The 60,948-nt window shown below is 34.8% G+C and overlaps 4 protein-coding genes and 1 long non-coding RNA gene across 6 annotated transcripts in view; 2 read left to right on the top strand and 3 right to left on the bottom strand.

Moving 5' to 3' along the window:
• Positions 1-17,016: 17,016 nt before the first annotated feature.
• LOC112028551 (uncharacterized) lies at positions 17,017-18,201 on the bottom strand. The gene has a single exon (XM_024061247.1). It carries the CDS (start codon positions 18,199-18,201, stop codon positions 17,017-17,019), a length of 1,185 nt encoding a protein of 394 aa, XP_023917015.1.
• Positions 18,202-25,887: 7,686 nt separating this feature from the next.
• On the bottom strand, positions 25,888-26,810 carry LOC112028550 (uncharacterized). Its single transcript, XR_010629880.1, has 2 exons — positions 26,378-26,810; positions 25,888-26,146 (listed from the first exon to the last, which is right to left on the bottom strand). It is a non-coding gene; the product is annotated as an uncharacterized LOC112028550 (long non-coding RNA).
• Positions 26,811-30,563: 3,753 nt separating this feature from the next.
• Positions 30,564-35,861, top strand: LOC112028553 (probable glycosyltransferase At5g03795). The gene is made up of 5 exons (XM_024061249.2): positions 30,564-30,853; positions 31,884-32,846; positions 32,980-33,110; positions 34,021-34,369; positions 34,937-35,861. Exons 2-5 carry the CDS (start codon positions 31,938-31,940, stop codon positions 35,597-35,599), a joined length of 2,052 nt encoding a protein of 683 aa, XP_023917017.2. The 5' UTR covers positions 30,564-30,853; positions 31,884-31,937; the 3' UTR covers positions 35,600-35,861.
• A 17,614-nt stretch (positions 35,862-53,475) lies between these two features.
• Positions 53,476-54,531, bottom strand: LOC112028554 (abscisic stress-ripening protein 1). The gene is made up of 2 exons (XM_024061250.2): positions 54,219-54,531; positions 53,476-53,788 (listed from the first exon to the last, which is right to left on the bottom strand). Exons 1-2 carry the CDS (start codon positions 54,468-54,470, stop codon positions 53,603-53,605), a joined length of 438 nt encoding a protein of 145 aa, XP_023917018.1. The 5' UTR covers positions 54,471-54,531; the 3' UTR covers positions 53,476-53,602.
• Positions 54,532-59,644: 5,113 nt separating this feature from the next.
• LOC112028552 (probable glycosyltransferase At5g03795) overlaps positions 59,645-60,948 on the top strand; it is a 5,243-nt gene continuing 3,939 nt past the window's right edge. For both annotated transcript variants that reach the window (XM_065775809.1, XM_065775808.1), the window contains exon 1: positions 59,645-60,035. The gene's annotated coding sequence lies outside the window, so the exon portion shown is untranslated. The remainder of the gene's footprint in view (positions 60,036-60,948) is intronic.

The following is a 60,948-nucleotide window of genomic DNA, read 5'->3' as shown; positions in this document are numbered from 1 at the left end:
GAATACTAAGTATTTTAACATACACACACACATGAGGAGAGGGGAAAATGTTTTAAAGAAACTGACAGTAGTGTATATTTAAATTTAAACACCACCACTATTATTTATTTTCTAAAAAATTTGATTTTAGCTTATTTATGTCTTCAATTTTCTGCCCGATTCTTTGGTCAGCCAATCATTTCATAAGACATAGGTATCCGTATGTTTCATTGCTTACAACTATTCTTAAATAGTTTTATCGTGCCATTATTTTTAGCAAATGTATGTGTAAAAACACTGGATTTAGAATTTCTGTCTTTAGAGATTAGTCATTTATAGTAGAAGCAAAGAGAGTGAGAAAGAGAGGGATAGGTTTGCTTACCAACAGAGTGGAGAGAAGTGATAACAAGCCCAGAGACCACATCTATAGTTACAAAGTTGTCTTCACCTATTGACATTATGATATCATGATTTCTAAGACCCAACTTTTATTATACTGTATATAATATTTATACCACTTGTTTTTATGAGGTGATTATATATCATCCTGCTGTATATTGTTTAATATTTTATTTTGTTAAAGATATATTAGCCCATTAGCATAGGTCCAAGCTTAATTCTATTTTGTGCGCAATACAAGTAATCTAGTTGGGCCTAAAGCCCACAACACTATATACGTTAACAGCCCCCTTCAAACTCAAGGTGGATATGAGACCAGTTTGAGGTTGTCAACCAAATCACGAAGGCATCCCTTAGGATGTGACTTTGTGAAGATATTTGTAAGTTAATCTTTAGAGGAGATTGAGATTAGCTTAAGAGCACCATGGACAAGATGATAATGGATAAAATGACAATCGATCTTGATGTGCTTAGTCCGTTCATGAAAGACATCATTGTGAGCAATATGAATGGCATTCTGATTGTCACAATAAAGAGAAGTAAAAGAGGATGTGGACACACCTAAGTCTTTGAGAAGTCACTGTAGCCAAAGGAGCTCAGATGTGGTATCAGTAAAGGCATGATATTCTGCTTCAGTACTGAAACAGGCCACATGAGTTTGTTTCTTGCTTTGCCAAGAAAATCAAAGAAGAACCAAGAAGAAAGCAATAACCAGTGGTGGACCTGCAATCAGTGGGATCTCTTGGCCAATTAGCATCAGAAAATGCATGGAGAACAAGAGGAGACTAAGCAGAGTAAAAAAGATCATGGAAGAGAGTGTCCTTTAGGTATCGAAGAATGAGCAGAACAGCAGCATAGTGAGTTAATCATGGAGCAAACAAATACTGACTCACCTGGTAAACAGCATAGGAAATATCTAGACAAGTGACAATGAGATAAACTAGGCTGCCAACCAAGTGTCTGTAAAGAGAGGGATTAGACAATGGTTTCCCTCCTGAGGGAGTCAGATACGCATTAAGCTCAACTGGAGTGTCAACAGTCTTGCTATCAGTAAGTCCAGCTCGAGACAAGAGTTCAGAGGCATACTTGGCTTGAGTAATATAAAGTCCATCTATAGAATGAGTGATTTCAAGACCCAAGAAGTAGCTAAGATGTCCAAGATCTTTCACCTCAAACAGCTGACTAAGAAAATCCTTGAGTTCTTGAATGCCACTAAGTTCATCACCAGTTATGATCATATCATCCACATACAAGAGAAGTAAAATAGTACCTTTATCAATGCGACAAAAAAATAAGGCAGAATCATAATGAATAGCCATATAACCCAAGTGAGAGATGGTAGAGCTGAATTTGGCAAACCAAGCTCATGGAGCTTGTTTAAGGCCATAAAGTGCACATCAAAGGTGACAAACCTTGTTTGATTCAATAGAGAGACCAGGAGGAGGTTGCATATAAACTTTTTCACTTAAATCTCCATTAAAGAGTGCATTTTTGACATCTATCTGAAAAAGGTCTCATTTACTAGTAAAAGCAACAGCTAAGAGGGCACGAATAGATGAGATACGAGCAATCAGAGTAAAGGTCTCTTCATAATCAATCCCATACTCCTATGTAAAACCTTTTGTAACAAGATGAGCTTTGTAGAGCTCAATGGTCCATCAAAGCGAGTCTTAATCTTGTAAATCCACTTACAACCAATCACAGATTTTCTAGGGGGGAGAGTCATCAAATCCCAAGTATGGTTTTTAAATAATGCATCAAGTTCCTCTTTCATTGCAATCTACCAGAAAGGGTTAGTGGAAGCCTCACAATAGGTGTGAGGCTCGTGTAGTGTAGCAAGGGCAGTGTAACAATGATAGTCAAGTGAATGTGTAGGAATGGATCTTACCCGAGTTGAGTGACGAGGTGGAGTGTCTTGTGCAAGCTCTTCAGGCGAAGTAGGAGCAGGGGACCCAAGCTCAGGGTTGGGTAGCTCATCTTCCACCTGTTTATTAAAGGATGGATTAGGAAAGGGACCAAGGATATCTGGAGGTTAGACAGAGAAGTCTACTGGAGAATCAGAAGCAGCTACAGGAGGAATATGTGCCTCATCTAGAAAAATATCTAAGACAGAGGAGGAAAATAGGGAGGCACAGAAGTGAGAGAGCTCGACAGAGGAGCAATGTTCCTAAAAGACAACATTGCGAGAGATACAAAGACAATGAGAGATAGGATCATAACACTGATACCCCTTTTGAGTTTCGCCATAGCTAAGAAAACAACAAAACCTTGACTGAGGCTCAAGTTTGTTATGCTCATGTGGTTGAAGAAGAATGAAACAAGCAGAACCAAAAGAGCGAAGGTGGTGATAGTCTAGAGGTGACCCAAAAAGGCGCTCATATAGAGTTTGATTTTGGATAGCAGGACTTAGAATGCGATTAATAGTATGAACAACATGAAGAGTAGCTTCATCCCAAAAAGGAGCAGGAACTTTGGCAGAGAGAATGAGAACACGAACAGTGTCAAGAATATGACGAAGTTTTTATTCTGTTCTACCATTTTGCTAAGAGGTACTTGGACAAGTTAGTTGATGAAAAATGCCATAGGAATGCAAAACAGCTTGGAAAGCATATTGAGTGTATTCAAGAGCATTATCAGATCAAAAAATTTTGATGCGTTTGGAAAACTGAGTTTCAACCATTTTTGTAAAATTAGAATATACTTGCAATAATTCAGAACGATGTTTCATATTAAAAATCCAGCTATAGCGAGAGTAATCATTAACAAAGACAACAAAATATCAAGATCCACCAATACTAAAGACAGAGGAAGGCCCCCAAACATCAGAATGAATAAGGTCAAAGATATCAGTAGATATTGATTCACTAGTATTGAAATGCAAAGCTAATTGTTTTCCTAACTGACATGAAACACAATCAAAATTTTCTGTAGATACTAAACCTAACAAACCTCTAGAAGCCAATTGTTGTACCCGAGAGGAAGATGTGTGACCAAGTTGAGCATGCCAAAGTGCAAGGGAAGGAATAGAAGAAACTGCAACAGCTATAGCAATAGAAACAGGAGCAACAAGTGGAAGACAAAGGTTGTCCACGGGAAACATACGCCCAACTCTGGGACCAGTCCCAAGCCCCTGTCCTGTCCTCGAATCCTGCACAATACACCTAGAATAATTAAAGATAATGCGATAACCCAACTTATCTAATTATCCCACAGAAAATAAATTGTAAGAAATGTCAGGAATATTAAAGATCCCAGGAACCGAGAGGTTGGAGGTCAAAACGGAACCTATATTATGACCAGACATTGTGGAACCATTTGCTATGCGAATATTAAGAGGGTGTGGTGTAGGTTTGAGTTTAGAAAATAAGGACGAGTAAGGTGTCATGTGATTGAAACAAGCAGAATCCATAAGCTAAGAGGAATGAGACATACCAAATAAAGCTGAGAGAGAAGAGGAATAAGATGCATTACCAACCATACGAATGACATTGGCGATGATGTTTTTAAGGTCATCTATGGACATGGTGAAAGTGCATCCTGAAGACTTAGACTGTACAGAGATGGGAGCCATTGGTTGGACACTCTCAGTGTTAGCAACAGTAGCAGCTGAAATTGAAACAGCTAATTTGTTGTGATGATAGCAAGTCTCAATATTATGGCCAAAACATTTGAAAAAATTGCAAAAACGTTTGTTGGATTGTCAGCGATGATTATTGCAACAAAAAGAAGACATGTCCTTATTCTTCATTTAGAAGCAAAATATGCAAAAATGGACTACAAAAATGAAATCTATGCAAAAAAATTGGGTAAAAAGCACCTAGACTGCAAAAATTCAACTCTAGAAAAAATCAACGGTCAAACTTGGTCAAAGTCAATTGGAACTTGACGGTCAACGGATGACGTCAACAGGATGACTGGTCGATGACGTCAGTAGAAAGAAGATGACATCAGCTAGGGCTGATGTGGCAAAAGTAGCTGAGATGTCCAAGCCCTTTAGTATAGGCCCAAGCCTAATTCTACTTTGTGTGCAAGCCAAGTCTCCTACTTGTACTAAAATTCTATTACTTTAGTGTTTAGTCTACTATATATACACATGTTATGATTCATTGTAACACAAGATTTGTACTACATTATAATATATTATTGATGTAGACCTTTAGGATTTCCTTCGTGGACGTAGGCCGTTAGGCTGAACCACGTAACCCTTGTGTGTTATTGTATTCTATACTTTATGTTTTCACTTCCATATCCATACTAGCATATTCAACATGTTGTATCAATGCTAATTTAATATGGTATCAGAGCCACCTTCTTGTAGCCATGGTTTTCTATCATTGCGATATATTTAAGAGCAATCTTTGTCTTCTTCGGCGTTTTTCTTTTTCGCTGCATTCATCTTCTTTGGCTTCCTTCTGCTACCATCAAAACTCTCCGGTATAGTCATGCCCTCGTTACAAGTCGCATTAACACTGCAAGACTATTGCCTTCCTCAAACTACCGTCACAGAGTCAAACTTCATTCAAAGGATCTTCTCAACCTTATCAAATCTCAAGATTTCATCAAGCTTCCATCTTGAGTTTGAGAGGGGGTGTTAGAGATATATTAGCCCATTAGTATAGAACTAAGCCTAATTCTACTTTGTGTGCAAGCCAAGTCTCCTACTTGTACTAGAAGTCTATTAGTCTAGGGTTTAATCTACTATATATACACATATTATGATTCATTATAACATAGAATTTACACTACACTATAATATATTATTGATGTAGCCCTTTAGGATTTCTTCCATGGGTAGGCTATTAGGCTGAACCACGTAATCCTCGTGTGTTATTGTGTTCTATACTTTATGTTTTCGCTTCCGTATCCATACTAACATATTCAATATGGTGTATCAATGCTAATATTTAACATATTTTAAGAAAAATTAAAAACTACTCCAATTGAAATTCCCCACCAAATGTTATAAAATATTTGAAGTCTACTTTTTATTTTTCTTTTTCTTTTTTTTTTCTCTTTTTTTTTTTTCTTTTTTTTTTGAGAAGGAAGTACTATCTTTACACTAAATATCAATTTGATCCTTAACCTTTCAAATTCCTAAAAAAAAGCTCCATTTTTTAACTCATTTCAACATTACCAATTCATATACCAATCTAACATATTACAAATCAAATCAAAGAAACAGATGTGGGCAAAGTTTGTACCTTGATTTTGGGAATGGAATAGGCCAAGTTTCCCAAATACGACATTTGAGCATACAACCTAGCCTCGGCCAAAGACACCCTCCTTAGCAATCTCGAAAACGAATCTCTATCAAAACCAACCTGTTTTTCATCATCATGATCAGCAACACTACAAAGCTCACAATCTTCTTCTTCTTCTTCTTCTTCTTCTTCTTCACCAACTGCCACACCCTCTTGTTCCACCTTCTCTTCTTTCTCTACCTCCAACACAAGCCCAGCTTCAGCCCTCTCCTTCCACAGCGATCTAACATGCAAAATCTTCAAAACCCAGTTCTCAATTTTTTCCCTCTTATGAAAATCCTCCTCCTCCTCCTCTTCTTCCTGCTCCACCACTATTTCATTGCTAACAACAACGCTGTTGGTCTTGTTGTTGTCAACCAAAACGGCGTCGTCTAAGGCCAACCCATTGTGCCTGCCACCACCGCCACCACCGCCACCATCTCCACCTCTATTCTTATTACCAGGCCACAAAGACAGAGACTTCAGAGGGTACGCGAAAGGAAACCTCAAAAACGGCACCGTTTTCTGCTGAGGCTTAGCGCCCACCTGAGACGGCGTCGTTCGGAGCTCCCCAGTTGCAGAGATCGTCCCATGATGATGGATCCCAATTCCTGTCTTCAAACACAAACTATCCATTTATGTTTCTTTCTTTCTTTCCTTTGTTTGTTTTTTCTTCGTTACTTTTGATGATCTATAAATTATAACGTTGCGCTTGGCTTCTCTCTCAGAAACTGTAGAGACTTTTAAAAGGCGCACACGCGATCTTTGAACTTTACAAATGGTCTTCTTCTTTTATAAAAGAGAGACACGGAAAGAGACAGAGAGGAGAGGCTTTTAAGGAAAGAAGAGGAGAGGTTTTCTCTCTTTCTCGCTGGATTTCTCTCAAATTCTACTTCTCTCTCTTAATATAAAAATAATAAAAATAATTTTTTTTATCCGGCCGCTTTAAATTAAAGTTAATAATAACTTAAAATCTAAAATTTATTATAAAAATATTATGAACATCACACTTAAAAGAAAAAAAAAAAAAGAAATTATCGTATACTTTAGTGCAATAGTCACTTCACAAATATAAGTACTCGTAAGGTGTAAGGGCAAAAGTCAAAGTTTAAGTTTCTAAAAATGAGCTTCACATTTATATACACTTAAATTAGGTTAAAGTAGAATTTCAATCTTGAATAAAAAAATTTAAAAAATAAATAAAAGAGCAATACACAGAAAAAAAAAATTAACATTTTTCATAATAGTTGAGTTTGCAAACTTTTACTAATTCTCATCTTGGTTTACTACTAACATCACATTTTTATTTTACCATTATCAATATGCCACATGGCCCACATCAACATGTTGGAAAACTTTTGTCAAATTTTTTGTGTCTAGATTTTCTTTATAAAAAATTCTTTGTGGTTATTAGTAATTTTGTATATAAAACAAGATAATAAAATTTAAGTAATATTAAATTTAAAAAAAATATATATATATATATTTAAATATATAAAATGCTTCAATTCAGTTTTAGCCTAAGGCCTTGCACTTATTAAAAATAATTTTTTTTATCCGGCCGCTTTAAATTAAAGTTAATAATAACTTAAAATCTAAAATTTATTATAAAAATATTATCAACATCACACTTAAAAAAAAAAAAAAAAATTATCGTGTACTTTAGTGCAATAGTCACTTCACAAATATAAGTACTCGTAAGATGTAAGGGCAAAAGTCAAAGTTTAAGTTTCTAAAAATGAGCTTCATATTTATATACACTTAAATTAGGTTAAAGTAGAATTTCAATCTTGAATAAAAAAATTTAAAAAATAAATAAAAGAGCAATACACAAAAAAAAAAAAAAATTAACATTTTTCATAATAATTGAGTTTACAAACTTTTACTAATTCTCATCTTGGTTTACTACTAACATCACATTTTTATTTTACCATTATCAATATGCCACATGGCCCACATCAACATGTTGGAAAACTTTTGTCAAATTTTTTGTGTCTAGATTTTCTTTATAAAAAATTCTTTGTGGTTATTAGTAATTTTGTATATAAAACAAGATAATAAAATTTAAGTAATATTAAATTTAAAAAATATATATATTTAAATATATAAAATGCTTCAATTCAGTTTTAGCCTAAGGCCTTGCACTTACTTAAATTTTTTTAGAAAATTTATAATTATATTATTGAACTTGTAGTTAATTTTAGTTTTCATTAAATGAGAACTAATAATTTTTGGATATTTATTAATGGGTCTAGTTAACGGGAGAGCTTTTAAGATATTAGTTAATTAGCTATTTTAAAAAAGTTTGATACTTTTTATTTTAAAAAAAAAGTTTCGTTGCTTTATTTTCATAAAAAAATTAAAAAAAATTATTTATTTATTTAGTTTTTGGGGACAAGGATAGAGGATTGAATTTGCAAAGGCAACAAGTACAACAAATTTATTAGGTGTTAATTAGACTACAAGTCTATTGACGTATTGACAACAAATTTTTAAGTGTCAATTGATTAAGGGGAAGTGAAATTAACTTGGAAGCCTTTACAAGATTTATTGATTTGAATCAATTTTGTCTATATTTTTATTTTGGAGGTACGTATATATTTATTATTATTGTTATTATTATTTATGAATTTGAACGTCTAATTAGGTTGGAAGAATAGCATGAATTTCCCGATTTCGTACGAAAGCGCGTGGTGGGACCCGTCTATGACTGTCTCTCAATTTGTTTTTTTTGATGAGACTGTCTCTCAATTCTTCTTCATATTGCTTGTTGAGGGATACATGTTACTCTGCTCATAATATCTATCTGTAAGACGCCACGTCAGATGGTACAGATGAACTAAAAAACACAGCGGTGACGTGTCCGTAAAGCACCAAGAGTTGTTCATATTTTTTTGGGAATATAGTGTATGCGAGATCTACACGCAGTGTAAGCGTAGCACGTGTCTTTTCAAGAAGAGCATTTGGGTTTCACAATTTCTTATTGGAGAAAGAGATCTCAGAAACCCATAAACAAATATTTAAGTCGGTGGGGGGAAATAATTAAAACAAATGAAATAGTCTTTTTTTTTTTTTTTTAAATTATAAAAGTAGTAGTATAATTTAAAACTATACTTTTTGGCTGACCTCTATTAAAGAAAACAGAAGAAATTAAGATATTAATAATAACTTGCATTAACATGTATTTCAGTCCAGACCAACCCTGAATCTAAGATCTAAAACTAAAAGTACCTACTATGCCAACTTTATTTATCTGTTTTTATTTATAGCTTTGGAAATTTTAGTTTATCAAATTAGTTCGAGTGACCATTTTAATTTATCTATTGGAATGAAGTATTTTGACATTAGTGTTGTTAATTTAATCCAATAAAACTAAATTTCAAATATCAAATCAAGAAAGCATTTTTGGAATGAATTAATTAAGGTAGATAAAGGCCTAGACCGAAGGCCCTCTCTTCCCCAAAAATTTAAATAAGGTCATAAGGCCCCTTGTTATATAAATGAAAGATCTCTAAATTGTATAAAAACGTCCTAAAACTGTATAATGATAATTGAATTTTTTAAAAGAAAAATATATAGGTGGCTTTTGCATTCTTTCCCACACCTCCAAGAAGTCCCTTGAAATATTAAATCAATATAATTTCAACTCAATTGAAATCATAAATAGTTTTAATGAGTGTGCATAATAATCATTGACTATCAATTTTCTTAACAATTTGAGGGTTTAGTTTTTGTAAATTCATCACCCACACAGTAGATTATATTATTAAGTAAAGTTCCAATAATGTATTCAATAAATAAAATTATATTGTTCTACCCTTTAAATTTTTTTTTTTTTCTTGTCAATTTTAAGCAGATTCGCTATTATGTTGGGAAGACAACACATTGGAGAGACCCCGAATGAGCAGAATATAAAGAGACCATTTAACTCAAAAGTTTAACCTTATGAATTTGGGTCTAACTATGTTATATTGACCACTCACTCATGTTATAATTATTCAATGTGAGACTTTACTCATATATGTATACCCAACATATTATCAAATGTAAAAGAGAGACATTAATAATAACTAAATATAAAAAGTTAGTGTTCATTTGAGAATTACTTATTTCTGAAAGTTTATTTGCATAATGTAAGACAAAAAATTTAAAGCTAGCTTATTTTCAAAAAGATGAATGTTAAATTATTAACTTATAATCATCCCCAAAAGCTAGTAATTTTGTATCTCAAAAAACAATATCAAGGATTTCTAAAAATACTTAAATAAATAATATCTAATTAATACTTAAATATTAAAGAAACCCTCATAAAAAATTATTTCTTTCAACCTGAAAATGTATTAAGTAAATGCTTGAATCAATCAATCAAACTCAAATTTCATATTATAAGAAGATGAAAAAGACTAGCTAAAAAAAAAGTTAATGTTTTATTCATGTATCAACTAAAATTATCACTCCAGTCGAAATTTAATGTAATAGAACAGAATTACAAGTAGGGCTATCCACCACCCACCCGAACTCGAAGAACCGCCCGAACCCGAGCTCTCCACTCGAAAACCACCTGTTCAAAGCACTATTTTGGTCAAACGTTGGTCACTAGTGTCAGGACCCGAGACTATCAATTCAAGTTGCAGGTTGTCTGTCAGAGAAATCGACGAACCCAACCGGCTTGATGAGTTGTTCTTTCCCCATTAGAAATCACTAGTTTTGGCCAAAAACTGGTAAGTCCAAACTCTTAGTTCGACAATATAGGGGGATTTTGGCCAGATCTCGACAAATCCATCAAGATCTCTGCCCAATCTCTATAGATTCGAAGGAAATGTTGGCCAAATCTCGTTTGATCTGATGAGATTCGATAAGATTTCGGCCAAAATCCAGGCAGATTTCGATCCACTATAGCAAACCCGAAATCGACCGATATGCACCTGAAACCAATAAGACCCAAACCGGCAGATCTGAAACTCCATTCAGGTCTGTTGCAGGTTAAGATTTTCTCCACCTGATGCATTCGAGTAGAGCTTGAGTTGGGCACAAACCTGACCTGGACCGACCCATGAACAATCCTAATTATAAGCATGAATGTAAAGCAAGGTAAAAAGAAGTGGGGGGTGGGAGGTGATGATTTTGTACCAATTAACTAATTGGTGATTGCTTGATTGGTACAAAAATTTTCAATCAAAACAGGTGAAATATATATGTTTTAAAAGTTTTGTTAACGTGTACCTTAGGCACTAATTAAAAAGGTTTCAAAAAGATTCCATCTAAATTGAAAAATAGGAAAAAGTTAATTTTTGTTGAAAGTGTTATTAGATTTTACTTGGGCATATTTTAACAAAATCCTTTAAAAAAGAAAAGAAATTATCAAAGAATTTTAGGTCTAGTCAAAAGTGACACTTTCACCCCCCTCCCTCTCTCCGTCGGCCATAAAAAGAAAAGAAAAGAAAGTGAAATGAGGAATTTAATAGTGTAATGTGATTACGAAATCTGATTTACGGGACTTAATTTTGTCGACAATTAAATTAGGAAAGTGATGTTATGGAGACATTTGGAGTGCCTTTATATCATTAAAAGCGCCACGAAAAAAAATTTCAGTAAAGAAAGTATTGTGGTTGATAAATTTTCTTTATTTTTATGCTACTATCTTTTACTAAAAATGCTCATCTTTTTGACAGTGAGGAGGGTAGGGTTTGGTTTGAAGTTTGAGCTGCCCTTTATTTAGTCGGCAAGTCGGTTTTTAATGACCAGGCAGTCTAACCCTGGCGGTGGAAAAATCTTCAAATATAAGTTGCATTTATAGGTCAATATTTGCAGTTGATAGTTGAGAAAAACTAAGTTTAGATCTTCCAAAAATTCTTGCCCCCATAGGGACCATTAAATTATTATGGGCTCAAATTTATGAGCTCTAGCTCTCGTTTTTAGGTAGGAAAGTTAGCCTTGACATCTCTCAATCTAAAATTTAGAGTGATTAAAGTGGGTGGGAGTTGGATTGACCATAAGGATTTCATCATGATTTTCCACACCCAAAATATAGAGCTATATTGCATCAACAAGTTAGACCATTAAATATGATTGGTGTGTGTGTTTATTTATTTATTTTAGGAATGAAGCAGGTTGCGTTTGATTTTGGTATGCAACATCTAGGTAATTCGGTCCCACCAAATAGATGGATCACACAATATCAAACTCTGAGTGTCTTTGTTGTGAAGCTCGGATAAAAATTCGCTAGGGACCTAACTCCTAAGTCAAATGAATCTAATGATAAATACATGTAGGCAAAAAAGTAATATAATCTTGTATTCTTGAAATTAAGGATGGTGAAAATTCTTCTTGTTACTTTACCAATTCTATCCTACACAGATCAATTTTGGGAAGGTGATGAGATGATGATGGATTTTGCATGCCCCATCCCACCCCACTTTGAATATCTATATATTTGTTTTTGTTTATATATATATATATATATATATATTTTTAAAGTATATAAATATAATGTAATATTTTTATACATAATCCTACTTATGATTTATCTTTTTGTATGTATTCTATTATTAGCATGCAAAATGCATGTTTTCTCTAGCTAGGGATCTAACTCCTAAGTCAAATGAATCTAATGATAAATACATGTAGACAAAAAAGTAATATAATATCGTATTCTTGAAATTAAGGATGGTGAAAATTCTTCTTGTTACTTTACCAATCCTATCCTACACGGGTCAATTTTGGGAAGGTGATGAGATGAGGATGGATTTTGCTTGCTCCATCCCGCCCCACTTTGAATATCTATATATATTTGTTTTAGTTTTATATATATATATATATATATATTTAAAGTATTTAAATATAATGTAATATTTTTATACATAATCCTACTTATGATTTATCTTTTTGTATGTATTCTATTATTAGCATGCAAAATGCATGTTTTCTCTAGCTAGGGATCTAACTCCTAAGTCAAATGAATCTAATGATAAATACATGTAGACAAAAAAGTAATATAATATCGTATTCTTGAAATTAAGGATGGTGAAAATTCTTCTTGTTACTTTACCAATCCTATCCTACACGGGTCAATTTTGGGAAGGTGATGAGATGAGGATGGATTTTGCTTGCTCCATCCCGCCCTACTTTGAATATCTATATATTTGTTTTTGTTTATATATATATATATATATATATATATATATATATTTAAAGTATATAAATATAATGTAATATTTTTATACATAATCCTACTTATAATTTATCTTTTTGTATGTATTCTATTATCAGCGTGCTAAACGCATGTTTTCTCTAGCGAGGGACCTAACTCCTAAGTCAAATGAATCTAATGATAAATATATGTAGACAAAAAAGTAATATAATCTCGTATTTTTGAAATTAAGGATGGTGAAAATTCTTCTTGTTACTTTACCAATTCTATCCTACACAGGTCAATTTCGGGAAGGTGATGAGATGAGGATGAATTTTGCTTGCTCCATCCCGCCCCACTTTGAATATCTATATATTTGTTTTTGTTTATATATATACTTAAAGTATTTAAATATAATGTAATATTTTTAATATATAATCCTACTTATAATTTATCTTTTAGTATGTATTCTATCATCAGCGTGCAAAACGCATGTTTTCTCTCTTTTAGCACTTTGTCAATTACTTGTCACACTTATCTTTCATTTCTATTTCATTAATGTCGAAGCAACCTCATTAAGGATGGCAAGATACCTCCAACTTGCCTTGACTTCGAGCTGTTCTGCTCTCACCTCAAACAAGGAACAAGACAAAGATAAGACACCCCTAACTCGACCCTCCACTCCGCTCTGTTGCCATCCCTACTTGACATACCATGAATTCATTGGGTCAATAGAAAAACCTTTCAAATAGGCACTCGTGGCCAATTATACCTTTGACATGATAGTAATTAAACATAACTCCATCTCTTTTACTTAATATAGACTCATTAATTTGCTATAGGAGAGTTAGGAAAGTGATTCTTCTCATTTGAAAAATTAAAATTGATTTATTTCATAATTTAGGTTAAATATTATAAATTTAAAAACACATAATTTAAAATTTTAATGACTTAACATTTTATATAATATTAGACACAAAAAATAAAATTTTATCCATAAAATATATTTCTCTTTATTTCAAATGAAAAGCACCTTACTTCTTTACAGATGTGAGGAACTTGCTATGACAGCTTGGATCACTTGGAAGTTGGAACCAAATTCCAATTTATCAAACTGTCAATATTCAGCAATCGGTGAACCAAGATCCTAGCTTGATAGTGTAGTGGAAGTGTGGAAGCCACTGCAGAAAATTGCTACAATGCAAATTTCGACGGGGCCATCTTTTGTGAGGAGAAGTGAACTGGTTTGGGTGTAGTGATTCGCAATTCAAAGGGAGAGGTTATGGCAGTTTTTTCAAGTTTCAATATCAGACAATGAAATATATGAATCAAACTATAAACTCAATAGGTTTTTTTTTTTTTTTTTTGGTCAATCAAGGAAATATCATAAAACTAGGAATTTATCAGTCTGTTACAACGCACATTAGCTTTGTCAGAAGCTAAAATATTATCCACCACAGATGGTGGGTACAAAAAAACAACAAAAGAAGCTAGGCTACTAGCACCTAACTTGGCCATTGCATCCGCGCATTGGTTGGCCTCCCTATAGATGTGGGTTATTTGCTTGTTTGGAATCTCTTTCAATAGGTTCCTGCAATCGGTGAGAAGTGGTTCCAATAACAAATTGTTAGAGCTATTACTCATAAGCAGGACAACACTTAGAGTATCCAGCTCAATGATTAGGTTATTTAGCCTCATTTCCTTAGCTAAAAGAAGGCCATCTCTGAGTGCCCACAGCTCAGCCATACAGCTGTTGGTGCAACCAAGGGGTCTAGCAAAACCTTTCAGCCATTGCCCTTCATGATCCCTTATCACACCACCCCCCCCTGCACTACCAGGATTACCAATGACCGACCCATCAGTGTTAAGTTTTGCCCAACCCACTGGAGGCTTCTCCCATCCCACGGCTACAACTGACTTGGCTTTGGGCAACTTGGCATTTACCCCAATGGAGAAGAACTCAGCACTATCCTTGATACATTTCTTAAAGCTTGACTGATCCACCCTTCCAGTTTTGAAAATAAAATTATTCCTGTGCAACCAAAGGTGCCACACAGCCATGGGAAATAAGATTTTCCAGGGAATATCCATCACTTTGGACTTCAAGTCAGTCTTACAATTTGTTTCAAGCCACTCACCAATCGGCAGTTTAAAAGAATCTCTCAAGCACGCTGGGAACTGGAGTTTCTGCCAAAAGTCACGAGCAATCATACACCCCCTTAAGAGATGATCTAAGGTCTCAATGTTTTGTTGACATATGCTACATATGGGATCAAGCCTTAAACCCCTTGAACCCAAAACATCTCCGGTGGGCACACTGTTATGTAAACACAGCCAAAGAAAAAATTGTACCTTGGGAAAAGTCTCAACCTTCCACACCCAATCCACCGAAACAGTAGCAAGGTTCAAAGGGTTTAAACCCTTAGCCAGTAAGTATGCAGATTTCAAGGAGAAAAATCCATTTTTTGAGTAAGCCCATTGGAGTGAATCCTCTGTATCATGATTGCATGACAAGGGAGTAGCTTTAATGGCATTGAGGATATGGCAAGGAAAGTCAAAAGATAGACGGTGGGCTCTCCATTCATGGTTTTGATCAAAACATTGCTTGACTGATAAGGATTCTTCATCACGGTGTAGGGGTCCTTCAATAAGAGATCTTAGAGAACCCAAAGGAAGCCAGAAATCATTCCATACATTAACTGCCTCACCATTTCTCACTGTCCACTTTAGCCCTTTGACATAAATTGGACCACCTTTCTTACATGCCGTCCAAATGCTAGAGCATGGGAGCTTCCTTCCTTCTATAGTCATTCTTCCAGGGGATAAGTATTTTGCCATAAGCATTTTTGCCCAAGGGGCATCCTGTTCACAAGCTAATCTCCAGCAAAACTTAGCTAACAAAGCATTATTTCTGTCTTTCATGCTGTGCAATCCCAAGCCACCAAGTTCTTTGGGAAGAGTCACAGTATCCCATCTAACTAGATGCATTCTCCTCCTTTCTTCGGTAGATCCCCACAAAAAGTCCCTAGTTAACTTATCAACTTGATCACACACTTTGCCAGGAAGGGCTTGGCATTGCATGTAGTATTCTGCCACTGGAGCCGCAGAAGTTTTGACAAGCACCAACCTACCAGCCTTCGATAGGAGTTTAGCTCTCCACCCAGCCAGCTTGCTCTGAATTTTGTTGACCACAAAATTGTAGGCGTTTCCAACTCTACCTTGATGAATGATGGGGAAACCAAGGTAATTGCCCAAATTATTGGTTGCCGCCATACCCAATCTCCTGCAAATACCTCTCCTCCTGCCTCCGGTGACATTTGGGGAAAATAAAATTTTTGACTTATCTAAGTTGATTTTCTGACCAGCAAGTTTGCAGAAACTCTCGAGAACCTCTGTGATAGCATCACAGTTTTTGTAATCTGCCTTAGCAAAGAGCATCAGGTCGTCCGCAAAAAAAACATGAGAAAAACTAGGTCCATTTCTAGAAGCTTTGACCTTATCCCACCTTCTAATCTCACACATTTTAGTGATTTGAGCACTAAGAAACTCCATGCACAACAGAAACAGATAAGGAGACAGGGGGTCCCCCTGTCTAATTCCCCTCGAAGGTTGGAAAGGGTCCAACTTGCTTCCATTGAACAGAATAGCTGTGGTAGAAGTAGACACGCAGCTCATGATCAACCTTATCATACTCTCCGGAAACCCAAACTGCTCTAGAACCATTTTTATAAACGACCACTCAAGGCGGTCATAAGCCTTCTCAAGGTCAATTTTCACAACCATGAAACCCGTCCTCCCCTTCCTCTTTCTAAGGGAGTATATTAATTCTTGAGCAATAACAACGTTATCAGTGCCCCTTCTCCCTTCAAGGAAAGCTGATTGCATAGGGGATATTAAGGAAGGCAGGAGGGGGCGGAGCCTCAAAACAATAATCTTAGAGATCACCTTATAGATAGTGTTGCATAGGCTTATAGGTCTGAATTGGTTGACTGTCTCAGGACCCACTTGTTTAGGGATTAAAGCAATTAAGGTTTGGTTGAGATACTCAGGAATCTTCTGTTTAAGGAACACGTCTTTAATCTCCTTCTTCACCGAATCACCCACAACTAACCAAAATCGTTGAAAAAACCCGGCATGTAACCCGTCAACACCTGGGGCTTTGTAAGGTTTCATCGTCTTGAGCGCATTCCAAATTTCCCCATCCGAAGGTATATTGGTAATGCTTCTGGCTTCTTCATTGCTGAGTTTAGCACACCACTCCGATCTCCATTAGGGGATAGAAGGACAAAAGATTTGCTCAGTTCTATACAGCTTCTTAAAACTAGCATTGAATATTTCCTTCACTTCTTCTAAATTATGACACCATTCACCCTCGCTGTTTTGAATGCAGGTGATTCTATTCTTACTTCTCCTGTTGAGAGCAGATATGTGGAAATATGAGGTGTTTCTCTCACCCGAGATGATCCAATTAGTTCTGGATTTCATAGCCCATAACTCCTCCTCCAATTGGAGAATTAAATTATATTCTTCTGTCAATTGCTCTTGCAGAGTAATCAAAAACCTGTTTGGACAGGAAGCTAAGGCTCTTTGGGTACCTAGAAGCCTAGCCAAGACATTCTTCTTTCTTATAAAAATATTCCCAAAGACTTCTCTGTTCCACCTTTGGGCTTTGTCTTTGAAATTATTGATTGCTTCCGATAAATTTCCCTCCCTTTCAGCCCAAGCATCCCTCACAACAGTAGGAAAATCACTATGACTCAACCAAAAGGACTGAAATCTAAAGGGTCTGTCAGAAGTGGAATACAGAGAGGGGTTAAGATTGAGTAATAAAGGGCAGTGATCCGAATTCACCCTAGCTAAGTGAGTAACATTAGCTTCCGGGTAAAATTCTTTCCAACCCGGGTTAACCCAGCATCTGTCTAGTCTGCACTGAATTAAATTTCCCAATTCTCTCTTGTTTGTCCATGTATACCTTGGACCCGTGAAACCAAGGTCCATCATGTTGCAATCATCCATGCATTCCTTGATGGCTCTAATCCTTCTCTGACAAACCGGGTTCCCCCCATATTTCTCCTCAGCAGCCAAAACTTCATTAAAGTCCCCCATGAGAGCCCATGGCAGATCATGCATATTAGCAAGAATTCTAAGATTGTTCCATAGAATGCACCTCTCCTCAAATCTAGGACTAGCATAAATTGCACTAATTAACCAGGTAAGGGATTGAGATCTTACCCGGATCAAGGCATGGATTTCCTGTTCTGTAGAAGACAGCACATCCACTTGAACCAAATCAGATCGCCAGAGCAACCAGATACCTCCAGCAAAACCAATTGTATCTGCCACTGCAGCTCCATCAAAAGGAAGAGACTCAATAACCTCTTCTGCCCTTGCACCGCTCATCCTAGTCTCCGTGATAACCATGAGAAACGGATCATGCCACGCCACCAAATCCATAACCGTTTTCCTAAATTGGGGTTTCATAGCACCCCTGCAGTTCCAGATCAAAATATTCATGATTTTAAACTGATAAAAAGAAGCACCGGAACCAGACACAGAGGAAAAGGACTCAGAGTCTCTCAACCTCCATACCTCCAATGTCTCCTCCCTCGACTCCCAGAACCCCTTGAAGAGAGTCACTGCATGCTTGGTTATCCCCAAAGCCTCTTGGGTTGCCTTGACAAGAATCGTGCCCCTTATCTCTGGCTCCGCAAACAGGATCATCTTTACCTTGAGCATATTGCCCATCAACGAGCATTCCACCAAGCTCTTCTGCAACATCATTCTTTCCGAGATCACGACCTTCGTCCACTCCGCCTCCACTTCTGCCAGAAATTTTTCCAAGCTCCGCTCGTCTGATCCTGTTGCTGATGTTCTTGAGTTTATCGCCGGTGGCACGAGGTTTGGAGGACGATCCTTCAGGAACCTCCACCATGGATTCGGGGTTGTGAACCATGCCTCGTTCTTCAATGGCAGATACCCCAGCAGTTTGCTTCTTTCCGTCAGCGGAAGAAAGCTCTTCCACGCCAACATCAAATCGAGTTCGAACCAGCCCCAAATTTCTGTTGGGTCTTGTTTTATCCGACGAATAGTCTCGTTGCTCACCGGAGTAATCTTCCCCTTGTAACAAATTCCCCACTTCTCCTTTCCTTCCATCACAGCTACTGGAAAGCACAACGATATTATTCTCTGTCTCCGTTGAAGTAAGCTTATCTTTTGGGTTGGTAAAAGGATTCACAGTGCTAGAGAACCGGAATGGGCTATGCAAAGCATCAGACCCAAAAACAAAAGGCCCATCCTTTTTACTCGGGCCCACCCCAGCTGGTTGTAATCCAATTAGATCAGTTACTCTCTGACTTGCTTTAGTGCGTACACCCTTACCTTTAGCGCCCTTACCAACATTAGGATGGCTAAGATTGGACGTTGCCTTCCTGTAGGACTCAACTTGCGATGCGACAGGTTGCGTGTGAGGACTCTTTCTCTTGCTATCTCTCCTACTCTGCTCCGCAACTTTAGACACATCCATGGAGCCGTTGGAATCTTGCGTCGTTGTATTATCAGACGCTTGGCTCAGAACTGGAGACCGTTGGATTGATTTTGCTTTATTCAAAGTTTTTCTTCTGCTCACCACCATCCATTCACCATAGTTCTCCTGCAATGCATCGTCTTCCTTGGGCTTGTCCCCCCCTTGGTTATTATTCACCTCATCTTGACCATCATTCCGCTCCACATTATGCTCCTTGGGTTGCTCTCTAATGGTGAACGGGCACGATTCTAGCTTGTGACCAATCCTACCACACGAGAAGCAGAGAGCGTTAATACCCTCATATAGCACACATTGTGGAATTTTCCCAAGATATATCTTCCTTATCAAAGGCTTATCTAAGTTGACTTGCACACAAATTCTGGCAAAACGTCCCCTTTCCCCATTAGCTGTATGGGAATCAATTCTCAGGACCGGTCCAATAGCTCTCCCAATTTTTAGAAGAGCATTTGTTTCATAAAATTCCAATGGCAGCTCCGGTAATCTAACCCAGACTGCTACCGAGGAGAGGGTTGCTGTGGAAGCCTTGAACCCAGGTTCCCACTGCCTAATAGCAAGGAAGTGTTGACCAATAAACCAGGGACCTCCCGTAAGAATAGAGTCAACATCTTCAGCTAATTCGAATCTCACAAGGAAGTAATCATAACCCAAATCTATGCAGTCCATCCCTCCACACGGATTCCACATTTTGCGCACTCTCTCGACAAGGAAGGAGAATGCCATTCTTCTTCCAAAGGTTTTGATAATGAGGGCTTTCTGCCAAGGCGCTCTCATACGAACCTTCTCTTCTTTGGAAAACCCAATTCTAATGTTACCATCTTGCACAGCTTCCTCTTCATCATCAGACTCCACATCTTCTTGCATTGAACAATCAAAGCCAAACGCTTGCGCGAAGGCTCCAGGAATTGCACCCACCAATTTATCCTTATAACTTCCCATTTTATTACCTATCCCATTCTCAGTCGTCTCCTGAAACCTGTGGCTTTCTTTGAACTTTTTTGTGCTGCGGGCAAGGGTATCTTCCTCTTCATCTGACCGCTTCAGTCTTTCTCTCTCCTTCTCCATTGTTTCTTTTTTCCTCAAAGGTGAAGTTGAAGAAAACTCAATAGGTTAGATGCATTAGAAACGTCAATATAACTAAAAATAAAAAATAAAAAAAAAAGGCTGGAATTTACAAAGCGAGATTCCTTAACAAATTAGAATACGTACCTCAACAATGAAGGAAAATGTAGGTCAATAACAATGATAGAGAGAATTGAAGACAAAGCCATTAAACTTTCAAGACAATTGATAATTTATCACATGTATCAACTGTTGTTAACAACTTCTAACCCATAAAATATCAAATATGACACATACCGCAATTTCAAAAACTTATGTCCTAAAACTAGTAAAGGTGTTACAAGCGATTAAAGTTTCTAAAGGTTTTAATAAAAAGGGCGGCTCATCCAGTCTAAGCCCCCTAAAATAGAACATTTATATCTCTGTCTTATAGATTGCACAAAAATAATCTCACTTAGGAAAAAAAACACAAAAAAAGAGAGAAGAAGGCATGTTCTATTGGTGAATTGAATGAATGTATTAGACCCCCAAAAAAAAAAAAAAAGAATTGAATGAATGTCTTGTCTTATTTGTCTAAGGATGTAATATTTTTAATTAAGGCCCAAAATTTAAAATAAAAATTAATTTTTAAATATTATACTCTTTTTGAAAGTTAAATATTTTATGAATACATTTTACTATATTTGTGATAGTTTAATAATGTAAAAATTTTCAATTTTCCAAAAATTTACTTGTGGGTACCATAAGCATGCTTCACAACGTCCTAGGCCTGCTAGGCGTGCTTAGCATTCACCTCGAATAGTGTCCTAGGAATCCCACATCGAAGAAACCTCCCCCCCCCCCCCCCCCCTATCCCACCCCACTTTGAATATCTATATTTGTTTTTGTTTATATATATATATATATATATTTAAAATATTTAAATACAATGTAATATTTTTAATATATAATCCTACTTATAATTTATCTTTTAGTATGTATTCTATCATCAGCGTGCAAAACGCATGTTTTCTCTCTTTTAGCACTTTGTCAATTACTTGTCACACTCATCTTTCATTTCTATTTCATTAATGTCAAAGCAACCTCATTAAGGATGGCAAGATACCTCCAACTTGCCTTGACTTCGAGCTGTTCTGCTCTCACCTCAAACAAGGAACAAGACAAAGACAAGACACCCCTAACTCGACCCTCCACTCTGCTCTGTTGCCATCCCTACTTGACATACCATGAATTCATTGCGTCAATAGAAAAACCTTTCAAATAGGCACTCGTAGCCAATTATACCTTTGACATGATAGTAATTAAACATAACTCCATCTCTTTTACTTAATATAGACTCATTAATTTGCTATAGGAGAGTTAGGAAAGTGATTCTTCTCATTTGAAAAATTAAAATTGATTTATTTCATAATTTAGGTTAAATATTATTGTGGGTACCGTAGGAGTGCTTCACACGTCCTAGGCCTGCCAGGCGTGCTTAGCATTCACCTAGGCATGCTTGGCAACCACCTAGGCCGTCCTCGGACGGCTTTGCAACATCCTAGGCATGCATGGCAACATCTTAGGCATGCTTGGAAACGTCCTCGAACGGTGTCCTAGGAATCCCACATCGAAGGAAAACCCCCCCACTTGCTGCCTCGAATAACTGAACTAATGGTACACTACTTCCTTCACTTCAAAGCTTATAAGGCAGCAAGTGGGAGGGTTTTTCTTCGATGTGGGACTCCTAGGACACCGTCCGAGGACATTTTCAAGCATGCCTAGGACGTTGCCATGCATGTCTAGGACGTTGCAAAGCCGTCCGAGGACGGCCTAGGTGGTTGCCAAGCATGCCTATGTGAATGCCAAGCACGCCTAGCAGGCCTAGGACGTGTGAAGCACTCCTACGGTACCCACAATTATAAATTTAAAAACACATAATTTAAAATTTTAATGACTAAACATTTTATATAATATTAGACACAAAAAATAAAATTTTATCCATAAAATATATTTCTCTTTATTTCAAACGAAAAGCACCTTACTTCTTTACAGATGTGAGGAACTTGCTATGACAGCTTGGATCAGTTGGAAGTTGGAACCAAAGAAATAAAATAAGACTAGGATTACAATGCCCAAAAATTCGAGATGTACAAAGGATGGATACTCAGTTACTTGAACAATTCCAATTTGTCAAACTGTCAATATTCAGCAATCGGTGAACCAAGATCCTAGCTTGATAGTGTAGTGGAAGTGTGGAAGCCACTGCAGAAAATTGCTACAATGCAAATTTCGACGGGGCCATCTTTTGTGAGGAGAAGTGAACTGGTTTGGGTGTAGTGATTCGCAATTCAAAGGGAGAGGTTATGGCAGTTTTTTCAAGTTTCAATATCAGACAATGAAATATATGAATCAAACTATAAACTCAATAGGTTAGATGCATTAGAAACGTCAATAACTAAAAATGAAAAATAAAAAAAAGGCTGAAATTTACAAAGCGAGATTCCTTAACAAATTAGAATACGTACCTCAACAATGAAGGAAAATGTAGGTCAATAACAATGATAGAGAGAATTGAAGACAAAGCCATTAAACTTTCAAGATAATTGATAATTTATCACATGTATCAACTGTTGTTAACAACTTCTAACCCATAAAATATCAAATATGACACATACCGCAATTTCAAAAACTTATGTCCTAAAACTAGTAAAGGTGTTACAAGCGATTAAAGTTTCTAAAGGTTTTAGTAAAAAGGGCGGCTCATCCAGTCTAAGCCCCCTAAAATAGAACATTTATATCTCTGTCTTATAGATTGCACAAAAATAATCTCACTTAGGAAAAAAAACACAAAAAGAAAGAGAGAAGAAGGCATGTTCTATTGGTGAATTGAATGAATGTCTTGTCTTATTTGTCTAAGGATGTAAAATTTTTAATTAAGGCCCAAATTTTAAAATAAAAATTAATTTTTAAATATTATACTCTTTTTGAAAGTTCAATATTTTATTAATACGTTTTACTATATTTGTGATAGTTTAAGAATGTAAAAATTTTCAATTTTCCAAAAATTTACTCTTCATCTATCTTTTTATAAAAATTAAAATCAAAATTAATCATTTTTGAGAAAAAATCATTATCGAAATCCATTTTTCAATAACTGAAGTACAATATTACCAAGAGTGACCTTAACCATCTAAAATATTATATTTATTTTGAGATTTTTTTTTTCGTTATTTTTATAATTAAAAGTTTTAAAATACGTTTTATACATATATAAAAATAGTCAATTAATTAATGTATTAAATTATATAAAAATGTTGGATTATTTTTTTTTTCTTTTCTAATTCATGTATTGCTTATAAAATATTAAGTGAAAATATACATTTTATATTTGCGTCTGACCCCAAAATATGGGGGAGTTGGCCCTAAACTAGGCCATATTTTTGCGAACTATGAATTTGAGCGAGGTTGAAAAAAAAAATATATGTTTGAAACTGAATTGAGGTATTCAATAATAATAAAACTATTTAGAATTTGCAAGTTTTCAAAAAATTTAATTTTATATTTAAAATAATCTATGCATATGAAAAATTTTCATAGAAATGTGGCCATATCTTACATGAAAGGGATTTAACATACCAATAACATAGTTAATATTTCATGATTTTGACATGATCATAATGGTATTAGTACAAAGAAAGCTAAAGTTAAGAAATACAAAAACAAAAACAAAAAACAAATATAAAATTGATAGGTTTGCAAATGAGTGTTCAAGGAGTAGGATATTAGAAGAAACTAATAAATTTTCATAAGTACTCCTTTTAATTTTTGGCCTTAGCCCACAAAATGTGTTGAGCTTGAATAAACCGATCATATTGCAAAAAAATTTGAGGGATTCGCAATCAAATAGCTCAAGTATTCAGGATTTGTGGAAGTGCATTCTTTACATACTCAAACCAATATTGTCAATTATAAACGTTAACATTAGCATTTGTATGACTATTAAATTTTATTTAAAAAAATTGATATCTATTAACGGTATCAATTCAAGATTGAAACCTTTTAGTCTCTATTTGTTGTAATTTTTTTCCTGGTTCCTTATTTTAATATGGGCAAATTCTATTATGATTCATGGCATTTATTATTTTATGTCTTATTTTGGAACTTGAACCCAAACTCACCGTCACAGTGACAAGTACTACTGGTTAATAATGTTAATCCATTGTGGCTTTTATCAAGGAAATAGGTTAAAGGTACAACTTTTAGCACGATTGTGTACTACGACTCGCTATATGATGAGTCCTATTGGTAAAAATATATTAGAGTATTCACATTAGTCCGTATATAAGTGTGTATAATAAAAAAAATGCTCAAATTTACACTTTTTGTTTAAAAACAACCCACATCATTCAGTTTAAAATCTTGCAAAATCTTCTAAAATTATTAACAAGTTATAGTACCTGTGTAAATTTACATGGGCACTGTAGCATGTGTATTTAGTTTTTTTTAATTTCTGTTCACACCAATTTTTCTCTCTCTTTTCTGTGCACAACGACCTTAGCTTCTCATCTTTTTTTCCTCAGATGCACACAAACACACCCACACACAAACAAACCCACACAGACAAACCAACAGAGAGATAGATCGGTGCTTGCTTGTAGATCGGTGCTTGCTAGAGATCGGTGCTTGTAGTATGGGTCCTGCAGGAGATCGGTGTGTGGTGGCTGTTGAGATTGGTGTGCGTTAGCATTTGGGTTTCAGCGTTTGAGATCGGTGGCTGTTGAGATTGGTGTTTGGGTTTCAGCGTTTGGCGTTTGGTGGGTTTCAATTGTTGAGATCGAAGATTTTTGGTGAGTTTTGGGGATGTGGGTGACTAGATTTCAAAGGTCATTTGGTGAAGATGGTGGTGGTGGTGGTGGTGGTGGTGGGTCATTTTGCTGGTGGTGAGTTATGGGAGTGGGTGACGGTTGCGGTGGGTAGTGGCTGTGCGGTTGAGATTTGGTAGTGGATCAGATTTGGTGGGTTAGGGTGAGTGTGTGGTTGAGATTTGGTGGTGGCTGAGATTTTGTGATGGTGGTGGAAGAGGAAGGTGAATGGGTTTTGTGATTTGGAAGAGGAAGGCCAGAGGTGATGGCTGGTGGAGCAGTGGCCAGAGAGATGGTTGTACAAAGAGAGCAACAAATCAGAAAAATGGGTAGAAAGAGAGAGAGAGCGTATGTAAAGAGAGGTAGTTGAGAGAAATAATAAAAAAATGGAGTAGAATGAATATTTTATTGAAATATCTTGTAAAATAGATAAACTAATGTGAATGTTTTGTAAAAGTAATGATGTAAAATAGAAAAAGTAAGTTTTTTCGTGTAAAATAAACAGAAAATTTAAAAGCATTAATGTAAATGCTCTTTATGGATTATGTGAAAATACACTTTTACTAATCACAACTCATTATATAAAGAGTTATAATACAAAATTGTGTCAAAAATGATATCCAAACATAACTCTTTATCAAGAGCCTGGTTACGCTAAGAGCATTCCCATCAGGTCTCTCATAAAATATGCCATTTTAACACATCAAAAACCTACTTTATCATTTTACCACATCATTTTACAATTTCTCATTTATCAGATGTTCTATTCTTCAATTCTATACATTAAAATAATATTTACAACACAATAAAATAATATATTAATTCTTCCCATCATCAACAGCAACAACACCAGCAACAACGGCACAACCACCACCACCACTGCCACCAACAACCACAGCAGCAACATCACCGACAGCCACCACCGGCACAAATCCATATCCACCAATGCCACCTTAAAAAAAAAAAAAAAAAAAAATCCATAACAACCCACCAGATACATAAACCTCAAAACCCATCCCAAATCAAACAATCCAATCCCAAATCATTGTTATCCTCCAATCCAATTTCTCAAACCAGATTCAACCCCCAAAATCAACCATAAACCACTAAAGGTAAAACTAACGCACACAAATCAGGACAAAACGACAAGTAAAAGATTCAAAATTTTCAGCATATAGTTTACCATGACGGACTCGCCGTTTTCAAGGCAGTTGATGGATTTGGACTGGAAGGAGTCTAAAGTGAAAGGGAACTCTTTCGCCGGCGCCGAAGCAGAGGAAGAAGGAGGAGGAGGAGGAACATAGCCTTCCGGATACGACACGTCGTGTAAGCAAGCAACGGGTTCTTCATCGTTGTTGGCGGAGGGAAGCGGCGAGTCGCTTTCTCTGTGCTTTTGTTTCGGCGGAGGTAGAGGTTCCGCTGCGTCGATTTTCTCTTCAACGAACCCATGATTGCTAACGGCGGCTTGATCGGTGAGGCTTGATCGGTGATCGGCGGCTTGATCGCTGTTGATTTGAGGGTGAGGGAGGGTGATCTGAAGAAGAAAGAGAGAGAGAACATCGGCTGGAGAGAGAGAAAATAACGAGAAGAGAGCTTGATCGGTGGGCTTGATCGGTGATCGCGATCGGCGGCTTGATCGGTGATCGGAGATCGCTGTTGATTTGAGGGTGAGGGAGGGTGAGCTGAAGAAGAAAGAGGGAGAGAACACCGGCTGGAGAGAGAGAGAAAATTATGAGAAGAGAGAGAAAATGTTGAATTAAATATTGAGAGGAGAGAGAAAATGTTTAATAAAAAATTAATATTTAGAAATGGCATTTTGGTCCGTACCGTCTCAAATATGAGACGGTACTGTAGCATGTTGCATAATTATAAAACATTTGAAATACCTGATGAAGCTTAAACAGTAACTTTTGGTGTGCCAAATGTCAAATATTTGACATTTGGCACACCTAATGAGAGTGCTCTAAGATTTGCTGATCCCTTTCAAGAAAAAAAAAAAGATTTGCTGATCTTTGTTGGTCGGATTCTTAGAAATCCTAAGTCTAACTGCTTGGACTGATAGCTGACAGACATTTAATAGTTGGCAGTTGGCACGAGTTATGTGATAAGACAACGCCTTTAATAAATTTTGGATTGTTTTTCCGTTTCTACGTATTCTACTTGCTCCATCATTGTCATATTTTTATATCAAATAGTTTGAGAATAAATTTTTCAAACTTCACATATATATATATATATTTTATTATGAATTTTAAAAATTTAATCATTAAATTTTAAATTCTTTACATCCTTAACATGCGTATCAAATTTTGTTCAAATTAGATATTATTTACTATTTGATTAATTAATTTATTTTTTATATACAATTTTATATTATAAAAATTTGATATTATAACATTTATTTGATGATATAGTATTTGATCTTTGATTTTTTTTAAATCTTCTAAACATTAAGGTTGTAATAAGAATATACAATCTAACAGTTAGATTTTCAAAATTCACACTTAATATAAAGATATATGATGAGTTTGTAGGATTTCTCTCCAAACTTTGGTGAGAAATTTTGTTCTTTTGCTAAATATCATCGTGATCTGGTTCATTTATTTATTGTATAAAAGATGAACATTCTAATGGATATTTCAAGAGAGGACATTCCTCCATCCATATACAAGGCTGAGTTTGATAAGAAGCATAATTAGCTAAAGTGCTAAACGCTTGGCAGGTTTGTTTGCATGTGATCCACATGAGAGTGGCATCCAACTTCTGAATGGCTGAAGCTGGCTTTTTATTAAGTCCTCAATATGATAGAGAAAAGTAAAGCATTGCTATGAATTATTCTTGTACTAGAGAATTGCTTTGCAGATAGTAACTAAATAAGAACAATTTGCAAACTGTTGTCCTTAATTTATGATATTGGAATAGCTATACTTATAGGAAGTGGTATCCACCTTCCCATAGACTGTTTTGAATGTGAAACAATTGGCGACTCCACATAGCATCTAGTAAGTACAGTGGAAAGAAGAAAGGATCTAGTTATGGATAATTACAAGAAGAAATGATATATGACATTCTGCAGAGTATGAAGTTCTATATACAATTACAAGGTGTCCATCTATAACTTGTTTCATTTTTTTTTTAAAGAAACCCAAAAAAAAAAAGGCACTATCCTCTGTTCCTCACTACGATTTCAAGGCAGAAGCAAGGACAGAAAACTTGGATATCGGAACTACACCTTGTCTTGATAAATGATACAGTGGTCAAGCCTTAAAAAGCAATGTCACAAGTCACAACATCCATGGTATCTTCAATATAGTACCTAGCTTTGCTTGGTTTTGGCCAACAGCAACGGTACATGCAAAGAATTGTTTAATCTTTAGTTGGACTGGTCTTTGGGGGCAAAGACGTGTGTCCGATGACTACACAATGTGCACATACAGGGTGAAAAGAAATAGTCAAGACATAGAACAACTACTATGAAGAATATAAATGCATCATCAACAAAAAAAAAATATATATATATATATTAATAATAATAAACACCACATTAATTCTGCTTTCCTACTCAACATTTCTCATATTCCATAATAATAATAAGGATAAATTGTCCAGCCAAATTTAATCAATCTAGTGTCCATACAAAAGTAAGGGCCAGATATCAAAACCTATCTAGTACAAAGAAGCTACATTCCCTCAGTATTATGACAAAATTTAATATAGAAAAGTTCAATAGGGATACCGTTAAGCTATATGATGAGTCCGCTTCACCGGAATTTTTAGTCGTGATCAAAGCAACTCCGATATTTGCGCTCCAATAAACATTAGTAATAAACTACTAAATATAAGAATTATGTTAGATACCATTAAGAAATTAATAATATACATAACAATAATATAAGGTTTTGTCCCAATTTTTTAGATTAGTTATGAATCCTCAGCAGAAAATATAATACTAATTATGCACCATTTGAAAAACCGTTTTAATGATTTTTTTTTCTTTTTGTTTTGTTTTAATGATTTGAAACACAAAATTTGACGATAAATATGACATTTGTTATTATGTACATCTGACCTACACAATTTTTTAGAATGTACACAATTATGTGCACAACAGATGCAGATCAAATTGAACAAGCAAGAATTAGAGAAGTGGGTTGTTACAGTGTGGGCAACTTGGAACGCAAGCAATAGATTTTATTTTAAGCAGTTTCAAACTCATCCGAAGGTGATTCTTGAGAGTGCTAGTGGTTTGATTGAGGAATATCAACGGCTTATGAATGAACATAGCAGTGAATGCCCACAATTTAAAAAATGCATACAATTATGTAAGTTTAACGTACACAATTTTGTATATAGAAAGTACACAAAATTTTAAAATTTACAAAATTCTATAAATTCAATGTACACAAATTTTTAGATTGAACATCCACAATTATGAAAATTGAATGCCACAATTTTTCAAGTGACGTACAAGATTCTATACATTTGACATACATAATTTTGAAGGATGTACAAAATTTTATACCCAAATTTGTACATTGAACATATCCAATTTTTAAGAATGTGCACATTTCTACATATTTAACGTACACAATTTTTAAGAATGTACACAATTCTTTAAATTAAACACACACAATTTTTTATCAAAACACACACACACACACACACACAATTTTTCAAGGAATATACACAATTAAATGTACATAATTTTTAAGAATTTACAAAATTTTGTATATTCGAAGTACACAATTTTTACGATTTTGCACAATTATGTACATTCAACATACACTGTTTCTTTCAATAACAAAAAAAAAAAAAAAACACACACACACACACACACACAATTTCTATAATATACACAATTTGTACATTTAAAGTACACAAGTTTTAAGTATGTACATTATTCTATACATTCAACATTCAATGTAAAGAATGTACAAAATTATGTGTGGGAATTGGTGAGATGAGCGTAGATGGAGTTGGCGAGATGAGAGGAGCTTTGATTGTGGAGATTAGGTGAGAAGAGTTGTGGTTGTGAATGGTGATTTCATTGTGGGTTAGGATTTGGGAATTTGATTTCAATTGGGATTGACTGGGGGTCATGTGTGGGAAGCTGATATGGAAGGGTCACTTAAGACATGTAGGGTGACTATTAATATTTTAATTTAATTTGTATCATATGTGCATTTCATCTATCACATAGACAAATACAGTTAGTCATCTAACGATAATGACTAAATTATCTATGACTTGGAAATAGCACAGCCAAAAATTGAGCGGCCCTAATATTTGGGACCAAATTAAAAGTGACTCCAAAATATTATTTTTGTCTCTTCAAAGAAACATAAAACTAGCCAAATCGCTAAAGAGCTCGTGAGCTTATATAATCTCTGTCTGAACGGGTGGTTTTTTCTGTAAATTGAAAAATAGAACTTTTTTGTCCAAAGAGGTAGCGTTATTTATTTATTTATTTATTTTGGTAAAGAAAGAGGTGGCTTTCTTTTTGGTCGAGATTAGAAGAATGTCCAAAGAGTTAAACCTTATTAAAGTCACACACCGTTCATATTTTATAAGCCCCCCAGAAGAAAAACCAGTAAACGAAACCTCGAAAGGTCGTTGAACTGACGGACCTGAAGCTCGAAGCTCGAAGCTCAAAAGCCAGGTACTTTCTTCAAGTTTAATCTCAAAAAGTAAACAACAAGAAAAAAAAAAAAAATTAATAAAATTTGAGCCAAACCCAGTTCATGAAACTAAAGTCAAAGCTTGGACAGTTGGACTCTCTCTTTATTTTTATTTTGTTCTTGTTTTGTAGAACATGGAATTGAAATTAGATGTTCTGTTGTTTTAGTGGAAAATTTGTTGTTGTTTTTTTTTTTTTTTTTGTGCTTGAAGGTCTTGTTAACTACTTTTGGTTCTTTTATTGAAAATTAACTGGCACAAATTATGTTGTTTGACTTTAGATTAATGGGTGTTTTTGTATTTGGTGAGTGGTGAAGTATTTAAATCTGAACAGTTCTTTCTTCTTGCTTGCATGGCGAAGTATATGAGTTCACTGTTGTTTGCTAAGTGGGTAAATTTGAGCTTTGGTAGGTACTTGAAGATCCTGAATTTCTTTTCTTTATGATTTTCTGTGGGTAATTATGAACTATAGAGTGTGTTGTTTGATTTTTGATAAGTGGATATTAATGCAGATTGGATGTTACAACTTACAACGATCTGCCATGACTCATGAAGCATTTGACTTTATTGTTAATTTGTTTGGTTGGTGTATGTAGTTGATAGTTATCTACTAAAAATTTGTTTGAACACTAAGAATTTATTTAAAAAGTAAATTATGTATGATGCTTTATTAAACCAGATAATGGTGGAAATCTAAGTTTAGGTTGTTCCTCCCCTCAAATATCTACACCCCCCCCCCCCCCCCCTTCCCAAAAAAATATATATGAGCAGCATTGCCATCTTGGTTTCCACAGAAATAGTCACACTAAATTTAATCATCATAATCTATCCGACTTGCACTCCTCAGAAATGTTTCTGTTATTGAATGAGTGGATTTTTCTTTTTCTTTTTTTGGTTTTTTTAATGTCTCTTTACTGCATTTGACAGCTGACTGAAGAAAATATTAAGTTTCCTGGCAATTAAGAAAAGATCTTTATTTCTAACAAAACTTTGGCATTTGGGATAACTTGCAGAGGTGATTATGCTCATTGAAAGTCAGCCAAGAATAAAGTTTGTGGTTTCTCAAAATGGGTCAACAACTTTATTCTTTATGTCAGGCGGAAACCAAAAAATTGCTTTGGGTTATGGGCATGCTGTTTGGGGTGATTATCGTGTTCCAGTATTTTGAACTTCCTTATGGTGGTGCTCTATTCTCTTTGTTTTCTGCTGGCAAGGTTTCAGGAGTGGGAAATAGTGGCTTCCCAGATGGAAATTCACCATCTAAACCCAATACAATTGGTAACATAACGTTTTTGAATGGTTCAAACTCCACCAATACGCATGCTATTCATGAGAGATCTGATAATATTGGAAAGTCAGAAGGAATGGATAGGAACCAAAAGAATGATTTTTTATCAGATAGAGATGGAAGCTTAAACAATTCCTTAGGATTAGATGTAAATAATAATGCTAATAAGGAGCCTTCATCTGAGAATTTGGTAGAGCTAAATGGAAATTCCACAGTTGCCAATGTAAATAATTGGGGTAATGGACCTGCCCCAGAGGAGGCAAAAGAACCTAAACAAAGCTTTTATCAAAAGAATGATACTACAGATGGTAACTTCCCAGTGGGTAAGGTTGGAAAGGGAACTAATGCTTCCACATCAGGGCATATTGGAAATGCAGACACTGGTTTTGCCTCCCCTTCCCCTGCACTGCCGCCCAGCCCGCCTGTGACTTCTACCATTGTGGATACAAATATTAGAACGCCTGTTGTTGATTCCAACATGTCCTTATTGGAGAAAAATGGGACGACAGCTTCTGAGATTAATAAAAATTCTGGGCTATTGCAAGGTAGCCCTACTCCATCGGATGATAATTCTTCTGCGAACAGAGTCCCCATGGTGAATAAAGGGCTTGAGACATCCTCTGCAGTAATTTCAATATCCGAGATGAATGATTTGTTGCTTCTGAATCATGCTTCATCCCAGTCAATAGTATGTGTTAAACCTCTGCTTTACGGGATCTTTTTCTTTTCAGTTATTATGTGAGAGCAGAATAGATTCAAATTACAAAAAATTGCTTCAGCCTTTTTCCTTATTTTATTTTTTTTTTTCATTTTGTTTGTAGGCACCATCACAATCTTCTGCTGTTGACCAAGAATTACTGCATGCAAAATCACTGATCGAGAATGCACCCATCATAAAGAATGATCCCAAGCTCTATGCTCCTCTCTATAGGAACATTTCCATGTTCAAAAGGCAAGCTAATCATATCCGTTGAATAAAAGTGTGAAACTTTCTATCTTCACTAAAAGTGTGAGATTTTCCATGTGAGCCTGCAACTTTCAAGTATAGTGTCCAACACCCCCCAAACAACACACTCCCCCCCCCCTCTCTTTTCTCTTCAACCTCCTCCCTCCGTGACTTTCAAGAAGTGACCAGACTCATAAAGTAACTGTTAGTTGTTCACTTTTTTGCTGTATGGACTGTGCTCACTAATGCCACACTACATCATTTTCTATTGAATTGTTGATGAAATAAGTGTAGGATCTTTTGATGTCAATCAGTATTATTGAAAATTTATGCACATTGCATCTTCTCTGGACGAACTGGAAGAAGGATCAGCACACAATAAATGAGGATAAAGTGCTTCTTTAGTTGACTGTATGACATGGATGCTACTCTACTCGCAGATATTTGTATCATTGATCTGTTAAATTCTTTTGAATCTTGTCCCCCTTCCCCCTTCCTAATTAGAATTCTCTCCTTTTGAAATGGATCAATTTCATGGTTTAGATAAAATATTACAAATCTAAAGGTGTATCTTGCGTCCACGTCAACTGCTTAGCAAGATTCATGTCATCCCTACCGTTATGCCACTTGTCATTACCACCTAAATATAGACCTTGGGGCTATGTCTTTTTAGTTCCAGCATATCCTTCTTTACTTACATATGTATTTGTGAAACATTCAATTAATGCATTATTTTGCAATTTACTGGCTGTTTGTTTTCTAGCATTCTTTATTGGTGTATTTCTTTCAAAGATGTGCACAGGCTGTTTAGTTGCAACCTCACATGCAAACAATTTTTATTTTTATCTTTTTATAATTTTTTGTTATAATGCTCAAGTGAATTGCATCTTCACTAATTTATCCATCCAAATTGCAGGAGCTATGAGTTAATGGAAAAAACTCTCAAGGTATTCGTTTACAGGGAAGGTGAGAAACCCATCTTCCACAAGCCACCACTCAAGGGAATATATGCATCTGAGGGATGGTTCATGAAGCTGCTGGAAGCTAACAAAAAAATTATTACGAAAAAGCCAAGGAAGGCCCATCTCTTTTACTTACCTTTCAGCTCTCGGATGTTGGAGACAACATTATATGTACCTAATTCTCACAACCATAAGAACCTTATACAACATTTGAAGAATTACTTAGACATGATTTCAGTGAAATATCCTTTCTGGAACAGGACTGGAGGAGCAGATCATTTTCTTGTTGCTTGCCATGACTGGGTATGCTTTTCATACTTTTTTGGAACTATGTTCTGCCAATCACTTGAGGACATTTAGGTTTGTTATACATTGGAAATTGTGTTTAGGGTTAATTTATTTACCTTAACCCAAATACATGTTATTTATGGGTGAATATTAAATATGTTATTTATAGTTGAGTAATTTCAATATTACATTTGACCTCTCACTTATACATATTCATAACAAGGTCTTAATGAAAATTTGGATGATTCCCTTTATGTCTTACATAACATTTTAAATATGTTTTAAATTTGCCTAAATGATTTTATTTGTCATATGTAAAGCAGAATAACCTAAATTTGAAGTAGTATTAATTTTTATTTGATCTTCAGTTGATGTGATGAAGTGATGATCACTTTTTCTCTCTCTTCTCCATTATGAGTGATGACCTTGTGCTAGAGGATGCATATGAAACTTGGAATGCTTTTTAAACAGTTTAAATAATGTCATTTTTATTGTGGCATCCAAAACCTGAATTTTGTATCATTATGACATCTAAATTACTTTACATCAATATATTTTTCTAATTATAGTCCGCTTCCTCAGGCCCCAGCAGAAACAAGGGATTATATGGCTAAGTGCATACGAGCACTCTGCAATGCTGATGTGAAAGGAGGTTTTGTTCTTGGCAAGGACGTGTCTCTTCCAGAAACATTAGTGCACTCACCTCAGAATCTACTAAGGGATCTTGGGGGAAAACCTCCTTCTCAAAGATCAATCCTTGCTTTCTTTGCAGGAAACATGCATGGCTATCTACGGCCAATTCTGTTAAAGCACTGGGAAAATAAAGATCCTGACATGAAAATCTTTAGTCAAATGCCTAAGGCCAAGGGCAATAAGAACTATATTCAGCACATGAAGAGCAGCAAATACTGTATATGTGCAAAAGGTTATGAAGTCAACAGCCCAAGAGTGGTGGAGGCCATATTTTATGAGTGCGTCCCGGTGTTCTTATCGGATAATTTTGTCCCACCTTTCTTTGAAGTTTTGAACTGGGAATCCTTTGCTGTATTTGTCTTGGAGAAGGATATCCCAAATTTGAAAAGTATACTTCTTTCAATTCCAGAGAAGAGATATCTTGAGCTACAGATGGGGGTCAAAAAGGTGCAACAGCATTTTCTTTGGCATGCTAAACCTGTGAAGTACGATATCTTTCATATGATCCTCCACTCAATTTGGTACAATAGGCTTTATCAAATAAGCTCCTGATAACCAAGGAACTCATAGTTGAAATACATTTTTGGATGTTACTGGAATTGGGACAAGAAGGAAATGAAGTAGACAGGTTGCAATCTCAGAATAAGAAATTTTGGAGAATAGTTGGCAAATTCTTTTGATGTAATTAAATATCAGAACAGTGATCTTTTCTTTTATTCTTTCTCTGCCCATTGTATTCTTGTATATTCTTTTGCAGGACATATGTCAATTTCAAATAAATTTTTTGATATCTTGGCTGATTTGAAATCTTCAATATTCAACGAGTGATTTCTTTTACTTTTCTTTTTTCAATCTTATTTTGCTCAAAGGGGCTGGACATTTGCAGAAAAGTGGTTTTTATCATATCATTACTAAATTTCCCAAGTTGTCTACAAGTGAATTTTTGGTAAAAGATATTCCAAAATTTTATTATATTTTCTTATTTCTATATGAGGAGACCTCTACTTTTTTTTTTTTTTTTAATTGACCGCAAAAGAAGGGATTATAACCCTAGACATATCTATTGAAAATATTGACCTACCAATTAAATTATAAAACTCTTGACTATGAAACTTCTTATTGAATCTTGCGCGCACACAAACACACATGAAGATAGGGGATTTAAATGAGAGAAAAAGGTACTATAATTTTGTATCCAACCATTAAATCTCAAAAAACTATTATATTTATTTATTTATTTATTTATTTATTTATTATTATTATTATTTTGTACTTATAAGCCTAATAAGCCTCTCCCCCTCCCCCAACCCAAAAAATAAAAAACCCTAATAAGACTCCATTTAAATAAATAAATAAAACTATAACCATATTTCTAAGGTTTTATCCTCATAATTGTATTCGATAAAAGTTTATATAAATGACATATCACCATATTTCTCAATTACACCTTAAATTATTAATTAAAATATTTTTACACAATAAAGCATGCTTCTACTACTATTATTATTATTATTATTATTATTATTATTATTATTAATCGCTAACCCATGCAATGCACGGAAAAAGTATTGAGTACGCTAGATTTAATCTTAGTTTATTTACTACAATCACAGAAATTAAATTTGTAAATAACAGCCAAATCATATATTAGCAATTATATGTCATAGATGATATATATATATATATATTACATATTTTTATTATGCTTAAATTATAGAATAAGTTAATGAATTAAAAAAATTTAAATAAGAGATGAAAGATAATTTTTTAATTAAAACAAACTTAAATATTTTTTTAAAAATAAACTTGATTTGGGTTATTTGCAAAACAGGAACCTTCCAAGAAGGCTGATTTTCTCTTTTAGCTTTTTTATTATTATTATTTATTTTTATTTTTATGAAAGAGAAGGCTAATTTTCAAGTAGGATTACCTGTGTTCAAAACAGTGAGGTTGAATGGTGCCACAATATAGAGGAAGTGAAAGGAATATTCAATTCAAGTTTTAAGAAGCTGTATAAGACTGAACAAGTCTTTTGTCTTGTTGCCTCTCAATGGAGTTCTAATTGGCATGCTAATATTGGCCAAGAAGAAGCAAGAAGCATGACCAACATTCCTTCGGATGGGGAAATTTGCAATGCCCTCAAATCAATGAAGCCCTACAAAGCCCCGAGTATTGACGGACTCCATGCTAGATTTTTCTAGAGATTTTGGTTAGTAGTGGGTGAATCGGTGAAGAGGGAGATCGAAGAGGTGTTTATAAGTCAAAAAATTTCTATTTACCTCAATCAAACCTTAATTGCTCTGATTCCTAAGCAACCCGGCCCTGAATCAGTCAGTTAGTATAGACATATAAGCCTATGCAACACGATATACAAGATAATTTCGAAGATTATTGTTTTGAGGCTTTGTCCACTGCTGCCATCTTTAATATCCCCAATGCAAACAGCTTTCCTTGAAGGGAGAAGGGGCATAGATAATGTCATAATTGCCCAAGAATTAATCTACTCTCTTAGGAAGAGGAAGGGGAAGATTGAGTTTATGGTTGTGAAAATTGATCTCGAGAAGGCCTATGATCGCCTTGAATGGTCGTTTATCAAAATGGTTCTTGAGCATTTCGGGCTCCAGGAGAGTATGATTAATCTGATCATGAGCTGCGTGTCTACTTCAACCACAGCTTTATCGTTCAATGGAAGTAAGTTGGACTCTTTTCAACCCTCGAGAGGAATTAGACAGGGTGACCCTATTTCACCCTATTTATTCCTGTCGTGCATGAAATTTTTAGGAGCTCAAATCACTAGCATGTGTGAGGATAGAAGGTGGGATAAGGTTAGGGCTCCTAAAAGTGGGCTGAGCTTCTCTCATGTATTTTTTGCTGATGATTTGATGCTATTTGCAAAGGCATATTACAAAAACTGTGAAGCTATCATTGATGTGCTTGACAATTTCTGCAACCTTGCTGGGTAGAAAGTAAATCTGAATAAGTCTAAGATTCTATTTTCTCCCAATGTCACTAAAAGAAGGAAGAGAAACATCTGCAGGAGATTGGGAATGAGCGCAACCAATAACCTAGGCAAATACCTAGGTTTCCCTATCATTCATCAAGACAGAGTGGGTAATGCATATAATTTTGTGGTGAACAAAATTCAAAGCAAGCTTGTTGGTTGGAAATCAAAACTCCTGTCAAAAACTGGAAAGTTGGTGCTAGCTAAAACATCCGTGGCTCCTGTGGCAGAATACTACATGCAGTGTCAGTTTCTTCCTGTCAAAGTGTGTGATCAAGTGGACAAGTTAATAAGAGAATTCTTATGGAGATCAATAGAAGAAAGGAGGAGGTTGCATTTGGTTAGATGGAGTACTGTGACACTTCCCAAAGAGCTTGGTGGTTTGGGCTTGCATAGCATGAAGGATAGAGATAATGCAGTGCTAGCTAAGCTCTGTTGGAGGCTAGCTAGTGAGAAGGAGGCTCCTTGGGCTAAAATGTTAATGACTAAGTACCTCTCCCCCAGTAGAGTGACTGAAGAAGGAAAAAAGCTTCCTTGCTCTAGTGTTTGGTTTGCTTGTAAGAAGGGAGGACCAATTTATGTCAAGGGATTGAAATGGTCCGTGAAGAATAGTGATACAACCAAAGTCTGGAATGATTTTTAGTTACCCTTGGGCACATTAAGAAGTCTAACTGAAGGACCTTTGAACCGAGAAGAAGAGCTCATTTCAGTTAAACAATGCTTCGACCTAAACCATGAATGGAAAGCACAATGTCTGCCATTTGACTTGCCTGATCATATTGTCAATGCCATTAAAGCTACCCCACTGTCTTGTAACCATGAGGCAGAGGATTCACTTCAATGGGCTTTTTACAAGAATGGGTTTTTCTCCCTCAAATCAGCTTATTTATTGGCAAGGGGTTTAAACCCTTTAAACCTTGATACTGTGTCGGTAGCTTGGGTGTGGAAAGTTGGAACTTGACTTAAGATTCAATTTTTTCTATGGCTCTGTTTGCATAATAGTGTGCCTATCAGGGAAGTTTTGGGTTCAAGGGGTTTAAATCTTGACCCCATGTGTAGCTTATGTCACCAAAGCCATGAATCTATTGACCACCTTTTAAGGGGTTGTGTGTTTGCTCATGAATTTTGGTAGCAACTTCAGTACCTGGTTTGCATGAGGGAAACCTTCAATTTACCCCTTGGAGAATGGCTCGAAGCCAATTGCAAGGAAGACATCAAATCCAAATTTATGGGCATTCCTTGGAAGGTTTTATTTCCTGTGGTAGTGTGGCAACTGTGGTTGCACAGAAACAATTTTGTTTTTAGAACAAGCAAGGTGGATCGGTCAAGCTTCAAGAGAAGCATCAAAGAAAGTATAGAGTTCTTTGCCATTGGCATGAATACTAAGCTACCTAAAGCCAAAACAATAGTTGCTATGGGTTGGGAGAAGCCACCAGCGGGTTGGGCAAAGCTTAATTCAGACGGGTTAGCCCTTGGAAATCTTGGAAGAGCAGGGGGGGGGCGGTGTGATTAGGAATCATGAAGAGTAGTGGTTGAAAGGTTATGCTAGGCCTCTTGGATGCACCAATAGCTGTATGGTAGAGCTGTGGGCACTTAGAGATGGTCTGCTCTTGGCTAAGGAAATGGGGCTGAATAACCTCATCATTGAATTGGATGCATTAAGCTTAGTCTTGCTCATGAACAATGCTACTACCAATCTGTTAATGGAACCATTGTTGATTGATTGCAGGAACCTAGTGAGGGAGATACCCAACAAGCAAATAACTCATGTCTTTAGCAAGGCCAATCAATGCGCTGATGCGTTGGCCAAATTAGGTGCAAGTAGTTTATCATCTTTTGTTGTATTTTTGAACCCACCACCTGTGGTGGAAAGCATTATAGCTTCTGATAAAGCTAACTTGCGATGTAATAGACTGATTAATTCCTAGTTTTATGTAATTTCCATGGTTGACCAAAAAAAAAAAAAAAAAACCTTTTAACTCACTGTTGACGTGTCTTTTCCTATCCTATTTCAACTCCCACCTGACGATTTCACTCTTTCCCATTACCTTTACCCTCATTTTTTTTTCTTCTTTACGTGTTTACTAGCGCTGCTTCTCTTTCCTCACGTTTAATATCTGAGAAAATTAGACTCATCTCATCTTCTTTCTTCTTTCTTTTAATCTCACTAAGCGGCCAGTGGTTCATTAAATTTATTTTTTCATTTTCTTCATCATTAGAGTTCAAATCTTCTTCATTAATTTTTTTTTCTCACTTCAGATTCGTGGATCTATAGACTTGGCCAAATTTCAGACTGGAAGGGGAATTTCACCCGAAACACCAGAATTTAGAGCGATATAGAACATAGGGGTTTGTTGCACCAGTCAAGAGAGAAGAAGAAGACAGAGGATAGAAGAGAGAGAGACCGTTGACGCAAAAATACAATTTTAAAAACAAAATTTTGGCTTTAGAGCATTCGCATTAGGAAATTCTACTCTATTCTATTTTACCATCTCAAAAAGTCACTTTATCAATTATACAATATCATTTTACAATACACCTAGCATCCCAACTTTTATTTTCCTATTCTACTCATTAAAATAATATATCTACAGAATAAAATATATTTTTCCTTTTTTTTTTCCCAATTTTCTCCTCCACCTTCTTTCAACCTCTATCACCGCGCCTCCACTGCCCAATCACAACCACCGCGCCTCCACCATGTCCACCACGTGCACCACTGCCTACCAAAATCCCACCAAAACCCATATTAAAAAAAAAAAAAAAAACCTAGTGTCACATCAGAAACCTAGAAACATTGACCTCGCCGTGACCGATGCTGTCACGCCCCACCCCGTGTGCATGATATTGTCCTCTTTGGGCAACTCAAACGCTCTCTTAGTCCCTCAAGGTTTTGCTCTTCCCCAAGTTGCGCTGGGAAAAATGCGTTATACACAACAAGGGAGGGCATTCCTTATAAGCACATCCCCATGTGCTTCCCTAAGCAATGTGGGATTTCATGAAATGCAAGACCCCCTTTTGGGTCACTACAATCCATCTCCCTTACGGGCACACTCGTCCTCGTTTGTGGGGCCCACACTTTCGGCTAGGACATGGCTTTGATACCATCTGTCACACCCCACCCCTATGTGCATGATATTGTCCTCTTTGGGTGACCCGAACGCTCTCTTAGTCCCTCAAGGTTTTGTTCTTCCCCAAGTTGTGCTGGGGAAAAGGCCTCATACACAACAAGGGAGGGCATTCCTTATAAGCATTCCTTTTGGGTCACTACACATGCCGTGACCCACGCCAATCTCCACCAAACCCATCACCAATTTGAGCAACCTAGAAACCCAGCAACACCGAACCCAAACACTAGTGATCTCCAACGACCAACAAAACCCAGCAACATCGGGCTTGAGAGAACCACGACCTACAACCCACTTCAGCCATACCCACCTCTTCCTTTAAGCACCGATCATAGCCCAAAAAAAAAATCACAGAACCTGTCGATCCACTGGCGTGGAAGCCCAACCACCAGCACAAAGAGAGAGAGTGAGAGTTAAGAGCAATTCACAAAGAGAGAGAGGGAGATGAAATGTGAGGAAAGAGAGAGAGTTGAGAAGTCTAAGAGGAGAGAGAAAAAATAAATCAAATTAAAATAAATATCCAATAGTCTATAGTGCCATTCTACATGTAGAATGGCATTGTAGCAAGATAGTAAAAAAATTTACAATTCTGAGTATTTGCAATTCCGGATGTGGGAGGTTTTTGAGGGAAAAATGCTAAATAAACCTTACATATGGCATTTACAATCCGGGGTGCGAATGCTTTTAGCGAGGAAAGTGTGTCACCATAAGTGGCATGTGCGTGGGTTTTTTTTTATTTTTTATTATTATTATTATTATTTTTTAAAAGTCTTTAGCTATATATTTGTTGAAATATTAAAATAGCTAATCGATATGAATGCTTTTAAAGCATTTGGAATTAGCTAATCGATATGAATGCTTTTAAAGCATTTGGAATTGAATCTATTCCCCCAATGTACCACTTAAAAGAAAAAAAATTAAAAATTGAAAAGTGTAGCTCTTGATCTAACTTTAAAATAAAATCTACAAAATAGAAATTTAATATGTATAAAATTTTCATATCCCTAAATTTATTGTTTAATGGCTGTTTACTGTTACAATACTCGTAGATGGAGGTGTTGGTATTTGGTATGAATTGTTTTTGGGTTTACTGGTTGAATATGGTGGTTTGTGGTGGTTTGTTTGGTGAATAGTGGTGGTCTATGGTTTGTTGAGTGAATAGTGGTGGTCTTGGTTGGTAGCAGAGGAAAGAGATGAGAAACATATTTTTTATTTAATAATAATTTATTATGTAGTTATATTATTTTAATTAGTTAATGTAAAAATAAAAACTGAGATGTAGGGTGTATTGTAAAATGAGTTGATATAATAGATAAAGCAAATTTTTATATGGTAAAATACAACTTTCATGCCACCCCCAATAGTAATGCTCTTAAAATCCATAAGTCATAACCCTTAACCCATAGATTTCCTATTTTCATTAGCAAGTATTGCACAATGTCAGGCTATCACTATTGAACCCTAACATTCATTTTTTCCATTCAGACCAAATAGTAGCAAAACTAAAGCCTATTAAATTTGTAATATATCCATAAACATCATTTCAAAACACATATGTTTAGAATCAAAACATACAACAGTAAAACAATATTCCTATCAAATTATCATATATATATATTTATGTGTGTGTGTGTGTGCGCGCATGCGTGCAACATAAATAAGACAATTTTGAAACAAATTGTAATTTAGTATAATCCAAACCCTCTATATCTAAAAATCCAGAGCACCAAAAATTGAAATTATCATAAAAATAGGTGTATAATAATGGCCAATGAACAATATTGATAGTTACTAAATTATATATGTGTGTGTGTGTGGAGAGAGAGAGAGAGACGCAAACATTGGCCAAACACAACAAAAAACTATATTATAATACACACATGATAAAAACAAAAGAAAGAAAAGCTATGAAGAGAAATTCATGTAGCTTGAGGATGAAGAGTTTGTAGAAACAAAAGAAGAGTTTGCTGCAACATGCATAGATTTATTTAGGAGAGTAAGTCGGCTACACATTTTATACTGTGAAGGAATTTGCATTGCATACAATCACGCTTTGGAAGCAAGTTATAGACTTGCATGCCACTCCAAGAAAAACAATTCTTAATGGGAATATAAATACAAGTTAATTATTTTGTATTAAAAGGAATAGTTGATATTTGATTATTTTTTGCCAAATAAATAAAGAATTAAAAAAATGACAAAATTTAGTTACAAAATCAACCTCGCTCAATACCTTTTTATTGAAGGTGAATTTTGACAAATCCACCATTGGATGACATCTCCTTCTTATATTCTTCATACTTGCAAAATTTCTAGAAAATTAAATATCAATAGCTATGTCATCAATAAATTGTTCAAATTGCAAGTTTTTGTCGTTTACATTTATGCATAAAATATAAGCTTATAGATTATCTAGTAAATAATATTTGACTGATATATAATTTGACTTGCATATTAAGAACATATAGAACATACAATTCAATGATTAGATTTTCAAAATATGTAGTAATATTTATTTTATTGAGTAAGATTGTAGCCAAAAGTTACAACTAATTTTGTTGCTAAACTTTGTCCTTAAAAAAATAAAAGTTATATGAAAAATTGTGAAGCTACCAAAGTATATGTGGCATAATGTGGAAGAGCCCAAAATAAGTCCAACATCTTTAGCTGTTATATATTATGTAATGTTTAAAATGATGATTAACATAATATTTCTAGCATAATTCTCCCAAACATATAACATATATATCTTTAGCATCACCTTCAACAGCATGAGCAATCAGATCTCCTACCGTACAACCAATGTCAAAAACATTTTTCCTAGGGCCAAATGGCATAACTTTCAGTACATATTAGAATATCAACTTAATGAGTCTATCCATATAATTAGTAAATATATATGGATTCACTTAGTTTTGAATACAAGGTTTACTTACTATCTATCCTTCTGCAAGGAGGTAGTACCATTTGAGTAAGAATTCATTTGTATTACTTATAAGTCCATGAATGTTGAGAAGTCTTAATTGAGACTACATTGACAAACTAAGCATCAATCAAAAGTTGGGTATAATTTACTTTTAACTGGTGATTGATCCTCAACGGTAATAACATTTTTGTATTTACATATTTCTCTGCTCAACATAAGAGTCTTGCTTGATTTAAAAAAAAAAAAAAAAACACTCAACCAATAAAAGAGCATTAAAAAATCTTGAAGGAAACAAGAGCATTATATTTCCACAAAAATATTATACCCAACTAAAAAAATCATATCTTTGCTAATAAAACATAATTATATGCAAAAAAAAAAAAAAAAAAAAAAAAATTGAAATCTTCTACACAAAAGATTTGTTAACAGTGTACCTCAATTGCAAATCACCGATCAAAGAATCAGAGAATATGAATTGGATCCTCAACAGCAACGACACTTTTGTGTGTGTGTGTGTGTGTATATATATATATACACACACATACTCTTCTTAGAAGGATTCCTAAATTATAAGAAAATAACATTCAAGTAATAGAAGAGCAACAAAACTCTTGCAGGCAAAGAGAGCATTACGGCTCCGTTTGGATTGGCGTCTGCATCCAAGGAGTTTGCGCTTTTTTTTTTTTTTTAGACCAGCACTTTTTGCATTGTTCATGGGACATGAACAATGAATTAAGGCATATGAACAATTTTTTTTTTGTGTGAATAGTAACCGAAAATTATTATTTTTATTGTTTTCAGTTTTTAGCAAAATAAGCGGTATCCAAACGCACACTACATTTCCACAAAAAATAATGCCCAACTGTGAATCAAATCTTTGCTACAAAAAATATATAATACACAAATGAAAAAAAAAAATTGAAATCTTTCTTACAAAATTTGTTAATAGTGTGCTCAATAAGAGTACCAAGAGTCATGAAATATCCATAATAAAAATTCAAACTAAATCTTCATAATCTGATTCAAACATAAGAATAAAAATGAAATTAGAAACAATCTAAAACCTCATAAGAAGCAACAAAACAGATAAACATGAAATTTTTTTTTTAATATTTGGAAAGAGGGCTAACCTAATTTTCAACTAGATCAACATCTTCATATTTTTCTTTCTTGTAGCGAGGAGTTGAAGACACTTTTTCAAGACCTCTTTCAGGTAATATAATGAACATCTTTCCTGTTCATATAATAGTGTTGAGAATGTAACTGAGAAAGTTGTAAGCAATACGGAACAAAAGAAAGAAAAAGAGCCAAATGCAGTGAGGATCAAAACGATAGAGTTTACAAGCAAAGGAAGAAAGGAAAATTAAAGGAAAATGGTAACGTTTCATTTAAGTGTTTGACACTTGAGTAGTTAGCATGTGAGAATGTGTAAATGCTATACAACTGTCATATTAGGACTGAATTAGTTTGTTAAAATCAGTTATATTAGTTTATTTCCCTCTTGCTTTGTAACTGTGTATATAAGGCAGAGCCTTAATGTAATTTCCTTACTTCTTGATTCTGATCAATAACAGAATATAGTTTTTCTCTCAGAGTAAATTCTAGAAGCTTTCTTGATATGGTATCAGAGCTTGAATAGCTCATCAATGGCTTTCGCTTCCAACACTGCTTCAGATTCTGAAGCTCTTCCCACCAATACTTCCAACACAACAAATCACAGATTGTCCAATCAAGCACCTTCAATGGATGATGCAAATACAAACCCTTCGAGCCCTTATTTCATTCCACCCTCAGATGTTATTCTGGTTTCCCAACCATTGATTGGTCCAGAAAATTATCTCAGTTGGTCAAGGGCAGTGTTTCTATCTTTGAATGGTAGGAACAAATTTGGCTTTCTTGATGGTTCGATTCCTACACCTGATCTTTCTCATCCTTTGTACAATGTGTGGCACAGAGCAAACACCACAATTTTTTCATGGATGGTGAACTCTTTGAGCAAGGATCTTGCTACCAGTGTCATGTACATCCACACTGCAAGGGATTTATGGATTGATATGCGTGATAGGTTTTCACAGCCAAATGTTCCAAGATTCTTTGAGATTCAGAAAGAAATTTCGAAGCTTTCACAAGGTTCCTATTTCACCAGATTTAAGATTCTATGGGATGAACTTGTGCATTTTCAATCTTTTACTACTTGTACTTGTGCTTGTACCTGTGGTTCTCAAAGAAATCAATTGAATGCTTAGCAAAAGGATCAAGTTTTTTGATTTCTTATGGGACTCAATGACAATTATTCAAATGTCACAAGTCAAATTTTGATCACTGAGCCATTACCTGTTTTGAATAAAGTCTATTCTTTGATCTTGCAAGAAGAAAAACCTAGGCAAGTTGGTCAAGCTGATTTGGTTATTGAGCCAACAGCTCTGTATGTCAATAATGCTAATCCTAAAGGCTTTCAAGGGAATCAAGGGCATCAAGGGTGGAATTAGGGTATGAATCATGGAAACCAAGGTGGAAAGAATGGTAATCCAAGGAAAGAAAGGCCCGTTTGTACTTATTGTGGACTTGTGGGTCATGTAGTTGATAAATGCTACAAATTACATGGATATCCTCCAGGCTATAAGCACAAAGGGAAGGCATCTGCTAATCAGGTCTTTAGCAATGGTGTTTTTGGGAGCAATGGTGGTTTTGGGAATTTTCCTTCTCAGCTTATGCAAGGTTTTCCTAATCAACCTGATTTGATGCATTGCTCACCACAGCATCCAGAAGCACAGTTTCAAGCACAGCCTCTAGTCAATACACCTACATGTCCTATCACCTAGAGTCAGTGTGAACAACTACTCTCTTTCCTTGCTTCTCAGTCCTTCAAGGAAGCTAACTCATCTTAGGCTTCACACCAGGCTACTTCATTTCTTTCGCCATTGTCCAATACTGTTGCTACTGCTGGTACCAGCTCATCCATGCCTTATTTTACAAATTTCTTAGGTAATCCTCTTTGGTTACCTCCTAATCCTTCTCATTCCATTTTTTCTGCTCGTATAGTTGATAGACAAGCATACAAATCCAATACCTGGATCATTGACACTGGTGCCACAGACCACATGGTACACTCAGTGTCTTGCTTATCCACTATTACATCCACCATCAACACCTTTGTCTATTTGCCAAATGGAGAAAAGGCTTTAGTTACTCACATAATCACAGTTAATATTTCAGATCATCTTACCCTTTATGGAGTTTTATGTATTCCATCTTTTACTTTTAATCTCATATCTGTCAGTCAACTCACTAAAACACTCTTTTGTTGTCTTGTGTTCCTTGGTTGTTTTTGCTTTATCCAGGACCTAGCCAATTGGAACATGATTGGACTGGGTAAAGCAACAAATGGCCTTTATCTGCTACAACTCAGACTTCCATCATCCTCTGTGCTTGCTGCTTCCTCACAAATACCTGCTTCTTTACCTTCTGTTCATTTTAATTTTGTCAATAATAAGACTGTTAATGCTGATTTGTGGCATTTTCGTTTAGGGCATCATTCTTATGCCAAACTATCATTACTACATAATCTTGTATTTGGATTGCAAGTTAATAAAATACCTTGCTGTGACATTTGTCATTTCTCTAAACAGAAAAGATTGTCTTTTCCTATTAGTACTCATGTCTCTAAATGTGTGTTTGATCTTGTGCATTGTGATCTTTGGGGACCCTTTTCAGTTCCCACCACAGAAGGTTACAAATACTTTCTTACCATTGTGGATGACTATTCTAGATGTACTTGGGTTCACTTACTTAAATCTAAGTCTGAGACACAAGCTCTTATTCAACAGTTTTCTATAATGGTTGAAACTCAACTTGATGCAAAAATTAAGTGTCTTAGAAGTGATAATGGGATAGAGTTCATTATGAAGGATTTTTTCAAATCAAAAGGCATCTTGCATCACTTATCTTGTGTTCAAACTCCTCAACAAAATGCCATTGTTGAGAGGAAGCATCAACACATTTTAAATGTTGCAAGAGCCTTAAGGTTTCATTCTTCCTTACCTTTAAAAATGTGGGGTGACTGCATTCTCACTACAGTCTATCTTATCAATAGGATACCTTCAACACATTTGCACAATAAAACCCCTTATGAAATGCTTTTTCAAGTTTCTCCTTCATATGGACATATTAGGACTTTTGGTTGCCTATGTTTCACTTTTACTCTTTGTCAAAACAGACACAAGTTTGCACCAAGAGCTAAAAAATGTGTTTTCCTACGATATCCAAGTGGTATTAAAGCGTACAAGGTTTTGGATTTGGAGTCTAACACTACTTTTGTCTTCAGAGATGTCGTTTTCTATGAGACTATTTTTCCTTTTGCTTCCATTTCTTCCACATCCAAGTTTACAGATCACTCCTCTCTTGATACTAGTTATGATTCTTTTGTTTTTCCCCATTATGTTCCTGACTCTTCCATTTTAGATTCTTCCTTTTCTTTTAATAATGATACTTAAATTCCTGATCCTACAGAAATTGTTTCTGCAGAAACAGCTACTAATCTTGAATCTCCTTCAGATTCTCCTTTAGCACATTTTATTCCCATTGTTAATCCTGAGCATGATCTTCTTCCTGTGTTGTACCTAGGCCTACTTCTCCATTACCCATCAGAAAATCCACCAGACCACGTCACCCCTCATCCTACCTACAAAGCTATTCTTGCAAGTCAGTTAGTTCCAAACCTCTTTCTGGTCAACCTTATGACATTTTTGCTTGTCTTACTTATTCCAATCTTAGTAAGAACTATAGGCAATTTGTCATGGCAGTTGACTCCACCTCACCAGATCCTATTTCCTTTCATGAGGCTGTCCAATCTTCTGATTGGAGAGAGGCTATGGATAAAGAAATTGCAGCTCTAGAACTCACAAACACTTGGACTTTGACCACTCTTCCTTCTAGTAAGGTCCCTATTGGCTGTAAATGGGTCTATAGGACTAAGTATAAGTCTGATGGCTCCATTGAGAGGCATAAAGCTCGCTTGGTTGCTAAGGGTTATACACAGAGGGAAGGACTTGATTACACTGACACTTTTTCTCCTGTTGCTAAGTCAGTTTCTGTCCGAATGGTCTTGTCTTTGGCTACTGTGAAAGGGTGGTTCCTTCATCAAATAGATGTGAATAATGCCTTCCTCCATGGTGACTTGGTTAAGGAAGTTTATATGAGTCTTCCACCAGGTTTTCACAATAAGGGGGAGTGTGTTTCCAATTCTGGTTGTGGTCCTTTGGTGTGTAAGCTCAACAAGAGTCTTTATGGTCTAAAACAGGCGTCACGGTAATGGTTTGCCAAGTTCTCTTATACATTGCTAAATTTTGGCTTTGTTCAATCTAAGGCAGACTACTCCTTGTTTACCTACACTAAAGGATCTTCATTTACCATTTTATTAGTGTATGTTGATGATATCTTGCTCACTGGCAATGACCCTAGTTGTATTACTGAATTGAAGCATCTGCTTGATACTAAGTTTGGCTTAAAAGATTTGGGTTCTTTGAAGTATTTTTTGGGTCTTGAGGTTGCTAGAAGTGACAGGGGTATAAGTCTAAATCAAAGGAAGTATTGCTTGGAGATTTTGCAAGACACTAGCTTCTTGGGTTCTAAACCAGACTTGATTGGAAGATTGTTATATCTTACCTTGACCAGACCTGACATCACCTATGCAGTGCATAGGTTAAGTCAGTTTCTTATTGCACCAAGAGAGCCTCATATGCTAGCAGTCAATAGGGTACTGCAGTATTTGAAGGGTACACCAGGTAGAGGTTTGTTCTTCTCTAGCAGCTCAAGTATGCAAGTTAAAGCCTACTATGATGCAGATTGGGCAAGCTGTCCTGATACCAGAAGATCCCATAACAGGCTATAGTGTGTTTTTAGGGAATTGTTTAATTTCCTGGAGGTCTAAGAAGCAGAGCACAGTCTCCAAATCTTCAACAGAGGTAGAATACAAGGCAATGGCTACTGCAACCTGTGAAATTATGTGGGTTCTTCAAATATTAAGGGACTTGAGGGTAGATCATCCAAGAAGTGCTCAGCTTTTTTGTGACAACCAGGCTGCATTGCATATTGCAGCCAATCATGTGTTTCACAAGAGAACGAAACACATAGAAGTTGACTGCCATTTGGTCAGGGACAAAATAACAAAGGGTGTGATTAAACCTTTTATGTTTCAAGCCAATTTCAAATAGCAGACATTTTTACCAAAGCTTTGGGACTTTAAGCTTTTAGCAGATTGGTCAATTGTTTGGGTTTAATAGATATCTACTCACCAAGTCCGAAGAACTCGTCTGATCAAGTCAATGATTTTGTAAATCATGACTTAAGGGGGAGTGTTGAGAATGTAACTGAGAAAGTTGTAAGCAATACGGAACAAAAGAAAGAAGAAGAGCACAAATGCAGTGAGGATCAAAACGACAGAGTTTACAAGCAAAGGAAGAAAGGAAAATTAAAGGAAAACGGCAACGTTTCATTTAAGTGTTTGACACGTGAGTAGTTAGCACGTGAGAATGTGTAAATGCTGTACAATTGTCATATTAGGACTGAATTAGTTTGTTAAAATCAGTTAGATTAGTTTATTTCCCTCTTGCTCTATAACTGTGTATATAAGGCAGAGCCTTAATGTAATTTACTTCTTGATTTTGATCAATAACAGAATATAGTTTTTCTCTCAGAGTAAATTCTAGAAGCTTTCTTGATAAATAGTTAAAACAAATACATAAAACTTCAGAACACCATGAAAAATAAACCTCTCTTGTAAGGTTAGATTCACGTAATTAATAAACTAATTAAGCCTATTAACCATATACATAGAACTTCAGAACATCAAGAAAAATAAACCTCTTTTGTAAGGTCAAATTCACATAAGTAAGCCCATTAACGATATAATTTGTTACAATAAAAATAACAAGTCCATACAAAACACTAAACCTAACAATATGATCCTTGCGACCAACATTAAAACAAAGCTATAACTGAATGCATAAACTTAAAGGACTTGTTAACACACAGTAATGATGAGCCAGAGATGTTGGAGTCGGGCTACACGTTTCTAGGTACTTAAGAATTGCACTGTCACTGCCTTTTGAGTTTTGATGAGGGAAAAACAAAAAATAGAAGAAGAAAAAAACGCAGGATAAATCAAATCTCATAAAGAGAGTATGAACTATTTCACGAAATTAGAGACATCTGTGCTAAAACCTAATTTCAAAGTGCTTTACAATCACACCTACATTATACATATCTACAATTTTACATAAGAACCCTAACTTGTTTGATAGGAGACCTCTATTTATAAAGTTCATTTGGGTTAAAAAAAATTAATAAAATGAAAATAAATAATAATTAGAGACGAATTGCTTAGATAACGTCAAGAAGAATAATTGATATCATATGAAAATATTATTATTAAGGCGATGTTTAAATTGAAAGCTTTTATATAGTTTTCAAAAAAAAAAAAATAAAAAAAAAAAAAAATGTTAACAACTAGTATACATGTAAAGCTACAAAATTAAAAAAAAAAAGAAAAAAGAAAAAGAAGAAGAAATGAGTGGAAAGTGGTCCACATGCACTTTGCTAATTTCCTACCTTAAAATTGTTTTTTTTTATTATTTTATTTTATAAATAATTACAAAAAATGCTACATTTACAATATTTTCACAAAAATGTGTGTATATTATATAATAAAATTTAAGCTTTGAATTTGTGTTACACTAAATGACTACCCTTACTAATTAGTAAATTAATTTTATATTATTTTTTAGGATATATTTTCTCAAATTAAGGGATAATATTTAATAACGATTTAATTTAAATAAAAATTTGTCATTTAAATTTCAAAAAATTTAAATTCTATTTAACTTAAAAGTCTATTATCAACATTTTCTAAGCTTAAATCCCACACAACCGATGTTTTTGTTTTTTCTCAAGTTGCATCTTATTAAATTAATATTTTATTAGGATATTAAGCTACAAGGCTTTTGACTAAGGAATTCTATTCAAACTAAAAGTCTATTATCAAAATTTCCTAAAATTAAATATCTCACACAACCCATGTTTTTGTTTTTTTTTTCCCAAATTGTTGGGCTTTATGGAGTCTAGTTATATTTATTCATATTATAACCCAACTTGAAATAATATTGTTATAGTTTTTAATGGGAGATTTTTTAAAGCTTAATTCATGGAGTGGAGGCTAGGCCCAAGTTGTACCGCTCATGGACAAGTCTCCTTGGGGGTCCGAGGGCAGTGGCCTTAGGAAAAGTTTTTTGTCTGTTTTGTAGCCTATTGTGAATCCTATTTGCATGATAGAAAAACTGTTATTTTTGGAGATTAGAGTTTCATGTTGTTTTTTAGAAAGAAAATTGTACTGCCGCATCTTGTATTTGAAATTCTTGCAATTCCATGGATGTAGACAAATTACCGAACCACGTAAATATTGTCTTGTATGATTGTTTTTTCTTTATTTTTGCATCTCACAAATTTGGGAATTTCATGAATATTCCCCTTCACAAGTTGCATCTTAGTAAATTAATATTTAATTAGGATATTAAGTTACAAGACACTTGACTAAGGGATAAGATTTAATGATAATTTAATTTAGTTAAAACATTAGCATCTAAATTTTAAAATTTAAATTCTAATCCAACTAAAATTTTATTATTAAAATTATTACTTATTTTAGAATTAACTATTACTATTTATTTAATAATTTAGTTTTAATTATTTTTAAGAAACTTTATCTTACCTATGAGTCTTCGTCAAGCCATGTCATAAGACTAGTATATATACTAATATTAGGGGCTAATTAATACTCTTATAAATATAAAAATATTCTTATCAGTTAAAATTTGAGAGCCTTGTTCCATTTGAGAACTTAGAGTACACCCTAATTGGCCTAATTGTAGCCATTTATTATTGCACACTAAGAAACCGGATGACCCACAAACACAATATCCACCAGATCCAACTGCAACCGCTGCTTCAACCTCCTCTTCTATCTTGTGCCTGTGGGCATGCTCTGGATCTTTCTTTGCCTCATGCTTCTCGTGCTGACATGTATCATAATCCGGAAAAATAAGGAAAAAAAAAAAAAAAAACTTTAGCCTTAATATTAAGGACATGTACCAACCAAGTAAGCATTCACGAACTCACTCTCGCCCACGAATATTATTTAGGGCAGTTGCTTACTCGTAAAAACACCAAGAGTACAGCCTAATTCGCCAATGGTAGCCATTTATTATTGCACACTAAGAACCGAATGACACACAAACACAATGATCAAGGACATGTACCAACCAAGTAAGCATTCACAAACTCACTCTCGTCCACGAGTATTATTTAGGACAGTTGCTTACTGGTATAGACTCCACAGCTCAAAGTGAATACAGAAAAGAAAAAGACGTAGTTAATAAATAATAAAGACACATTGAAAGAGAGATCTAGATGATGTGTCGTGGATGGATCGATCGTGTTGCATGTTTTCAACCAAAAAGATGGTGGTGCTTCTTTCCATGTGCCTCTTCATCTTCTTTCTTTGCCTCTTTCTTCTCATGATGCTCATGGAAGGCATATCCACCAGATCCAACTGCAACCGCTGCTGCAACCTCCTCTTCTATCTTGTGCCTGTGGGCATGCTCTGGATCTTTCTTTGCCTCATGCTTCTCGTGCTGACATGTATCATAATCCGGAAAAATAAGGAAAAAAAAAAACTTTAGCCTTAATATTAAAGATGTTAAACTTGTTAACTACAATTCATTATTAAACTAAATTGGCACCTTCTATGCACAAAGTATTTGAGGTCCAGAGGAAAAAATGTTTGAAGTTATTGACATATTGTAATTATATAAAAAAAAAAAAAACAAAAACAAAAACAAACAAAATCTGTCCCACTATCACCATATATTGGTGATAACTAAGCTGTAGGTTCATGTTCCAAATGGTCCTTAAAAAAAAAAACCCTAGGTTATGGTCTGTTAAAATTGTTGGACTTGGATCCACTAGTTATTATATTGTTAGATAGGTCCAAAGTGAGAGGGGTGGAGGTGGGGTTTCAACCACAGTAAAGACCAATAGATAGATTCGATTGATAGTAATTACCAAGGCATAAGCACCAGTCGCAGCAGCACCCAACTCGCCAAGGTGCTCGAGATGCTTGTGGTGCTTTTCTTCCTTCCTATAGTCATTGGTGGAGATGGTGGTGGCACCATATCCTTCTGTGGTTGACTCACTATATCCGCCATCAGTGGCAGCATAACCAGTAGTAGTCTCAGAGTAAACAGTTTCAACAGGCTTATCTTCGTCCTTGTTGTGATGGAAAAGGTGGTGGTGGTGGTGGTTCTCTTCAGCCATGGAATTGGAATTGGAATTGGAATTGTAGAGAAAACAAATAAAGAGAGGTAGTTGAATGGGTTTTGTGAAGAAGTTGGGTAGAGAGAGCATGGTATTTATAGCATTCCCATTAAGAATGCTAAAAATGGTATATGCTAAATTTTACCATCAACATACAAAAAAAGCCATTGCATCAAAGATTTCAAATGAAAATTTTTTGACACAAAGCTACAGTGAGCTGTTTTTCAATTACAGCTCATTGTAGCATAAATCTTAAACAAAAAAATTATGGCAGTGGTGTTGAAATAGGAGGGAGGAAAGAGAAAAAAAAGATTGTAATTATGGCAATAGTGTTGCCAAAATAGAGAAGATAAAAAAAAAAAAGGGTAATTCTGGCAATGGTTTTGCCGAAATAGGAGAGAGGGGAGGAAAAAAAACATTGACATGTTGAAGAGATTATAACCCTATACATATCTGTTGAAAACATTGACCTGTCAAATGAACTATAAGTCTCTTGACAATGAGACCTCTACTTGAATCTTGTACGCACACACCAAAAATAGGGGATTTAAATGAAAGAAAAAAGTACTTCCATTTTGTGTTCCAACCATTAAATATCTATAAATTATTTTTTTTAAAAGGTATTGTACTCATGAGCCTAATAAGCCTCTCCTCCCTCCACCACCCAAAAAAAAAAAAAAAACCCTTAATAAGCTTCCATTTAATACATAAATAATAGGACAAAATTTAGCAACAAAATTGGTTGTAGACTTAGGCTACAATCTTACTCAATATCTTTTTATTGGAGGTAAATTTTGACAAATCCACCATTGAATTACTTTTTCTTCTTATATCCTTCATGCTTGAAAATTTTCTAGATAATTAAAAATTAATATCTTTGTCATCAATAAACTGTTTAAATTATAAGTTTTGTAGTTTAAAATTACGTAGAAAATATAAGCTTATAGATCATATGGTAAATAATATTTGACTGACACAAAATTTGACATATGTATTAAGAGCGTAAAGAACATGCAATTTAACGGTTAGATTTTCAAAATATGTAGTAATGTTTATTTTATTGAGTAAGGTTGTAACCTTAGACTACAACTAATTTTGTAGCTAAATTTTGTCTTAAATAAAAATATAACCATATTTCTATGAATTTATCCTCATAAGTCATAATTGTATTCTATAAAAGCAAATATAAATGACATGTCACCATATTTCTCAATTGTGCCTTAGATTATTCATTAAAATGTTTTTACACGATAATGCATGCTTCTTCTATTATTATGATTGCTATTATTATTATTATTTTGAGAATGGGTCAATCTGCGATACCTGTTTTTTGTGCAAGTAATATACTTAGTCAAATTTTAACCATTAATTATAAATATTTTAGTCTTGATTAGGGGTGTGCATGGATTAGGTTGGGTTGGGTTGAGAGGTTTTTTTAATCCAACCCACAATAGTGGGTTAAAAAAATATAACCCAACCCAACCCATCATAGAGGTCCAACCCAACCCACGTGGATCGGGTTGGATAGTTTTTTTTAATTACCATTATTAATATTAAATTGAGAATTAGAAGAACATCACTATATATAAGAGCAAATTTATAATCAAATAATCTTAAACATAACACTAAACCAACACAAACTATATGAGGAGAACTAATGGTTTGAGTTTTATTTAGGAAGATGGTTAAAAAAATAAATAACAAAATTGTATAATATATTTTCAAAAATATTTTTAAATTTAAATATATATTAAATATAGGTGGGTTGGGTCAGGTTAGGCAGATTTGTGAATCAAATGACCTGAACCCAACCTGACCCACTATAAAAACAAATTTTATAACCCATTGCAACTCACCAACCTCTAAAAACCGACCCAACCTAGTAGGTTGGATTGGATTGGGTCAGTTTTAATGAGTTGGTGGGTTAGCCTGCACACCCCTAATCTTGATTGTATATATTTAAGTTTGATAGGCATATCGATGTAACTGATTTGGTAGATTTTTCTTTCTACCCTTCCCCTCTTTTCTATCAAACAAATTTGCTTTCTCTCTCACTCCCCAACCATCATTGTCATCACATCCTGATGGTGCTATAGGTTTAGGCCTACTCCCAACACACTTAGCATTCACATCCCATTTCTAAAAAAAAAATCTCATTTTACCATCTCAAAATCTACTTTATAATTTATACCATACCATTTTACAAAACACCCATTATCCCACATTCTATTTTATTATTCCACTCATTAAAATAATTTATCTTGCCACCAAGCACAACCCACTGCCATTATTCCACCAAGCCAAACACAACCCACTGCCATCAAGCCAAACACAACCCAACCCACCACCACATACACCAACAAAACCCACTACAACCATTGCCCACACCACTACAAAACCCTCACCCAACCCACTACCCACACCACCACCAAGTTACCCACCAACCCACCATGGCACCAAACAAACCCAGCCATGGCACCGAGGAAAAAAACCTAGCCACCACCAAGCAAACCCACCACAACACCGGCCAACAACCACCACCATAATCACAGTAGCCACCACCATGCCAACCACCAAAACCCATTAATAAAAACCACCAAACCCACTATCAACAATAACAACAAAAGTTTCTCCAAAAAAAAAAAAAAAAACCACAAAAAGCAACCACCGCAAGAACCACCAAGAGAAACCCATGTCGACAACCACGAGAGAAACCGACACCAATAACCACCAAGAAAAACCCACAAAAAAACCACCATTGATCTTGCCGTTATCGATTTAGAAATCCATCAACCATGGTAGCAAAGCCACCACGCCAACACAGAGAGAGAGAGAGAGAGAGAGAGAGGTGAGTCAGACCGAATAAAAATGAGTATTTTATGTTTACAAGTGTGCTATAGTATCATTTGTGGTACTATAGCACAATTGATCTCGCCGTTATCGATCTAGAAATCCATCAACCATGGTAGCAAAGCCACCACGCCGAGAGAGAGAGAGAGAGAGAGAGAGAGAGAGAGAGAGAGAGAGAGAGAGAGAGAGAGAGAGAGACCGATAATGTTTACAAGTGTGCTAAGTATCATCACAAATTTGTGATGTACTATAGACAATTGTAATTTTTTTTAGGATACAAGACCGGGTAATGCTCACTTTTGGGGGCCTTGATGCTAAAATAACCCTACATCTTTGGGGCCTTTTTTTTTTCATTGTCTTCTTTGGTGTCACTCTTTCCCGCTTTGCTTCCATAAAATTGGTTACCATTGTTAGTAGAGGTTTGATACCAATTTGTTGAGCAAAAGGGCCTTTCAAAAAAGCACTTCGTGATTGTGAAAACTATTATAAAATTGAAAATGATCTCACAAACAAATAATATGAACGAAGAAAACTAGAAAAAAAAGAGGTAAAACCACCCACACAAAGAAGAGCATAAAAATTTTGTGGTTAAACAATAGATCCGTTTAAGGTAACACACTTGTGTCATTATTACTATCTAGTAATGATTATATAGAGAAATGTTATGTTCACAATATTTTCACAATAAGTTTTAAGTTGTAGGTTGTTATTGGTTGTAATATGTGGTCAAAAAAATAATTTAAGTTGTAGATTAAAATTAGAACCAACAATAACTATCACCTATGATAATTTATTGTGAAAATATTGTGAACTTAACACATCTTAAATATAAAAAATTTAAACCAAAAACAAAAGTAAACTAGCAAAAAATAATGTGATATAAGATTAACAACAAACATGATGTAGTTATTAGTTACTGTCATAAATTACCATCCGCTGAAATAATATAAAGATTTTAAACATAAAAAGGAAACAAAAAAAGGATGATGTAAAGTCACTGGTCAATAATGTAAATATTCAAGGAATTTAAACAAAAATGAAAAAGAAAAAAAAAAAAAAACAAAAAAAGTATGATATAAAGTTACTAGTCAATAATGTAATTATACAAGAATTTAAAAGAAAAAATAAAGAAATACAAAGTTTTTTTTTTTTGGGGAAATAGTTTCAACCTATGACGTCCGCTCTTGATAATAGCTCTCTATTGTCAGACCAAAATATCAATCAGTTTTTAGTAGGAGGAATTGAACCCCTAATCTCTTATTTAACAATAAAGATTTTACCAATTGAGTTAACTAGAACCCACAAAGAAAACAAAGTTGGTATTGCAGAATGTGATACAAAGTTAATAACAAATGTATTATACCTTACCTAGCTAGGTTAACTATATTAAATAAACCGTATAACTCCATTATCTAAGGACAAAGTTTGTAATCAGTGACTATAACTCTACTCAATATTTTTTATTTTTTTTATGTTCTTTATACTTGCAAAATTTCTAGAAAATCAAAAATCAATAACCATGTCATCAATTAAATGTTTAAATTTGAAATTTTTGTAGTTTAAAATTATGAATAAAAAATTTATGGATTAAATAGTAAATAATATCTGATTGACACAAAATTTGACATACAAGTTAAGAAAATAAAGAATATGCAATTTAACGGTTAAATTTTCAAAATATATATTAGGTAAATTACAAATTTAGTCCCTATCCTTTATAACATATTTTAATTGGTCACAACCTTTCAATTGTGTCAATTTGATCCCAAATATTTTAGTGTCGTGTCAATTTAGTCCTCGTTGTTATATCTTAGATGTAACATGTCAAACGGCCAAAATAAAATTTTAGTGTATTGTCACATTAATGAAAGCTAATTTTTTATTTTAGGTATTAGAGGCATCATCAATTGTCATCTAAAAAAATAACAGTAAGGACTAAATTGATACGATACTGAAAGGTTGGAGACCAAATTGACATAATTGAAAAATTATGGTCTAAATTAAAATATGGTGCATAGGATAGGGACAAAATACTTAGTTTACCCTATATAGTAATATTAGTTTTTAAGTTAAATTTGTAATAACTAGCTACAATAAAGTTTCATTAATCAAATTACTTAAATGTATTTTAGGTCGAATGATATTTCTTGATATTCTAATTAAAAATATCCAAAATTAGAATTCCATTTTTTCGGTCCAAATTTATATAAAAAGAGGGCGTAATTTGGGTATGCCGGTTTCTCTTTAACTACTAAAGAATCGTCCAAACGATAGAATTATCTCAGATAAAAATTAAGAAAATATTGTAAGAATTTCATTGTGTCCGTTGAAGAACTCTTTATTTTTGGCATCACAGTCACAGAGAGGCGAGCTCATAACAACTACCATGTGGTCATCCACCTGGTACAAAATATTCCAAGTCGACAATGCCACGGGCCCAAGGCTTTCTTGTCCCAAGCTCATGAATATTGAATCATGGTTTTACTTTTTCCGTTTTTGCAATTCGAGGAGTCTCAGAATCAGAGCTACTGTCTGAATTCAATTCCCCCACCTCAAAATAAGGGAAAAATAATCAGGGCTATTCTTTCCTTTTTTATAAAGCAAAGAATCGGTGCTATATATATATATATATATATATCAAAGGACATAGCTATTTTAGCCCAAACCAATTTAAAGAAGAGCGTAGCAAGCTAGCAGCTCAAGCTCAAATACCAGGTACTTAATACATTGTTTAATTTATACTTCAAAAGAGAAACGACCAAAAAAACACCCAGTTGATAAATTTAGAATAATCGACATTTTTTTTTCATTATTTATTTATTGGGTTGTGTTTCTGGTTCTTCTTTCTTTAGTATGACATGCAATGGGTTTTGTTTGATTAGTATTTGTTTATTGTTATTATGAAACACATCTTTTTTTGGTTGTAGATTAATGAGTGATTTTTTTTTTTTTTTTGTTTGATGAATTATCATTTTTTTTTCAACCGAAGAATGAATGAACATTGTTTTACTTGCATGGCGCTGAATACGAGTGCAATGTTAATTTTCTTAGTGGGAAGTTAAAGTTTTTTGGTAGAAATTTGAAGTTTCTGAATTTGGTTTGATTATGTTTATTGATTGGCAACTAGGAACCATATTGATTCCCAAGGGGTTGTTCTAGTGGTTCAAAGGTCTCATGAGATGCATTCTTCAAAATTCCCAAGTTGGTATCTTGGGGCTGCCTCCCGTTCCTCCTATAAGTACTTGGTCCCGGGGAAATAGTCAAGGTCTCGAAGGCCTCTAGACACCCACATTATCAAACCGTGCAAAAAAAAAAAAAAAAAAAAAAAGGAACGGACTGATTTTTGGGTATTCATGCAAATTGGATGAACAGTGTTCTGTTGAGAGGCAGTTGATTTACAATTAACTTGTTATGATGTTATATTAAGTTCCAACTTATAATCTGTTTGGATACTGAGAAAATAGATATTTTTTAATGAAAAATAAAATAGATATTAATGAAAACAAATTTGGATGCTTTTATATTCTTTTGGTTGGTTAGTATGATACAAAAAGGCTCAACATATTTGAACTTAATAATTGTAAAAAAACTAAGTTCTGGTAGTGTACACTATCCAGTTATAAAGGAG

The sequence above is a fragment of the Quercus suber genome, unplaced genomic scaffold (assembly GCF_002906115.3).
Source record: "Quercus suber isolate HL8 unplaced genomic scaffold, Cork oak 2.0 scaffold_119, whole genome shotgun sequence".
NCBI classification, from domain to species: domain Eukaryota; kingdom Viridiplantae; phylum Streptophyta; class Magnoliopsida; order Fagales; family Fagaceae; genus Quercus; species Quercus suber.
Note: the sequence above shows the minus strand (reverse complement) of the source record. Positions and strands in the feature narration are given on the sequence as shown.

Excerpts from the sequence above, each read along its gene's own strand:
- LOC112028553 (XM_024061249.2), top strand. The coding sequence starts at position 31,938 with ATGGGTCAACAACTTTATTCTTTATGTCAGGCGGAAACCAAAAAATTG. Across the intron at positions 32,847-32,979 it reads ATGCTTCATCCCAGTCAATA|GCACCATCACAATCTTCTGC; the intron begins GTATGTGTTAAA and ends TTTTGTTTGTAG. Across the intron at positions 33,111-34,020 it reads AACATTTCCATGTTCAAAAG|GAGCTATGAGTTAATGGAAA; the intron begins GCAAGCTAATCA and ends TCCAAATTGCAG.
- LOC112028554 (XM_024061250.2), bottom strand. The coding sequence starts at position 54,470 with ATGGCTGAAGAGAACCACCACCACCACCACCTTTTCCATCACAACAAG. Across the intron at positions 53,789-54,218 it reads CGACTGGTGCTTATGCCTTG|CACGAGAAGCATGAGGCAAA; the intron begins GTAATTACTATC and ends GATACATGTCAG.
- LOC112028551 (XM_024061247.1), bottom strand. The coding sequence starts at position 18,201 with ATGGATTTGGTGGCGTGGCATGATCCGTTTCTCATGGTTATCACGGAG.